This window comes from Styela clava, chromosome 4 (assembly GCF_964204865.1).
Source record: "Styela clava chromosome 4, kaStyClav1.hap1.2, whole genome shotgun sequence".
NCBI classification, from domain to species: domain Eukaryota; kingdom Metazoa; phylum Chordata; class Ascidiacea; order Stolidobranchia; family Styelidae; genus Styela; species Styela clava.
In genome coordinates this window covers 5,464,841-5,525,821 of record NC_135253.1, presented here as the reverse complement: position 1 = coordinate 5,525,821, position 60,981 = coordinate 5,464,841, and the positions used below count along the sequence as shown (strand labels likewise).

At 34.9% G+C, this 60,981-nt stretch overlaps 3 protein-coding genes and 2 long non-coding RNA genes across 5 annotated transcripts; 3 read left to right on the top strand and 2 right to left on the bottom strand.

Moving 5' to 3' along the window:
* Window positions 1-7,942: 7,942 nt before the first annotated feature.
* On the bottom strand, window positions 7,943-16,873 carry LOC120325719 (centrosomal protein of 85 kDa-like). Its single transcript, XM_039391835.2, has one exon. The coding sequence runs from the start codon at window positions 11,914-11,916 to the stop codon at window positions 9,907-9,909; it is 2,010 nt and encodes a 669-aa protein (XP_039247769.2). The 5' UTR covers window positions 11,917-16,873; the 3' UTR covers window positions 7,943-9,906.
* A 1,831-nt stretch (window positions 16,874-18,704) lies between these two features.
* Window positions 18,705-20,818, top strand: LOC144422100 (uncharacterized). The gene is made up of 2 exons (XR_013475147.1): window positions 18,705-19,136; window positions 19,422-20,818. It is a non-coding gene; the product is annotated as an uncharacterized LOC144422100 (long non-coding RNA).
* A 1,080-nt stretch (window positions 20,819-21,898) lies between these two features.
* LOC144422196 (uncharacterized) lies at window positions 21,899-23,770 on the top strand. The gene is made up of 3 exons (XR_013475191.1): window positions 21,899-22,114; window positions 22,634-22,705; window positions 22,794-23,770. It is a non-coding gene; the product is annotated as an uncharacterized LOC144422196 (long non-coding RNA).
* A 9,399-nt stretch (window positions 23,771-33,169) lies between these two features.
* Window positions 33,170-38,116, bottom strand: LOC120326956 (uncharacterized). Its single transcript, XM_039393314.2, has 4 exons — window positions 37,974-38,116; window positions 36,308-37,635; window positions 34,361-34,521; window positions 33,170-34,029 (listed from the first exon to the last, which is right to left on the bottom strand). The coding sequence occupies exons 1-4, from the start codon at window positions 38,099-38,101 to the stop codon at window positions 33,931-33,933; spliced, it is 1,716 nt and encodes a 571-aa protein (XP_039249248.2). The 5' UTR covers window positions 38,102-38,116; the 3' UTR covers window positions 33,170-33,930.
* Window positions 38,117-55,791: 17,675 nt separating this feature from the next.
* On the top strand, window positions 55,792-57,219 carry LOC144421952 (uncharacterized). Its single transcript, XM_078111576.1, has one exon. The coding sequence runs from the start codon at window positions 55,852-55,854 to the stop codon at window positions 57,217-57,219; it is 1,368 nt and encodes a 455-aa protein (XP_077967702.1). The 5' UTR covers window positions 55,792-55,851.
* The last annotated feature ends 3,762 nt before the right edge of the window (window positions 57,220-60,981 follow it).

The following is a 60,981-nucleotide window of genomic DNA, read 5'->3' as shown; positions in this document are numbered from 1 at the left end:
ATATGTGAAACAAACTCAGGTTCTTCATTACATAATACACACATTTCATTCTCTGCTATTCTTCCAATTTCTGGCTTTTGTTTTCAATGGCAAGATATCCCAGAGAAATAGTTAAAATCAGTATTTTTAATAAGTAAACGAATAGCTCGCAGAGCCATGTGATTCATATGGAGGACAGAGCTATGATTGAGAGAGGCCGTGGTTTGCCATATATTTAGGCATTCTTCTCGGCTTTCCTCTACCCTTGGATAAATATGTAAATCCCATGCGCGGCGGTGTGGCTCAACGGGCTAAGCGTTAGGAATACGCTCGCCCCCGCACCTCTAATTACTCTGCATGGGTCCGCAGGTTCGAATCCCATGCAGAGATGGTTATGTGCAAGAGGATTGCTGGACTCCTCGCCGCCGTTGGGTGATTCACGTAACCGCTGATCGGTTACGGCTTCCTCCACCAACAAGTCCATGCTTCCGAAAACAAACAATATAACTAATCCCATGCCCGACTTGGAATGGTAACCGGACGAAAGGCCGTGGTTCGCCATATGGATAAGTCGTCTTATCGGCTTTCCTTTCCCCCGGGATAAATATGTAAATCCTTATCCTTATCCTCATTATCCTAATAAATACATAAATAACCGCACCCCACTGGGCGACTGGTTCATATTCTGTACTGTAGCTACGTTTTCTGTCTAATAGATATGCATTCCCAATAAGCATATGCTCATAGTTGTATGCTTTCAGCGTACCATACTTCGAAACCCAAAACCAAATATGTATTGAAGAATTAAAGACCTCAATACGGCCAATTTCGCACCCGACTCGGCTGAAGCAAGGGATTTTGGCAGCGAGCAATGCGTTTTCTTGATATGCAACGAACCATTTAGCCGGACGACGTAAAAAATGCAGGGAACAATACCAAAATGAGCAAATCTTTGCAAGTTTCCACTCATTGTATATATGCTCATTGATTGAGTCAAATGGAACTACGATAATCATATATGAATGAAAACGTTTGAAAGTTCATTTCATTTTGAACAGAACGGTGGTAATATCCTAGCATCTAAATAAATGTTGCTACATTTATGAAAAACTATTCGGTGTATTCTGTGATAGCAGGGATAGACGATGATTGGTTTGTCACAAACGCGACAGCAGCAATGGCAGACAATACGTATCGGCCGGGATTATACTATTATAAGGATCGTTGAAATTAAATAATATGCAAGAATCATATTGATAACAAAATGTATTCTAATCAATTTTAATATATCCAAAACAAAATCCTCATAAATATTTTTTGTAAATTTACAATACATGAAAATATGTGAAACAAACTCAGGTTCTTCATTACATAATACACACATTTCATTCTCTGCTATTCTTCCAATTTCTGGCTTTTGTTTTCAATGGCAAGATATCCCAGAGAAATAGTTAAAATGAGTATTTTTAATAAGTAAACGAATAGCTCGCAGAGCCATGTGATTCATATGGAGGACAGAGCTATGATTGAGAGAGGCCGTGGTTTGTCATATATTTAGGCATTCTTCTCGGCTTTCCTCTACCCTTGGATAAATATGTAAATCCCATGCGCGGCGGTGTGGCTCAACGGGCTAAGCGTTAGGAATACGCTCGCCACCGCACCTCTAATTACTCTGCATGGGTCCGCAGGTTCGAATCCCATGCAGGGATGGTTATGTGCAAGAGGATTGCTGGACTCCTCGCCGCCGTTGGGTGATTCACGTAACCGCTGGTCGGTTACGGCTTCCTCCACCAACAAGTCCATGCTTCCGAAAACAAACAATATGACTAATCCCATGCCCGACTTGGAATGGTAACCGGACGAGAGGCCGTGGTTCGCCATATGGATAAGTCGTCTTATCGGCTTTCCTTTCCCCCGGGATAAATATGTAAATCCTTATCCTCATTATCCTAATAAATACATAAATAACCGCACCCCACTGGGCGACTGGTTCATATCCTGTACTGTAGCTACGTTTTCTGTCTAATAGATATGCATTCCCAATAAGCATATGCTCATAGTTGTATGCTTTCAGCGTACCATACTTCGAAACCCAAAACCAAATATGTATTGAAGAATTAAAGACCTCAATACGGCCAATTTCGCACCCGACTCGGCTGAAGCAAGGGATTTTGGCAGCGAGCAATGCGTTTTCTTAATATGCAACGAACCATTTAGCCGGACGACGTAAAAAATGCAGGGAACAATACCAAAATGAGCAAATCTTTGCAAGTTTCCACTCATTGTATATATGCTCATTGGTCAAGTCAAGTAGCCTAGTTATTCAATGATCGAAATAGAAAAATGAACCAGTTGAGTCGCAAAGTAAAGATAGTCCTACCTAGCTTACTTTATTTTAATCAGATGTAACGCGACAGTAAAATAAAACTGCAAGATAATTCGAAACTAAACAACAAAACACGTCGGACAACAAAGAAAGAGCAGCGGCCAATGAATCCTTAATGCGCGTGTGTCGGTGACCGTACATCTGAGCCCACGTACATTTGAACCCATGTATATATCCGCGGATTCAATCTATATGCGGGTGCTGAAACCCATGGGTTAGGGTTAGTATGGGTTCAAATATCCGTAAAACAAAACGAAAAATTTCATAGGTGCAATAGTATGCAGGTGCAATTGTCGTCGGTTTAAATGTAATGGAACCGCGTCTGTCATGTGCCAAACGCGGGAGGGCCCACAGCGAAAAGGGGCCCAAGCGGTTAGAATTAGGAAATTTAAGCCGCAAAACCAAAAGCTTCATTGCAAAACCTATAATGCACATCTTATAACGTTGATGTTAGTTCTGCTCAAATCGTTTTGTTACGTAACAATGCCAAGGAGTCGATCGATCTTCGGCGTCTTGTGGTTTGATCGCACCGGCAAAATCACGAAGGCTGTCAGAATGTCGAAAGCAAAACCTCTCAGTGGCGCACAGAAACACAGAAAAAGGGCAGAAGAGGAAGCACGTATGGAAAAAACTAAAGTAACCAAGATAAACGGCAAATTTTAGGTTACCATTGCCTTTTAATAGCGACATGTTAAGCTTTTTGACGAAATAAAAAAAGGGTTGTTTTAGCTCATGTCAGTATGTTAGTCGTTGCTTATGTCCAAGAATTTTTAGGGTCATTCCCACGAAATATTTTTGCGGGGGGGGGGGGGGCGCACGAGAATCTTGCTACGCCACTGCACTGTACACAATACATTGAAATTTGCTTCAGTAAATTTGAATGTTGATATTAAAAATATTGTCTTTAAAATTTAAAGTCATGTCTCAATGTCTGCAAAAAGACGAGAAACTCTTATAGAATTTCATATATTTGTAGAGACGGAATTTCATGAAATTCTGTCTCATGTACCTACTAGGTAGCTATCTCTGCACCCATGCATCGAGAGAATCTTACTTTCTTGGAAAGCTTTTAAGTTCTTATTTCTTGAGCAGACCAGCTGAATGTTCCAAACAATTACTTAAATTACCTATGATTGACAATGAGTCAACAGAAGTTCCTCGGCGTATTGAAATGTATTTAATATTCTCACAACATGTAATGGAGATATTTATATTAGCTGTTCAAGAACTGGAAAAAATGAAACTTCAACAGCATATGTTTTCATTATTCTTACCAAATTAAGAAATAGGTAAAAATCTCCATCTGATGAGAAATATTTTTGGGTATGATGTTCATTAACTGCTGAAGCTCAAAAGGCAACTGAAGATTTTAGATTATTTCACAACTCTGCAATAACGTATTCAGAAAAAATATTTGACTTTGATGAAAATTCAACATTTGGAAAATTATCTCTTTTGGGTAATCTTTCTCTAAAATATCAGACACTTGCGAAAAATTGTAGAGCATTTGAAGCTAGAAGACAAACTTAATTTGAATATGGATGACTAATTTGATGAAGATGCACTCATTCAAAAAACTTTTGGCACGATTCAAAACACTAAACTGTTCACAGAATGAAGCAGTAAAAACAACAAACAGTAAATGACAATCTTAAGTGTGTTAATTTATTCAAAATAGTTTCATTTGTGCTTTCTATTCCCGCAACCTCAGCATATTGTGATCGCATTTTTTGTGTAATGTCATCTAAATGGCGCAGTGAAAGGAATAGATGCTCAATACAACTAATGAAAAATGAGTTTTTAATATACGAGGTAAGGCTAAAAAGAAACGGGACTGACGTCACAGATTGCGCAACACGATTAACCATCGGTAATCAACACTTTTGCAGTGTGGCGTAATATGTGTTCTTTGTTTAACAGCTGTTTTGACACAATATCGCAATTATTTTTGCTTTTCAGGATCCATAAGTGAATGGGATAAATTTCTTGTTGAAAAAAAAAATGCTGTGCGAGGTCTGATGGAGTTTTTTGGCGATAGGGGGTTCAATTAAAGAATGACGAGTGAGCAAAGAATTAACATTAAATTTTGTATCAAACTTGGAAAAACGGCGACTGAGACTTTGCAGATGTTGCGTGATGTATATGGAGATTCTTCCATGTCCAGAACAAGAGTTTTTGAATGGCACTAGGCTTGCACGTAATTTACGGAATTATTTCGAGTTACGGAAGCGAAGTTACGAATTACGTAAAGTCGTAATTATTGGTCGAGCGCTTTCGCGATTGAAACGAGCTCTCTTCAGAGCAGTCGATTGTAAAAAATTAAAGTTTAAGTAAAAGAAGTTAGAGTTCCGGTATTCGCAGCCGTTTTTCTCTCTCTTGTTAGGCAGATGGGGAAGGGATAACGCGTCATTTACTAACCTATTATCAACTTATCTAGGATGGCCAATGTACATATTAACCGTAGATAAGGAATAGAATTGTGTTGAGACCGATGGACGTCAACACACCTGGTTTCAACTTCTTCGGGTGAAATGACTAAAGAATGTAGGAGATCAACTTATAAAACATGGTCTATTTGTAAGTGCCGTGATAATTAATGTCGCGCTTATCAAGCAGCAATATAAAGACGGAAGAGAAATTGCGTAATGAACCAACGCAACTTAGTCTTTTCGGCATCGGTAAAGCGATTGAGACGGCAAAGAAACAACAATACGACGGGATTTCCCGTGTTTATTCTGCGCGAGATCCATTTTCTATTACAAAATCTTGATGTTCTGTTACCGATTTTATCGTTATATATCTGTCCGGACTTGGCATTGCTCAATATGTTTTTCACAATGCCTCGCAATATGTTGGCCAAATATGATTACCTGTCTTTACCAAATGCGGCAACTTATTTTGATTTATCGTCGACTCGAATACCACCGGCACTCGACCAAACTTGTGTCAATCTTGGCAAATAGGATTGTCGACTTGAAAAATAAATTAATAATTTCATGAGTGCAAAATAAATGTCACAAAATGCATTGTTTTGCGATAAAACTTTGTATTTTCGGAGAAGGCATGTCATATAAGTACGGTATTTTAAATAATGCGCAAATAATTAATATTTGATCTAAATTTATCGCAAATATTGTTATAACTTTTAGGCCGCTAAATGATTTAATGTAAAATGAAGCATGGAATTCGGAATTTGGTCAATAAGTCGGCATCAATAATTATTAGAAAATGCTAACTAAGTAGTAAAGTCGGATATTGTAAAAAACGGTGAAATAACGAGTCTTTGTCGCGAGGCAAGCGAAAGTATATTCAAACGAGAGAATACGCTTGTAGTTGATTAATAAATTAGCAACCCGGAATTTTTATTTAATACGAAAGTCGTATTAATACGTTAATACGATGTAAAAAAGTGAACTATCGTTTCTTAAATATATTACCAGTGTTGGTAATGATAAAATTGATCGCATAAAATTTGGTGATAAAGTGGATAAAAAAAAAATCAAAGCTAATACAAAAGATAAAAATCAGAATAAAATTACTTTGAATTCACTCCTTGATATTTGTCTTTAACATCTGTCGCCGTCGTGTAGTACTGCCGGGAATATGGAAACCAAACTTCGATGTCCCATTCGGAATAGAAGTGGATTAAATTGGTTGTTATGATAGGTTTAAATGTGTGAAAAAAATATCGCAATTACGGGGTCATTACGTAATCGATTTTGCCGTAATTACGGAATTGATTTTTGTCAATTACGTGCAAGCCTAAATGGCACAAGCGATTTGTGGATGCAGGGAGGATGTGGAGGATGATCCGAGGTCAGGGAGGCCTTGCACTTCCACTACTGATACCAACATCGAAAAGGTTTGGCAGTTGGTTCGCAGTGACCGTCGCTTAACAATTCGCGTCATTGCCAACGAAACTCGTACTTGAAAGACACGTGTCGTCAATTTTCGGAATAAATAAAACGTGACCCACAATTGCTGAAGTCAGCAAAGAGTCAGAACAAATATAACTTTAAGAATTATAAACTTATGCAACTGCAAAATTAGAGCTTGATTAGGTCAATGTTAAATGAACATTGAATGAAAAACACATGAAGATTTTTAAATATATCTTTTTAGCTTGTATATAATTTGTATTTCATTTTTTTATGTTTTTCCTTCCTGCAAGTTACAAAATAAATGACGGTAATCGATGTCCTTTATTGAGAGTTTCCATAGTTGGCAACCCTACCTGGGATGTGGATGCTTTTTCGTTCCTAACGCACCAAAGATTCCTCCTTTGTATGCTTAACTAGGAAAACTAAAGATAGCCGAAAGTAATAATACCGGAACGTGTGCAACGGCATTATGGAGATTTGCAAAAAAAGTCAAATTCATTTTAGTGGATAAAGTACGCGCAACTCTTTTTTCTAATATTTGCCGCAGTTGACCCGATTTTTGTTGCAGAATATATCCTCGCACTGACTAATTCACGCATTTTCGAGTAGCAAAATAGTACCGTCCTCGAGACTTCCGAAAGCAGAGGCAATGTATTATTGTCATATTCCGCTGGTAGGATGCGTAGGAATAGGAATTCTTTGCTGATAAAATGATCGCGTACAATCCACACGCAAACATATTGGGTATTTCGGTGTGCGTCAGCGTAATAGTATCACTTCTACAAATATATATCGTGTCAAACCACGATGAATAGATTTATATATGATTCGAACGAAGCGAATTTAACAGATAATGAACAAATCCATGACGAGGATGCAGATTAAGACTGGGCATTTTTGAAACACTGGCATTTTAAAATCAAATCGAAATTTTGTTTTAGATGGGATCAGAATAAAACAAAATTCAGTCTTTTTCTATTTATCTATGATTGTTAACAGAAATCACAATATTATTATATATATATATTTTGTGTCGGTTGTGTATTGTTAATATCTTATATCGAATGAAAGTCACAAGCACGAGCACAAATCAATTTATTCTGTCACGCTAATTGGACCTCCCGAAGCATGCGGTTGTGTACCAGGTTAAGGACTAAGGTTATGCGACATCTTGGTGCGCATACTTCAGGAGTACCCGCTAATTTTTATCACTCGACGCATTTTCCAAGGTAATATCCGTAAGGCATCCAGAGCGCAATCCCTTATATGTAATTAGTTTCGTATATGCAGCAGGATAACATACGTTAAATAGTTAGGTAACAAGAATTAAGATATTACATTTTCATTAATGATTCGGGTTAAAATAATTATCACTCGCGTAAATGAGTGGGTCGGTCGCTCTGATCTCTTGTCTCGTCTGATTTTTAATAGACCTATTGTGTATGAGAAGTTATTCTATTGATCTTTTATACAATTTACCTGTGGGCGCTTTGTCCGATGAGCTAAATTGCCATTAAATGATTTGTTTGAATTATACTTGGTTACAATTGGCACGGCAGCCAGACAGTAGCTCGGTACAATCTATTAAAAGTTGCTTGTGAATCAATGCCAGTAACAAGTTTGAATTTTGTCCAAAACACTACGTATGTCGTATATGTATGACCTATATTACTCATTTTGCAAAATACGATTCGGCTTTGCCTTTCACTGAAAAACAACTTTATTATTTTAAAGTATATTTAAGCAAGAAAAGACACGCACCATTGACAAACAGAAACTAGACGCATGCACATAAATCACACACTGCTAACAGATGAAAGTGGCAAAGCTAATTGGGCAGAAATTTATTTAGCGATTCTAAAACATTGCAAGTCTCAATGAAACTTAGGTCCAAAAAACGCGAACACGGATAATATAGTTAAAACTTTTGATGGTGGCGAGCGAAATATATAAACACCAGGCTCCAAAATATCTGAACACTATAAATGAATATAAACTTAGTATCTATCCCTTACCAATGCTTACCATTCGGATTACGTATAAGAGAATTGTTTTCTGCGGGTTTTCACATAGCATTTAAAGCAAAAATACCTAAACTTAAGATCTCTGTAATTTGAAATTATATCAAAATAGATAGATTCACAGCAAATTGAAATCATGATTTTTGACAAATTTTTCGAAGGTGTGTTGCACAGCAGATTAATGTTTTCAAAATGACTGGACCAAACAAAGTTGCGAAAATGACAAACAGACGGTTCCAATTCCAAAATGCCAAGAGGAATATCTAATATTGAAGAATAAATTCGAAGGACAAACTGAAACAGAATAATTTTTTGTCTTAAAAAGATTTAACAGTGTTTTATAAATTGAGTGGTGAGTAAAGACAAACATTCCACGCGGTCTGCAACAATACAAACATTCAAAAATACCACTATTAAATTGCACTAAAGTTGAGTAAAGCTATACCAAATAATACGATAGCACCAAGTCCTTGCCACTATAACATTTTTAAGCCACTGCAACTGCAAACCTTGAATACAAAGAAAAATAGCAAAGGAACATTTTCATTCGAATAAAAAACAAAATGATAAAAAAAATTCCTGAGTAATTCATTGATGTTGTGTGTGCCTTTTTTGTTTGTAGAGTGAATATATTACACACAGTGACATCGGCCGAAGCTAATAAGTTTTGCAGTTCGATTTCACATTACTACAGGGTAAAAGAGCCACTAACACATTCCTTCAGTTGCGAGATGCATAGTTAACCCAGCCGAAAGATCGAATTCCAATCTATGACAAGCGTAGAACATCTTAAAACTCAATACAATTTTTTGTTTGTTGTGATGATTAATTTTCCAAACATATAATAAATTGAATTTTCTTCAGATTTAATTTCATATGAAAAATGGAATACAAACATCATGACAGCTTTAGTAACTCAGTCGACCTGTGCTTCAACATTTTTAACAGTTAAGCCGGTTTTGGGTGAATGCTAAGCTTTGAAAAGCATTGTAATCTCATAAGTCGAAGAATTGAATAATCTAGGAGAATCAAACGTAATAAGTAAAACATATGCAATATAGTAAAGGGCAACAAAACATTCAGTGAACACTCACTACAGTAATATAATGTATAAATACTATTATGATTTGCCATCACTTCGGCCAAAATAAAAAAAAGTAACACGTTATGTTAAATAAGAGATATACATTCGGAAAAGATGCTAAAATCTACCAAAACTGCAGCCAACAAGAGCAAATAAATAATCGATTCAATTTTAAGTCTTTTAACCCCTGGTTGGCACGAAAAGTCTCCAGTAGATCCCGATGAATGAATCATACGATAATAAAATAGTTGAGTATTTAAGTATTTGTGAATACAGTGTATGATAGGGTTAAGGATAAGAATGCAAATTATTTGGCATTATTTCTAACAATAAATATCAGCGCAAATTGAAGCAAATTTACTGTTTTACCTTCTTTTAAACTAAAACCTCCAAAATTAAATTTGACGATAATGCGACGCAAAGGAGCTTATGAGATTCTGAATGGGTGAGCTTATAGCATACGGTATGTGATGCCATACGTGTTTGAATTTGGCTAATATGACTCATGTACGGGATTCGAATAGATAAAGAATGGTTAGTAACAGTGACATAATACTATTGTGTAGCGCAATTTTGTCCTATATTCTCGGCGTATCGATTTGAAAGTGTTGAACGAAGTTCGTCAATATCGCGACGTAGTTTCCGGACGTCAGTTAATCTCTTAGTCATTTGTTCCACGGTAAGACTCGCGCCTGCGTCACGTTCGTCCATTTCTTCTTCAGTTAAACCGACCGACGATGGACGGACGCCCAATAACGCTGATAAGTTAGGGTCATCCCCTCTGGACGTTTGAAGTAAAACTTGCGTCACTGCTTCCAAATCCCGAACAGCAATTTGGGTTTCGCGTTGAAGGCGGGATGCCACCCGAGCAGCATCGCGAGAAGAAGACCGCTCACTTTCGAGAGTACGAAGTTGCTCCAGAAAAGACATTTTTTCTTCCATAAGCTGCTGGTTTTGGGAAGCTAATTTCGTCATGGCAGACTGTACTTTGGACGACGTATGTTGTTTGGCACTCAATTCACGTTTTAAAGTTTGTGTTGCATTCTCCTCTTGCTCAATACGTTCTTCTAGTTTCGCTATATCTGATCGGTGCTGTGTTGTCAAACTTTTGATCCGCATGTCTGCGGCAGCCAGAAGTTTCGCCGCGTCTTCTCGGTCGCGATGCATTTGATCGAGTTCGCGTCTTGTGTCATCGAATTCTCGTCTCTCGGTGACGCCGAGTTCTTCTTGACTATTTTCAAATTCAGTAATCTTTTTGGAAAGTGCCTCTATCTCTTCTTCTAGAAGAGCGTTCTTTTCTGTCTCTATTCTCAAACATTCTTCTTTTTCCCGCAATATTGCGTTTGCTTCGTCGTACTTATTTCGGATATGATCCAAATCTCCGGCTAATTTTTCTTTGTCGTTAGACAAATAATCCATGGTTCGTTTTATTTCTTTGCTTTCTTCCATTGTAGGAAGATCCCCCAAATATCTTTCCAGACTTTCTACGCGCCTTTTATACTTTTCTATCCTATCTGATAATGATTTGTGCTTCCTTTTCAGTTCTGAAATAGTTTTATCGCGCGTTCGAAGACAAAATTCAAGTTCTTTTACTTTGTCTTCAAGAATTCTTTTCTCCCTGGCGTTCTGGCTTTTCGTTTCTGCTAACTGGCATTCCGTTTTTCCCAATAAGCTCTGAAGGTCATTCACGTTTTTCTCTTGTTGCGAAAAACTTTCAGCTAAACGAACTCGCATTTTAGCCGCTTCATATTCCGTTTCACTCTGAGAAAGGTCTCCGTTTTGAGAGCATGTGTCTATCGCTAATGAGCTCATAGATCGAGTTATATTGTTCTGTTTGTTTTGCATTACTTGACGCAACGTCGCATTACTGTCTTTTACTTGGTGTTGAAGCGACGAAACTTGCAGTCGTAATTTCACGATAGCTGATTCTTTTTCTTCCAAAAGCGCGTCTTTCACAGACAGAAGAGAATGAAACTTTGACGATGTGTTTGTAGAATTCGCTATTGACGGCGGTAGTCTGCTTGACTGGGAAGAGTAACCATTTCCAATGCTTTGTGAAGTCAAGGAAGATAAATGTTGTCTTTGAGCAGATTCAGTCGCAGATACACGGTTAAATGACAAATAGTCTCTGGCCGATGACACACCGCCCGACCCCGATCCATAAGTACTGTTAGAAGACGAAAAAACTTGCCTGGGGGTCTGTCTATCAGAATGGTCAGAATCAGCGCTGCTATAACTTCCGTATATTTGATCTATAGATTTCTTCAAGTGCATATGCGTAAGGTCCGTAAATCTCATGTTCATTGCGTCTTCAGACGACACTGAGGAGGTAGTAGATGACGAAGACGAACCCACGTATTGAGGTACATTAAACTGCCTTAGGTGCCTTGGTCCCAAATCCGTTATATCTCTGGAAGAGCGAAGCGTCAGCTCGCGCGACGACGGTTCGGGAAGTGAATTGTAAACGCTTGTCAGCGAACTGGTATCGACTGTTGTGGGCAACAATGTTGCCGATCTTCTCTCGTCGCTCTCTCGTCCCATAATCGTCGCTCCATTGACTGCCATCGAACCATATGATCCAGTAGAAATTAGATCCGCCTGGTTGTTATTTCGGCATTAATTTCCAGTTTAATTAAGAATTGTTCAAATAACAGGTCACGCCAATCTCTGAAGATTGTCTTTTCTATCAAAAGATATTAAAGTTACCAATAAAGTTACATCTGAAGAAATAAAACAAATAAGCACAAACGCCTCAATAATAACGAACTTAAAACGAATAGGAACATTCCGTCTACATAAATAAAAGGCAACAATAGAGGGATTAACTTGTGCTGTTGTGTCATTTTGGGCTCCCGTGGAAAAATACTTCGTAGTGCGTTCATCAGGATCTTATCCAATTAAAGCTATGAAGTGAACACATAATGAAACGCCAAACACCTCTTACACACACAGGGATTAACTAAATCAACTAATCTCAGAATGATATGACAGAAATAAATGGTGAGTTTATTGAAAGTATATTTTCATTAAAAATAAACCAAGCATGTGTAAATACGCAAAAAGCTGTCACACGCAGAACTTTTATGGAATAACAGCGATGTATAAGAATGCTGAATATGCGGATTTGGCTTATTGTATTAAAACAGAACCAAAAATGTGAATTGCACACATTCACTGAGGTAAATATGAGCCAAATCGCGCCCCATATCAATCAACTTATTATGTGTTAAACTAGTCAGAGGTGAGTAAATTAATTCATTCTCCTTACAAAGTGAATACGATATGATGGATCATCTACAAAACCACTATATTTATTAAAATTAACCCCACGCGACAATGTCATACAAAGAAACAGGACATTCGTAGGCAAACACGTCTTATCTGGGAAGAATAATAAATGAGCTGATGACATATCTTGAGGACGTTCATCAAAATTTAAGCAAACAGTTAGTTGCATACTCGCTTGATATATAATTATGTGGCGATTTGTAAATATCCTTGAAGTATTATACCGCGGCAATTTCGTTAATTATATATATATACAAATTTCGAGGCTCTTGATGCGATGGCATTCAAAATAATAAAAAATTATTGCGATGGAATATGTTAATCTCCATATAACTATATCTTGTAATATGATTAACTTTCAAGGTAATGTTATTTTAATATAATTGTAAACCGCTCGGCTTTCTGTAGTACCGTAAATATCATAACAATCAAACGTGCCATTCATGTATTCTTAAAGCCCAGTCCAATGTTATTTATTGTTGATTGGCACGCTAATCGTTTTGATTTCCTCTGGCAGTGTGTACACGACCCCTTGCAAAGCAACGAGAAGTGGTCTCAATTAAGTGAATGTTGATCAATCTCGAACGAGTAGACAATAATCGAATGAATTGATGGAATGATAAGTATTTTACGATATTGCCAGTCGAAAATAATTATTGTCCACCGCGGCATAAGAATGCCCCCGCTCTTCATTGACGACTATGTACGAACAATCGATTCTTTATTAACTCGGGTTGCTCTGCAAATCTTGCCACTTACTCCTAGAAGTGCGCGACGAAAGATATTTATAAAATAACCAATCCCAAACGACGATTAAGCGTGGGAACAAAGTAACATAATGATATATTAGGACAAACTACAAACAAAACAAGACGCAATTCACATTATTGAAAGTACGCAACCGCCCAATCTTGTATACCTTTTGTTCATTAATAATAGGCGGAACAAAAACATAGGTCGGCGTTAGTTGAACCGAGGAGCACAAGCTCCATTACAAAGACCTGACATATTGTGGAAATATGGGCTCACCTGTCGGCGACCGCCCAAACTAGACAACCCATTGATACAGGATGTGTTAACAGAAAATTGGAGGACAAGGAACAAACTTGGAAGGCATAGGTACTTGAATATAATTAGCTTGGTTTGCAATAAAAATATCAGAATAAACTCTATCACAACCGGTGATAGAAGGATTAGTAATATAATCATGATCATGTGAACGATCAGTCAGCAGTTGATATGAAATTTGTGGAAGATAATCTTTTAAATGAACAAGAAAATAGGTGAATATAGCATAATTGATTTTTATGGATATAATTGCCAGTTGTCCAAGCAACGGCCTCCATGAAAGATCCATAATGAATAGTTTGGGTTTGGCTTGAGTTTAATAAGTCTGCATAGCAATGCACACTTGCTGAAAATGTGGAATATGCTTAGTTTACAGTGGAAGCTGAAGTTAGTGCTAAAACATTGTCACTTCTAGTGTAAATGACCTTATAATCGCACTTGATCAATAGTGCAGTGCAATAAATAAAACTGTCATATTTTTGACAACTTACCAAGTTGATGTATAAACATACACTGATATGGTGGCAAGAGTTCCACAATGTATCCTAAGAAACTTAGTACATTATACATACTTTCATTTTGATCCCAGTATGTCACAAATTTCCTAGTTTTTATATACCTCCTGAAATTTCTTAACACAAGATTCAGTTAATGAATAGTAAAGTTTATAAAAATTCAAAATCTTTATAGATCTGAGGAATGGTTCAAAGTTAACTTTTTTTTTAATATTCAATTGCTTTTAAATATGTGTATGAGGAACAATCAAATGATATGAGAGCATCATCTATATTCACCTTTATAACATGAACGGTACTAAATTGTCAACTGTCAAGTCATAAATGTATGACCTTCAATAGATTGGATGTTAATAGTTTTATTGTTTCCCTATAAAATGTTTAGATCGTTTGGTGAGATAATGTGCTCTGAAATTATGCTCTGCATAAGCAGGAAAAAAGAGAAACACAAGGCGGTACTAAATTTAGAAAGACCAGAATTTTACTGATTTAGTTCAGCATGTTGCAGACAATTTCTTATTGTCATAGGTGGGCTTGGGCCTGCGCCAGTGAATCATCATCCAACCTAGGTAGTAAGTATACTAAGAAGCACTCCAGAAGTATGTGTACCAATATGGTCCTATGGGCATGGGGTATATTCACTTGGCTAATCAGTCCCCGAACTTGTAATAGAACTAAAATAAGGAAAATTGGAATGAAATTATGGCCTAACCCTAACCTGGTACACATACTGCAGGAGTACCCACTAAAAGAATACCTTGTTGCAAGGAAACTCAGTAAGAAACAAATATGCACAAAACTTCAAATAAAACATTTGGAACGAATTTGCATATTATATTTGCATACTTACTTATTATGACAATAAATTCCGGGATGTGCCTAGCAATCTACTCCATTCCACCCAAGTTTAAAATTTTAATAATGTTCCATTACTCTAACAATAACTTTAATAATGTTTGCTAATAAAGGCCCTGAAGGCTAATAAAGGTTAACTATACCTGGGATATGTTATCATTTTACCACCTGTAAGATGTATAAATATCTTGGGTATACTATTATTTTTACCACGATAACAAACATTAGCAGATGAGACAAATCTAAATTCAATTCATAGGAAATGTAAGCAAAAACTGGAAACCACTGTAGTTGCACCATCATACAATGTTTGAAACAAGCCAAATGGAATGATAAAATGTAAAAAACAATGCAAGTCAATTGGAAAGTATATTCAAAATACAGGTGCCATTGGAATATATAAATTACAAAGAATTACAAATAAATTACATTATATTAATACTGCTAATAGATATCCTCCACCTGAAAGCATAATGCGCCATCTGAATCCTTCATGTCTGATACGGATTTATGCATTGTGAATACTAATTTAAGATTATGTTCAAGATCACTTTCTTCACTTATTTTACAAATATTTTAGAAGTCTCTGGACATTTTTTGGCAACGTGCAATACATATAATCACTAATTAGATATACGGCACTCCCTTCTATGCAAATTATTGATAGCAAAGACTTCAGAAGTTTCAAAACTCATTTCAAACAATATTTATTGGGATTCTAATGCCCTATTGCTTAATATTGGTGATTCATTAATGTCTTTAATTCAGATTAGAAATGCAATGGCCAATATTTAGCCAACCTCCTCAAAACAGGGCTTAACACCTAAAAAACAGATACATAAGACATTAAAACAATAGCAAACAATGCATTTTAAGTTTGACAACAGACAAGTCAGTACAATATACAATTAAGTTATACTAGCCATACTAGATGTGACTTGAAACTACCCAGTTGTTACATGAGCCAGCAATTGTTTCTATTATAGTCAGAAAAATTAGTTTTAGCAGATGGGTGAAAGCTCTGATCAGTATAACTTCAAAGAAACAAACCTTATCAAATTTTGCTATAATCACGCGATGGGGAAGCATATACCAGTAAATATCAGTATCTGTTGTCTGTCACAGATATAGCTGTGTGCAAGGCTATGCACTTTAGTCTCAAGTCATGTTGCTGCTGCAACGAGTCAAGTACAGATCTTGATAGAAAAAAGTTGAATGAATACAAAAATAGATTGAATAGATCGGGTGTACCAAACCAATAAACCAAAGTTAACTTCAAAAACAAACTGCGATTTCGGTAAATGTCTCTGAGATATGAAATGTGTAAATGGTAAAGGTAAATTCAGTAATTATAGGGTCGTCAAGGAGATTCCAATTACAGAATTAGGAAATGTCTATTACCGGTACTGTACCATAAACTTCTTGGACCACCAAGTGGCATAGAGAAATAAGATGGTTTGAGTTTAGAGTTTAAACTTCAGTTGCCTTGCAGCCTTGGGTGTTGTTTAAGTTTACAAATACAAATTATCTGGTACTGAAATAATCAAGTACAAGAATATAGCTGGACTCGTCACGGTGTAACAACGAATCCACTGGCTTACGGCTTCCTTCACTAACAAGTCTACCGGTTTGCATTTAAAACAAATACCAGTACGGTACGTAACTCGTTCCAGGGGTACTATTCCCATACTGCATAGGTCAGTAGACAGTAGGTACAGTACCTGACACTGGGGTCTCCTGAAGTACAGAAGTACGCACCCTCAAGTACTCCTAGTGGGCGTAGCATACCGATTTTATTATTATAATATTCCCAACTACCACTTGGGTACGTCACCCAAAAATTACATCATTACCACGTCATTATCGCAAGAACTTGCTAAAGTATAGGTACGATTGTCCAAAATGGCATCTGTTCCAACTATAATGAACTCACTAACGATCTATCTTTTATCGGTATCGTATCGTTTCAATAAGAAAAATAGCTTGCTCGGTTTCGGATGATTGTCCGCGCGACCATCGTCTATCCGTATACTTTGGAGGGCCATATTATATCATTAAGTCATTGCGACTTCATAGTGATGTAATTTTCGGATGACGTAGTCGGGTGGGGTTTAAGAATGACATACAAAATTGTTGAGCTAGGCCAACTAGAAGTAGGCCTACCGGTACGGTACCGTACTTGCAGCTTGTACTTCCAGACTTTAGGAGAGCCAGACATCGTCTTGGTCTTGGATGCGGAACCGGGCGAGAGGCCACAGTTTGTCATTGCTTAAGCCTGTAAGCCGTTTTAACAACTTTCCTCATCCCAGGGATCAGAAATAAGGGAACCCATCCTATTCAGAATTCAAGTCTTTGTTCCCGTCAGTCAGTTGTTTCAAATCTTTCAGTCTTTATTGCAGATCAGAGAAAGCCATGAATTCAGATTACCGGTAGGCCTATCAGACGTATCAGTTATACTTCATAATATGAATAGTACAGGTACGGTACTAGTGAAATAATACTCTTACCACGCCTCATCAGGGACTTCGACTCCACATTCTATTCCTACCTTCTTTAACAAAGTAGGACAAACAGCCCCTGCTAAATTATTTTTCCGTTATTGTAGCGCTGTGCGCCATCAAACGACCGCATCGTGACAGAATGAAACCGACCTTTGGCTCGAGGCGTCCTTACGTAAGGATGTTTCCCCGGACATCGACTTCCTTGTTTATTGCCGTACCGGTAACAATGATCAATCAGCAAAAAGCCTATGATGACGTTAAAATACAAATTCATGAAGTCGCGCAGATAAATATTCAAGCATAGTTGTGAACATTGCCTCGTTTTCGTTAGCTATTAGTATCTGTAAGCGGCACGTGGTTTAATGTTTTGAATAAAGCTGATAGTTTTGCACATGTGAGCCAGTTTGTAAGCACTAACTCTCCAAAACACTCTCAAAAGGCGTTTGAAATTTTGCCCTGATAAAGTGGAGGGAGAAGTTTTCAGTGGTCATGAATCGGCGAAACGTCCACGAGAGGTCGACTTGTGTGTAGTAGTGTAGAGACTAGACCAGGTAGGGTTACCAACTATGAAAAGTTTCAATAAAGGACAATCAATAAATCAACAATCAATCAATAGATTGTCGTCATCATTTATTTTGTAACTTGCAAAAAAGGAAAAATATAAAACAATGAAATAAAAATTATAAACAAGCTAAAAAGATATTAAAACAATCTTCATGTGTTTTTGGACACGTAGTGGACATAATAGGCCGCGAGCCGAGGACATTTATCTTTCAGTTTCGTAGCGCACATCAGGTAACTACCTGAAAATGATTTTAAAATGTTCCTTAGAAATTTAGTAACAAATATTGCCTTGTTCCCACTTCCAAAAGTTGCACGTTTTACAGAAAAGACGCTTTTACTACAATAAATATGTGTTACCATCTGTCCTATTTTCTCTGCTTTTCCGGTATCATGGGCCAATGAACGCAGACTTCTGCACGACGTAACAGTCAAGTTAGTCAGCTGTAGGTGGATCCCCAGTGGTCGGATGAATATCAGATGTACTACAACTGCTCGCTTTTGCGTTGAGTAGCCTTTCCATAGTTTTTTTCAGTTACCGGTAATATTAGTTCAGTTATTCTAAGGAGGTGTTGAAAAGTATGGGTAAGATATTAAACACTTGTATATCCTTACCATAAATAGCAATATTAGTTGAGCACTAGCTCATAAGACGTTGTTAAATAGGTACGGAGCGGTAACTCCAAGGAAGGCTAGACCTAGAATAATATGTCACAAACAACGATATTTTCTGGCTTGCATGAAATGTTTATGATTAATTTAATGACTCTTCTTGACTATTCAGCAGACTTATGCTACTATATAGGCCACAGCATATTTGGAAATATAAATGAATGGCTGTTTCTGTAATGCACGATTGTGTGAAAGAGAAGAAATTATTCAATTTCACTAATGTCGGTTGGTCTAAATCTAAATTCATAGAGTCGACAAGAACCTGGGAAGCAATGATAAGTTATGCCGGAGTGGAAAGAAAGGTAGCATTGGAAACGATTGAGAGGTGAGAAATCAAGTTGTAGACAAACAGTTGATGTTTTGAAATATAGTCTATAGTCCATACTCATACTGTCATAGGACATTTCAGACTGTGATATATCAAATTTTAGTGTAGATATAGTCTAGTAATGGTATGCAAACACTGCTGGACTGTAGTACATGCAATGAGCATATATACGCTCATTTAGTACATCAGATAAAATGCATTATGTATTCAAGGTATTAGTTAGTGTTTAGGGGTATTTTTAAACTCATGCTGCTCCAAATATTATTTTCTTCCTCATTTTAGATACTGTACTACAAAAGGAAACGGCAATGTAAGACCAATCCGACCTAACGCAGGCTCTGATCCCTGCTGCTATCAGTGCTATAAAATGGATTAAACAAGAAGTCTTGAAGCTTAAAGGTATATGAGAATCATAATAGTTGCAAACAGCTTAGATGGGCTATTTATATTGAAATACTTTAGCACTTTTTTGCAATTGGAACTGCCTATCAAATTCATGTTGGAGACTTCATTGAGATTTTCAATTCATTTTTTTCCCTCGACTATGAAGATCTTTTGAGGTTAACGAGGCATTAATAAATAAAGCTGAGGAATTTGAAGAGGATATGAAGAATGTAAATGATACCAGGGCACGTCTATTTAACACTGTCAAACATAAGGATTATACTCTCCACCCAACAATGATTCACTGAAGAAGCATGTGGCCCTCAAATCAGTTCTTGAGTTGGCAAACTGCAAGTGTAAAAAAAATAGTCAAAATAATTTATGAAAGTGTGCCAAAATCAACTTAAATTGCACAGATTTTTGTTTTTGTATTGACTGCAAAAATCACAGTACACTTATAGAGGAAAAGTCGATTTTTGAGATAGTGGATTTCGAAAACAATTCAGAAGAAAGTGAATTAGATATTACAGTTGATTTAATAAGTATCATTTATTTGTTGTTTTTTCGGACATTTGTTAGTGTCGTAGTCCTGTTTCTAGAAATATTATTGCCTTTGTTCAAATACATAACCACATAAACTAAAGAAAAGATTAATTGTAAATTGTAATATTTCTGTTCACTATTTTATGTACATATTGTACATTCATTTAATTTTCTTGACTTTTGCTGTAAATTTCTAAGTGAGAAATAACTGATTTATTTGTGTTTTCGTGCTCACGATGTTAATTTGTGACTTCATTGCTTAAAAATAAATACGTTTGATAGCCTCTATAAAATGGATGTAGCTTTTTATGCTGTTTTTGTTGTAAACTGCTTGTGGTTATTACATAAAATTTATTCGCAAATGTGAATCAGCGTTGTTGGTGTCGCTGCTTTCGAGCTCACTTCCAACTCCTGTCACACAATTAAAGTATTTTTTGTTGTTGGTTACATGTTTGCCATATTTTTCGTAATCTACCTAATAAATTATGATTGACTGAGGAAGTCCGATTTTGGTCAGGCAAAACATTACAGGAATACATTTGTGTTAGTGTGCTGTAGGGCTCTCGAATTGCATAGTTCTTATGTATGTGTTGTGAACTTATGGTTATTGAATTTCCGGGAACCTCTTATATTCAATTTCGCACCAGGATTGTGGAACAAGCTGTAATGCGTTCATTATGTTCGTTTTCACACAAAACTGAAGAATTTATTTAGTTACGGTACCAGATGTGCGCTACGAAACTCATTTTCTGGGCGTTTTCATGGCTTCGTCTCGCGGCCCATATCCGTGGTAAGGATCTACAAGTGTTTAATAACTTACTTATACATTTTTCAACAACGTCTTAGCATAACTTAACTAATAATAACTAAACAGGGCTATGGAAAGCCTGCCCGACTCAGCGCAAGGTCGAGCAGTAATAACTAATATTCATCCGCTCGCTAACAGCTGGTTTAATTCAATTGTTACGTCATGCAGAAGTCATTGTTCCATGCCGAAAATGTAGAGAATATAGGACAGATCGTAGCACATATTTCTTGTAGTAAAAGCGTCTTTTCCGTAAAACGTGCAACTTTTGGAAGTGGGAACAAGGCAATATTTGTTACTAAATTTTTAAGGAACATTTTAAAATCATTTTCAGGTAGTTACCTGATGTGCGCTACGAAACTCACTTTCTAGGCGTTTTTCAGGGCCTCGGCTCGCGGCCTATAACGATCGTTTCAATATTATGTTGTTGTTGTTGTTCTTGTTCTTGTTCTTTAACACGTTTTTAAAAAGTCGCTTTTCTCTTCGAATACTGGACCAATTGCTTTGAAATTTTCAGTGGTTGAAGATAAAATTTTTCTCCAGAAGGCTATTATTTTTTTTTTCGCTATGACGTCATCAAAATTATTGCCATTGGGTGGCGCTACGTGTCCATATATTTGAGCATAGCTCTCTTGTTTATTTAATGTTTATTTATGATTAAAAGCTTGCAAATATATAAACGGAGGCAAATTTTTAAAAACCGAACAATATCAAACACAGTAGTGACAGTACATAGATGCTAAAAAGGACAAGGACCGAAAAGCTTAATTAAAGGATTGTTCTTTGAAATAAAGGACGGTTGGCGACCATAAGACCAGGGCTACTCTACTTCGGATTCGAACCGCACCTAATCCTTTATCTAAAAATATCAGCCCCACTTTTGAAGTTTCCCTTTGACTTTTATAGTTTTAAATAGCACGTTGAAGGATGCCGAAATACAATTTCTGGAAAGACCGGACCCGAATAATTTTGAAGTTTGTATGCGGATGTTCGGTGAAAATAGTTTAGTCATTTAGTGGACCCAATGACATTAAACAACATGATGCGCAACTCCGGCATTTTTGGCCGAAGATCGTATCCGATAGCACGCTCCAATGCACATACTTGACGAGACGAAAACGAGCGAATGTGTGCTGCTTTCAAGGCATAGCACGAATGGTGTTCGTGCCTGCTTTGACAGTTGTTGTCGATTTTAATGATATATTGGAAAATTGAAGATAAAAAGAAATCGGAAAAAAGTAAGGTAAATACTATTGTTGTATATCACACTCGGGCATCGCACTGTTAAGTACATGTGGGAAAGCCAGCTTTTGTCAAATACTACGAAGGTATTAAATCAGTACGGTACGTAGTTGCCCATTTGCCGAAATTGCTTATTTACTTACCCCTTATGGTTTCAAATAGTTCATACACCTCCATTTCGATTTTTTTTTAATCAGTGAGGATATATACTCATTGCTGTAACATACTATTGCTCATTCACTTTTATTTGCGTATTGAATCTAAGGGTTAACAAGTTCATCTAACATTTCACTCATACCGGTCTATATTGTATAGTCTGATCTCTCAAGTATTTGGAGCCACCGATGCTTGTAATTTTCTGACTAAACCCCTTTTATTAGTTGGTTTATATACCAAATTCAGTAAAACATTTTTTACATAAAACATGAGATATTGGATTTAATAGCTTTTCCAATCTAAATCATATAGACTGCTTTATTTATTCTTAACGAAAATTATTGAATCTCCTCTCTTTCTTCAGATGTGAAAGTTTTGGAAAAACCTGTCTAAGCATTGTGGGACTCCTACAGCACAAGAGGCAATAGCAAAAATAGTAAGTATATCAATCAAGAAATTAAGCCGACATAAAGCAAAACTTTTAACTATTCGTCCAACCTCAATTTCCTAATATTTATTCACAGGACAACTGTAGCAGAAGGGGATATTTCAGAAGTCTGGCGACATATCAGTGACAGTGTGATTCCAAGAAATACAATCAGAATACTCCATAAATGTTTGCAATAGAAGAACAACCTATGAAGACATGCAAAGACATTTGAACCTCCGGTAGAGTTGTGTATGGCCCCTACATCCCGCAGGGCTTGAGGAAAATAACTAAAAATTTCGAAGCGTAAGATTGCATAAGCGGTCTTCTTTGTAAAAAGGCACAAAACATGCCAGACATACTTAAAACAGCTTTGGAAAATGAGGATTATGGGTCACTCACTACACCTGTGTTATATTTGATTCATCAACTTTTGGTAGTACTAAAGAATAAATTCATGAAAGGGTATAATCATGATTCATGATAAAATACTGTTATATATTTTGGACAACTTCAATCTAGACCAGGGATATCAAACTCGCGGCCTCAGAGAACTTCCAGTGAGGCCCTCGAACGCTTAACAATAATTGTAATAGTATTTTGGAGTTTTTTTTTTTATCTAAGTGTAATAGATTTTTCAACCTTTTTAAAGTGAAATTGAATATTCACACAGAAAGCAATTTACTGAAAGTAGTTTTGGAAAATTAATTTTTTTTTGTTCACATTTTGACCCAATTAAGAATACACATCAAGCTAGCAAAAGAATACTTGAATAAAACACTTGAGTGAATAAATTAAACGCAAAGTACATGAAGAAGGTGGCATTTTCGAAGAAAATGGGAGTTGCAATATTTCTGCATTTCACAAAATTTTGAAGCACATTGTTTAATTTGTCATATTTCCATCAGTACAATGAAAAACACATTAAGCTCAGCAGTCAATATGACAATTTTGAAGACCAACTTCGAACAGAAAATTTCCATGTGTTTGTATATTAATATAAATATACAACGACTTAGTTACTAAAAATCAATATCAATAATAATTCAAGCAATCCTATGCTATGCAATGTGGCGCGAATGTCTTGTCGAAAATATCTGTCATTTGTTTTTCTACTGATCTATTCATGAAATGATAAAAGTAACTTTTTTGCATTACTGGAATTAATTAAACATTCGCAAAGTTCCAGATTAACCCATGATCATGTGACCTCGTTAGTTAGAGTTGGTACCATAAAATCATTTCAGCCTGGCCTTAGTATGCTGGTGACACAAAGAGATACCAAACGTCAGGACAAATGTAATTAAAAAAACATTGAGTTTATACTGTAGTATTTTTGTTAATTTTGAGTCCATATATTTAGATTAAGTCATTTTTAGTGTATGTATTATTCTTTCCTTATCCAAAGCTTGTTCAAAAATGATTTTGATGGTTGTATAAAGAATTTTATGATTTTTTGTAATAAATACAGTAACTTGCAATAATAGTGGAATGCAAATATTAATATGTAATTGCATTTGAAATTAAAGAAAATAATAAAATTTAATCAACTGTTTAGTTGCATCACAATATATGTCACAAACTAAAACTTTCTGAAAAACATATCTTTCAAGTATACATTATCAAAAAGTGTTTTCGGCCCTTTTTACAATTTCCAAAATGCAATGCGGCTCTCGAAAACCCATGCGTTTGACACCACTGATCTATTCTAGACAATTCAAGCATTGCTTTGGGAAATAATATCACTTCAATTAAATTGAAAAAAATCTCGCTACATAAATACAAAATCGTTGCTATCATAAAGGTAAACCAATTCAGCCACTCGGAATATATTGGCCTTCACAAAGCAATGGAGGCAAAATTGAGAGTTCGTGAGCTATGAACTTTTGTTCTTTTCTTTGTCTTGAACTTTTCATACTACACAGCCCCTATTAATTTTTTTTTAATTTTAATTACCATGTGATGGTCATACATATCTTTAACTTGTATTTTCTCTCATGATGTATTATCTCAATGTGTCAAACCGTAGTAGTATATATTTACGGTCAAACTTTTAATTAGTGTGCATATTTTGCTTCCAGAAGACATAAATGTACAGTATTGTCTTGTTTAGTACCTCGGCTTGGAGTATTGACAAGAAAAAGGTGCCCGTAAAACTCTTTGTTATAATCAGAATTCACAATTAATAGGAATCATAAACATCCAACATTCAATGAGAATTATATGCCAAATCCCTCAGAATAAATTTGTCTTCTAAAATCGGAGGAAGGAAAAACATATAGGTAGTTTCCATTCATACAAGTCTTTCAAAAAGACTTACTCGAGCCAAACTAAATGAGCATCGTCAGATGATCGGTAAGGCTGCAAGTTGAATCAGCCCTGCAACCTCCCGCATAGAAGATATTAATTAGTGGGCTATGAACTAAATTCCTACATTTAGACACAAACCTATCTACGAGGCATTATGTACCAGCAATGTTACCTACGGTTAACTAAATATGTAATTATGTCTAATAAATTAACCTACTAAAGCAAATTCGATAGGTGCAAACTAGTGTTATGGAATTGTATCACAGCACCGTTAAGAGAAGTAAAAACAATTTTGCTGTTTTGTATGACACTCTCTTTAAATGAAATTTCAATGTTTAAGCGCAAACATCAAAATTACTAACTTTGAACTTTGCCATTATCTGCAAAATGTTCCACAAAATCTTTACGCTATCGCGTTTGTAATCTTCTCTGATACCAAAAAAACGTCTATGATGTCCAGATTTACTCTTTACAGCTTGTCTGCCATTCCGCTTTCCAAGTGAGCAAAACTTCTTAGATATAGAGATTATTTTCTTTCGTTACAGGCGCAAAAAGGCAGCCACTACACGTAAAGAAGACGCCGGGTAGCAAAAGCGAGCGGAAAACGGTCGCGAAAGGCGACGAGAAATATGTGCATTGGAGCGCATCATGAAACACAATCTTTCGCATGTAGTCTTATGGAGTGACGTCAGAGTTGCCTATCATGTTGTTTAATGTCATTGGTGGACCATAGCGTATTGTCAGTTTCTTTGAAATTACTGTTTTCTCAAAATATACATGCGACCAGGGGTGGGATTCAGCTGGTTCGCACCGGTTCTATAGAACCGTCTCACGGAATTTTATGAGCTCAGCGAACCGGTTAGCATTACTGGTTACTGTCAATGTTCTGTTTGTATCAGAACCGACTGAAAAATATGACTTTTGTGAAAGAACCGACTGACAAAAAATTTGAATCTCACCACTGCATGCGACTGCTATTAAACGGCAATTATAACTCAACGTATTTAAGCATGTTGCCGCCCGTTTTCAGTCACTGCAATTTAGCTAAAACTGACCCACATGAGTAAGTTTAGATGCAAATATATAGAAAGTAGGTAGTATGGGTATCTAATCTGGCACAGGAGACAAAATCACACAATAAAAACGAATCTGTCTGAATTTTATTGGGGGCTTTATAAAAATTGTTTTATTAGTCGCGACCAGCATAAAAATGCAATTTTTAGACTTAAGCCTGGGGGAACATATAAATTTCCGTCTATATATATCGAAGTGGGAAACATATAAATTTCTGTCTATATCGAAGTCTTCAGTAAGAACCGAAATTTCAAGTGGAACATAATAGGATTTGCAAAGTTGACAAAGTCAGTTACAAATTTGATATGGGATCGAAATTTAGAGTCTGATTTTTTTGACTAACAGCCCGAATTGTACATCAATTGCATTAAAATGAAGTTATGAAATGATATGATCTGGTTCTCACACAACACATCCACATGCTAGCGCTCGTGATTTAAAGAAAACAATCCAATGAAACCATACATAACGTCATGGAGACAAAACCGACACATGAAAGAATGAAAATTTATGATAAGTTGTGTGGCAATAATATTAATGTAAGATTGAAAATTGTTTTAAATATTTCATGTACCCATCTTTATTTAATAACACATTATGACCTGCAGTCTTTGTGGTTAGTCGCGAGTAGGGCTAGTAAATTCGAATCGAATAGTAAATTATTCGAATCGGTTGAGAGCAAATTTTCGAATCGCCGCCATCTTGTTTCACTCTTTCCGCCAATGGTGGAGGTAAATTTTTCAATTTTTTTTTCATTGAAGCCATATTTTTTCAACACGATTCAGAAATATGACCTTTTTCTGTATTGAGGTATTGATGAGAACGTGTTTTTTCATTGTCAGGAATGTATTCTATGTTTCCAGTAATTTATGTGTCTGGAGGACCTAAAATAATAAGAAAGTTACATACAATTTCATACTTTTCGAGTATTCGAGATTCGATTCGATTCGAAAAAATTATTCGATTCGATTCTGAAATCATCAGAAATTCGAAAATGCCTAGCCCTAGTCGCGAGTCATCCGAGTTTCGAGTCCAAAGTCAGGCCGAATCACAAAACTCGCGTCACTAATGTTCCGAGCCACAAGTCGAAGCCCGAGTCAGGTTATATAACACACTGGTGTCAGGATTTTACACATATTAAGAGTACCGTCTTTACCAGAGTGGTTTTAGTCCTAACTTTGGTATCTGACAGTTGAAATGGAAGTTGAAAAACTTCTTTTAACCTGGAGATATAGAAAACTATCCAGACTCGACCACCCTGACTGTTTTTTATAGCTTTAATTTCTCACTATCTGCCATATTCCGTACTCGGACTGTTGAAGCCAGATGTAAATTGCACATTGCTTCCTACTGTTGAAATATGTAAGACGTTTTGATTTTTTTCCGTAGATACCGTAGGCTAAAAATAACTTGGTTAATTTTTCAATGTGTTAAATTTCGAAAACGAAAGAACTTAATTTGTTGTCTGTAGTGGGGAATAGGCCTACGTATTTTTAAACCTCGTGTATAATATGATATAATATATCACGTAGTATATATGTCTAACGATTTTCTTATTCGAGAAATTACGACCAAATAGAAAGAAACATAAATAAAACACAACGGTCGTTTGTGCGTCGTTTCAACTTGTTATTAAATGTTAATGAATAATGTCATAAATCTCTCAAAATACAACATCTTTAACACGATAAGATCATGTTGATGACCCATGCTTACACATTTTACACCAAATAAATTTATTTATATTTTATTATTTATTTGTATTTAATTTTATGAAATATTATTTTTCATCAAAATATTATTTTCCTTAATTCATTTGTGCTCGATTCACACGTACATGGCAAACGCTTACTAAAAACCACTCGTCTTGTCCTTCACAAATAGGCACTCATAATGTTGCAGTCAACTGCCCAAAATTCGCAGCTAAATCAAATTTTGCCGAAGATTGTAAAAATAAGAAGTAAGTCCAATTGATTTGTAAGATTTTCACACTATAAGCCAGTCAGTAGTTTATTTTATTCCAAACCGAAAATACACATTGGACAAACATAATTAAGAAAGATAAAAAATGCATTTCAGTGTGAAAGGAGACGCGATAAACCAGAGATGGTTAACTAGCAGCGTCACCTATATTAAAAAGTTTATAAGACAATTTTACAAAATTCAGATAACCGTTGTTTACCCAGAACGAGACTAAATACAATATCTTTATTACAATAAGTTATTTGACCAATCATAAATTTCTCGCTACGTGGGGCCACGATGATATCTACAAATTACGGAAGAAATAATTGACAGTAATGTAATTACATGCAATGAAATACTTACTTTTGTCAACAGAGCTAGACTATATGTTCCATTGTTACATAAAAATATACATAAAGTCAGGCATAGTTCAAAGGAATTTAATTTGTGAGTATTTGTATATCAATAGAATGGTATGCTGAATTAATTACAGTAAGTATAAAACAACCGGAACTCTTCATAAATTGACAATTTCGGGAATGAGGTCAGACTACTCTGATTCTCCACGATTATTCCGACTTTATTGACACTCTATGCAACGCATACACCAAAATTTGAAGAATAATTTTTATTTGAATAAGTGGAAATAGAAAAATAACGCCAGTGACGTTTTCTTTCTCGACCTATGATAGTTGTAATAGTTCAAACACTTTCCATGCATACTGATACATATTACTGGACAAAGCTCAAAGAATATTTCCAATTGATTGACGTTCTGAGCAATGAAATGAACCATTCACGATAATAAAAAAATGGGAAATATGTAAAAATTGTTAACTGCTCTGTATAACGCTTGCACAGGGCATCACTCGTCAGTGACTATAGCACTCGTCACCAGCGAGTCGTCACTAGCACTTAGTCCTATGCAATTTGCCATGATACTTTAAGTATGAATAACATGAAATGTTAATAATGGGTGTAACCAGGAGCGTGCCAAACTTTTCTGCTGCCCAGGGCGAGTTTCTAATAATGATGCCTTTATTTCTAACTTCGAAAATACTTCGGGAAATGAACAAATTATAGATGTTGTTATACATGGAAATGATTAAATTAAAGGTCAAGTTAGAGTGAAATGCATGTAATATTAATTAAATCATCAAACTAAGCAACAAAATGAATAAGATCAAGTTTAGTTATCTGCTACCCCAACAACGTGCAGCCCAGGGCTGCTGCCCCTATCGCCTTCCTCTAGGTCCGTCCCTGTTTGTAACTCAAACCACACTTGGTAATGAAAACAATTTAGTTTTTTCTGATTGGACCAAACATTGAATTTGAACAATTTTTTTTTTAAACAATTATTTATAGTATACTTTATTTGGATTTGTTAAATAATGGGATTTCATTGGACAGCAATGATTGGTTAATTATATGTTGCTTTGGATTGCGCGCATTGAGAAAATATACAATAACGAGCCGCAAGGAATGTAAAATAATCAATATATTTTAATATATATACCATTCTTCACAATGAAGGCATTTTATTTCGGTTAAGCTAATTCCGTAAACTTGTTGAAATAACGTCAATAAAGATATGTTTACTAACAAATGGATAAATGAGAAAGGTTGATAACAACATGAGAAAACAACATGAAATTAATATTTCTTAAGTGCCTGATCTCGAACGTAATCAATCACTGCTCGCAAATTTGGCTCAGCAGCTGGACAATTTTGTTTCATTTGGTTGGTTGTGTACTTTACCTGACCACCTACGAGTGATTAAGTCGCTCATTCGTTGAATTGTTTCGTTATGCGATTGTCATTAACACAATATGGTATTATTAATATTCTCAGGTAGGTCGATTTGATGGGCAAACAAATTTCGGTATTAGATTGCGGCGTAATCCAAGAAATGTTTGCCTGAAACCAATTAATTCGTCAGGTCCGGTAAACACGAAGCTATCACACGTTCCGTTTAGTTGAACGTGCTTCGAGCAGGTTGAGACTCGAATATTAAAAAGGCCGGTCACCGACGCAATGAGTAGCCTCCTTTAAAATCGCAATTAATCTCGTTGGAAAACTGATTACCGCACCTGTTGTACGTAACTGTAGAACGCTACCTTTCAGGAATCTTTATACGCATACAAATCATTAATGTGGGATAAATATATCTCATCTGAGTTGACTTTTCGAAAGCCACGCTTGGGATAGAAAAAACTTTTTTATTAATTAAAAGGGTGGTACTTCGGAGTTTCGTCCAATAACAAAGCTATTTGTTGATTTTGTGACATCTAATGTACTCGGCGACTTGTTTCAGTGAATCCAATAACTAGAGCGCTAAAAATATTCAACATACAAATGAGATAAGAATGGAATGATTGTGATTTTTCGTTTTTTTGTGTGAAATTCAGTCTTAACAAATATTGTTTCGTGTTTTTTTTGTGGAAGACAAATTTGTTAGCATTTATTTAATTACCTGTTAAAGCATACAATATTATTTCTATGGTAACGAGTTAGCCCTAATATAACCAAGTTTCATAATCGTCATGAGAAAAACTAGACTCAAAATTTTTAACTTTCTGCAAACACAACCTAAAACACACACCTTTCTTTTACTCCCATTCCTTAGCATGTTATACACAGGGTGACGACTCAAAAAAGCCCAGGTCATTTTGAACATATCGTCACGCTAATAACCAAATTGCGTAAGTCATTTTTAGCAGTTTTGAGAAAAACGTTCTAATGATATTGTTATGCCATTGAGAGTCAATAATTTGCCATGGTTCAATTTTTTGATCCGGATTTAAGTTAATTTGTATGACGCAGTTATATGACGTCATAATGGCGCGCTGTGACATTATTTTTTATGTTTAAAAATATATATTTCATCAATATAACACGTTCTGCACACCCACCGAAATAAGACTAAGATTAAATATAAAGAATAAAACAGCAATTCACTCAATATAAAAGCCAACCAAGGTGAATTGGACTCGAACAGTGAATATCACAAGTCTCTTCCTATGCTGTAGTATAAATTCAAATTATACGCGCTAAGCTAAAACCCGAGATGCAAAAAAATCTAAAATACTTCGCCGAGGTTATTTTGTCTTTGTGATGTCACAATAGTCCTGCGGTAACAATGATAATTCATTATGACGAAACAATTGCACAAATCTCTATTTTTATGGGTGTCAGAATTCCAAAAATAAAATCTGAGTTAACAGACAGGTGCGCAGCATTACATAAATACCTATTTTATAAAAAACTCAAAATCCCAAAAAATGACTTACGCAATTCGGGTATTAGCGTGACGATATTCTAAAAAGAACTTAACTATTGTGCAAACCGTCTAAGATTACTGAATATTTTGGGAGCGATCATACACAAACAGAAGATTGAGTGTTTTCTTCAATTTCATGAAAGTAATTAAGAAAGTTGTTGGTTCTGATTTTAGGTTGCTCGCTCTGTATATTTGTTTTTGAAATGTTTATAACACATCTGGTTGATAATTAATCCTCAAGATAATGCTGGACAAGAATGGTACTGATATAATATTTATTTCAATAAATGTATTTTTAACGTCACCTACAGATTTGGAACTTGAAATATAACTTGTTTTAACATAAAATAGCGCAAAACTCTCCGCAACTGAAAATGAGGATTTTGTTTCTAAGTTTATGCCGATAAAGAGAGTATACTCTTAATTGAAATCATCTTGTAACTGAAATTATCATTGCATTTTTATATCATGATGAACAGAAGTGCAAATACAATTTGACAGCTCAGTGGAAATTCATAAAAAAAATCATTTTTTTCAATTCGATTCTGTAGATCCTAACATCAAAAACTTTAATACGCTTAATTACTGATTCATAACTTGGGGCGCAATGGATTATAATCACACTCTCACTCCGCTAAAATATAAAATGAATGATAAAAAATGTGCAAATGTCTAGTTTACTTAAAAGTTGTAATTTTTTTTCTTTTAGCCAGGTATATTGTGCGATTCAAAGAGTGGCAACCATTCTAGTGAAAATTGAGAAAGTTCTAATTTGATAAACTAGCATTTCTGATATCTCCAATTATTGATTTTGAGCCTTCAAAATCATGAATACAATATCTATAAATATATTTATTATGACAAATAGTTATCCTGCTCATGTTAATTAATAAAATGAGATTTCGAATTCAGTTTTGTCTCGCAAATAAATCGGATATCCATTGAAAAATATTAATATTTGAACTAACAATGGATTTACTGTTGTAAAAACAGAATGTTTGAATGTTGAGATGAACAATTGTCGTAATAATAAATGTTGCAATAAAAATAAAATATATCTAAACTAGTAGAAACATTTTTGACCCTCAATGCAGAAACTTAATATAAAAATATAGCCCGCAGTGATCAAATAAAGCAGGCCACTGCTATCATCTATCGCGCATTTTTGATAGGTAGAAATGAAGTCTGGTTCTTCACACGGGCATACTCCCGTTAGGTATGCGCTAATTTAATAGCATATTATATTTATTTCTATTTTATTATCAACAATTTATAAGATAGTAGTTCCTCTGTATTCTTTGAAGAACTATCTTCAAGCCTAATATTTTTCTAATTATCAAATTTAAGTTGCTTGTGTAATATGTAAGGATTGTTATAAGAATCTTGATCCCCAGAACGACCTATAAATTAAATTATAAGTGTTCTTTAGTATCTTTTGAAGATCATTTTATTTTTATTTTATAGATATATATTCCAAAATAGGGTTTCGTCAGATAACAGGACAAATTGAGAATTGAAGTTAACAAATCAATCATATCACCTGAATATTGAAGCAAAACTATCAAGATGTTGTTGGCTATTAAACTATTAAACGAGATTTGAATCAGTGGGGTTGCACATATAAAATTTGGAGGTTGCTTAACTCAGACAATTTAAGCAAACCGTGTTCGTTGTTTATTTGTGCTATAATCAGAGGGAGGGCACTTTGCCGATGAGACGGTGTTTTAAATACACCTTCGACATTTTCACAGTTAGGTTGAAAATATTTGGAACGATGATCACACCCGATATTGTACGCAGTTTTTCTAATCAACACCTATCCCATCACTTATTTAATCATCAAGTTCATTCAATAGACTGTGTATTTTGAAGATATCAATAGACATAAAAGTAAAGACAAAATAGATCAATATAAAATAAATACATCCAGTAAAGACGAACCAAATAAAAAATTAACGTGAACAAACACGTAAATTATACCGTTGAACCCACAAGAAAGCGAATTTGTCGACATGATTTTACTATTTCACAGAGAAATGAGCCGAATGCAAGTATTAAAATTCCACATATGAGTTCAAAAAGTGCGAATGAATTTATTTCTCAAACAACTATATAACTTCAAATGAGTAAATGAATTGATATTACTATATATCAACAAAAACGTCACTACAGTGGATAATTGTAACGCAAATCAAACCGTGTTGCGTGTTGCAGAACGTGAATTAGAATTCTACACTTAAATTTCAGTATATCAGTTGCCGGATAACAGTTTGCCCTGCTTTAGGGCTTGCAGGAAATAGTTTATGTCCAGACGTCGACTACTGTTATCTGGTATTTGCTAGACAGTGTCTAATGTTTTGTTTGACAATATATCAGAAAATTTCCACAATTTTTGTTTTTATGTGATAGAGTGTCCCAGTTTATATTTTTATTATCGAAGTGTTGATTTCTAACTTGCGTGTACTACGTTGATCAACACTGAACACCAAGAAGCGAAGTTTGACGACATCTGTTTTTCGTCGCCAGATCGACTTTTCCAGTATCAGACGCAGCAGCGTATTTTTGTGACCTCTTTGAGCGTGATGAGAAATTTTTTAAACCACATTCACGCTTCACTGCTGGATGTGGACGACTGTTGTCCTTCCTCGCGTTCCTTTTTACTTCTTTTCCATTTCATTCGACGGTTTTGAAACCAAATTTTCACCTGCAATTAGCGAAAATTATAAGTTATTTTTATCAATCAATTACCAAACGACAATGAAATTATATAAAAAGATTATTTTTTTAGAAATGAAAACGCATGAAGATTATCTTGAAAACCAACGTTTCATTCATAAATGTTGTATAATTGCAATTGCAAAATTTTTAACCCAAATAATATAAATTTAGCTAGTCTCGTAGGAGACAAAACGAATCAATTACGAAATCTAATCGTGAATTGTTAATTTTTTCCGAATCAATTGACTAAAGAAAATTCTACTTTTTTGTTAGTTATTTAAAGAATTACACACTAAATTAAACTAAACAACACAAACCTGTGTTTCCGTGAGACAAAGATTTGTAGCAACTTCAAATCTTTTCGGTCTTGATAGGTACTTGTTCAATTTAAATTGACGTTCCAGTTCAAGTAGTTGTTGAGATGTGAACGCAGTTCGAGGCCGACGAGATTTGCTCAGAAGGCTGGGATGAAGTTGTTCTGAACAAATAAAATAAAATGCTAGTCGGAATTTAAAGACAAAATTATTGAACTGACCAGACAAAATCGTGTTGTACATGAAACGTTGTCGGGTATTTTCCATAACCTCAGCGACAGGTTAAATACCAACAGCGAATACTATGCTAGAGGATCAAGGTTCGCATTTTTCGTAATGAAGCTGTTTTATTCGAATTGATGAACGGCCATTGTTTTTATCCACATCGATGTTTGCAAAATTTACCTGCCGATTTGTGATTCGTTTGCTATATCGTGTTTACATCATGCGATAATATTTTGTAATTTATTTTCATCCGAAACACTGTTTTGAGTGTTCCTGTTTATTTTCCAGAAAAATTAACAGACTGGATCCCATCTTGATCCCATTTACAATGCCACGTTTATCTATTACTTCGATATATAAATAAATAATCTAGATTTCTGTTGACATATAACATAATTTTTGCGATAACATCGTTTTTTGTAGATAATATTTTACGAGATTTACTCTCATTAATCAGCTATTACGACAATAAATTGGTTTAAGTCAAACACCTCGGAAATGGAAACATATGGCACCACAATTATTTTGAAACAAGAGTCGGAAATGTTAGGATAATATTATTTACTGACAACCCATTACTGATATGAAATATTTTGTTTTAAAATCGTCTCAGTAGAAAATTGATCAAAATTCCGATGATGAATTCATCGATAGTCGGCAATATTACGTGATGTGCAGTGCCATGAATGATGAGATCTAGTCCTTTTTGATAACCATTCACCCTGATTATATTCGGCGTTGGACGGAACAGTTTTGCAAATTTCGATCTATTTGGGATTTCGGTATGTTACGGTACTTCAATATCAAGTCATTTATTTTCAATCGCGCCTTGATTTCGGGGTTAATCTAGTAACAAACGGTAAGCGTGCCGACGTATAGTCTTTATACACTCAGCCAATTCTTATCTTTCGCTCGTTCTTGCAAAGTGCAAGCTTTATCAGATGAAAACTTTTCAAAGCAGCGAAACATTGTACGAAATAAACCGACTGTGAATAAACTATTGATATTTGAATGAGCTTTTAACGGGAGTATGAATGCGTCTAATTAGGCTTATTTTATTGTTGTTTTGACGCTTGATATCTTCCTATCTTTTTAACGGCCAATTAGCAGATGGTTCGCACGTGGAGCGTCGGTAAAGAATTTACCAATCTAGCACGCTGGGTCCAACAGACCATATGGCGAATGGTCAGTGAAAACATATTTATAGTTAATATTTTGTTTAACAAAAAAAAACGTTTGTTTTGGCAATAAAGATTAATGAATAAATTTTAACGTAGTTCGTATTTCCAAATTACAATAGTCGGGATATTTTAAGACAGAATGTCCATGCGAACAAACTTAAAAACACAAACTAAAATATATTTGATACGCTAAGCATACGTTATATATTATTATCAGACCAATGTCGCTATTGAATTCGTGTGAAATTTGGCTCTACTTTAAAAAAATAAGTTTAGTTGGCATGTCACAAATATATACTTTTTTATGTGTAATATAACTAAGTCAATTCGAAAACAAATGCTTCTTCAAACTAATTGCTGGATATGTATTATATAAAGCCCTTTAATTTGTTATAAATGAACCAAAAAAACAAAATTATATCAAATTTTGATATAATATTATCTATGCCCTCAAAATGCTTTGGAGGCGATGCTTGAAATTAATTAGGTTCATCCTAACATTTATAGAGCTTATAAATAAAGTATAATTATATAAAATATTTACCTGCATATCCTGTTAGCCCACGAAGCATTGAACCGTTGCGAATCAGTTCTAGAGCTGCTTGTTGATTGGGAATGTGATCAAAAAGTCCTGGATGGATCAAGCCGAAATGAGGATGATATTGAGATTGCATCGCCATGTGTTGGGGAACAGAGTGCCTTTGAAAGAGTCCTCCATGAGCCAGAGCGATTGGGTGGACAGGGTGCGGCGCGGCGACTTGAGGGCGATGAATTTTATCCCTGGATGCTTCTGTATTATCAGCGGGTGATTTTCGTTCTACATCAACGGGAAAATGGGAACCGTTTTCTCCTCTGACTGCAGCTAACATTGCAACCATTGCAAGTGGGTTCATTTGATATGGGTTGCAGTTTGGGTAAATCCCCATACTGGTTGGATTTTTTGAATGCCACAGATGATCTCCTAGTACGCGGTGGTCAGATATAGATTCGCGACTGCTGTCCTGGTTACGAAAAGCTTCTGGATCCGGTTTTGGAATTCCGTTGATATTGCTTGTTCTTTTATCGGTAGGTGACAAAGATCTTCTTCCACTGGACGATGAAAAAGAACCAGTAGAATGTAGACTTTCGTTGTCGTGGATATCTGGATCATTTACAACATCAATCGCCGGACTTCTCGCGATGCGACTTTCGTTTCTTGACCCTTCAAATGGTTGTGGATGATGCCTTTTTGTTACCACGTCGTGTCCTATCAATCTTGAATGCGGATGCAAGAAAGACGACTTATTGGACCGGGAATCTTTTTTAGCATCGGACGACAGCAATGCATCAATTCTGAAATTAGAACCCTTGGAACTGATAGAAGATGAACTGTCATCACTGAGCCGATTAGAAGAGTTATTTTCTACCGAATGTCTTCTATATAGAGAGGAATCATTCTCTGGAGAAGATTTTGAAGCAAAATTCACCGATGCTGAACCTAATCTAGATGGAGACAATGACGTGGTTACTGACGACGTACTACTGGACGGCGAAGTGGCAAAAAAATCCCGCTGGATCAAACTTGGGTGCTTGATCATTAACGACGAAATCATCAAACGTCCAGCTTCTGTTTCATTTTCCGCCATCTTTTCATCAGCTTTTAAATTTAAAGTTGGGTTTACAAAAGGTGCAGTGGGCATCTTCAGAATTCTGTCGTCTGCGTCAGAATTTTCCTCTTCTTTCATATCATCATGTTGTGAAACGCTCCCGGCAAGATAACGCGACTGGATCGCGCTGACTGCTAATGGATGTGTATTGCTTGCACTCAGCATCATTGCTGCTAAATATACAACTCGAAACTCGAAAAGTAAAATGGCGGACGCTATACTATCACTGCAAAAATAGAAAAAGAAACACATATTATTTATATCGTATTTTTAGTGTGACACAATTGTGATTTTTTTGCATTATTCACTCACTCTATTTTGCAGGTAAAAATACCTTTTATATAAACATTTCTTAAGTATCAAAAATTGATATTTACTACAATATATATACATGATTTAACACAATAAAATTATCAAAACTGCGTTTGCTAATATTTTACATAGAATTGTTACTATACTTTGTACATTACAACACTATTACAATAAACTGCTATATTTGGCTGTGAATGTCTTACAAAGTATATTTACGCAATCACTCATTTATATATGAATTTACTGCCATACCAGTAACCATGCTGTATATCGACTACGTGAGTGACTGAATACAACTGTTCCAATACAGAAATAGTATCCCTATATATCGGTCGAGAAAAAATTTCCGGTGACGAATATGATCGCTGGAAGATATCCATCCGTTAATATCGACTAATAAAAACAAAGGAAGGTAATATGGAGGAACAAAAACGAGAGAATGGAAGACCTCGACATCTCCCGTGGCGCAAGCAATCTCTGCTGGACGCCGAGAGAAGCAAGCAAACTTCACGGCCCCTTGCGAAAATGGCCGATGCAGATAGAGAAGAGACTCATCAAAAAATAACAGGAAGATGATTACCAAGGAAATCCCTCTTCTAGTTTCAATTCGCATTTGTTTGTGTTATTGTTTGTTTGTTTATTTATTTTGCGTCGCGTTTGAGCCTTCGCGATAGTGCTAAACCTAGACGTGACAAAAAATAGATCGCAGAAATTATCTGAATTAAGAGAGATTTTCTCGAAAGATCACCACAGTCTTCGTAGGCCAATCATAAAACAGCGGGAAGTCAAATTTTTCCAATATGGTGCGATTTCACGACTAATTTTCATTCATCTTCGGTTGTTACAAATTAGTGCTTCGCAATCAGCCATTATTAATTAGCGCTATCAATGAATGTTATCTTAATAAGTGAGTTCATGTATGGTTCAAACATGATTTAAAACAAAAACATGTTCTTGAATATAAGGTGTTGAAAATTGTGTTTCATCACCGGAAGGCTTCATAACAAAACTTGGCAAATTAACATTAAATGTTCACACCATCAATCAACTTATTTTGCATAAAATCATAGCTATATGGTGGAGCTGACTGATTTAAAATTGTCATTATCCAACCAAATCTGCAGCTGTTCATTTGGTAGCGGCAATACTTTTTCATGTTACAATAACTCAATTTATACTTATTTCGCCGTGCTTCTGGAACAAGTCGATTCAAATAACGCTAAGGGTACAGATTTCTGGGTTTTCATGAAGAACACAATATATTCACAACGATTAGTTTTATTAGACCACATAACTGAATTATTTGAAAATTCGCCTGTAGTGTCATCGGGAACCGCTCTCATACTGAACCTGCAGAAAAAAAAATTATATGTCCATAGACTTTTGATGACCCACATACTATTGTGCATTAGAAACTACAAAACTTCGGTCCAGACTGACGGATAATCACTTGAATGCGGTATTGCGAATACAAGTAGGCTACTGCATTGGAGCCACATTTGAACATCTGATTTCGAGCCAACCCTAATTACAGTTATATATATGCAAAATACACAACTGAATTATGTTAGCATTTCTTTCTTTCAGTTATATACATTGGGACGTTTTTTGTGTAACAAAACAAGCCATAAGTAGCCATTTAAACGATTGTCAGATGAGCAAGTAACTTCATTAGTCGCTATCAGTTGCAAATTTTTTGTTGGAATTCGTGCTTGTCATTCCTCAGGTATTCTATCACCACCTCATTATAAATATTAATTTTATTACATACCAAACTGCGATATCTAAAAGCAAGCTTGCAGCCCATTAGCCCTTGCAGTCCTTTTTAGTGCATATTTTTCAAAATTTTCTCCAGCGTTTGAGCACGCCCTGACCCCCGCCGTGCGTCGCGCCCTTTTTGCCTCTTCTTTTTTCTGGCCCGCGAATATCCTTCTGCTTCGAATTTTGGCCCGCTATCAATCAACTTTGGCAACCCCTGCCTAATGAATTAAAAAAGCACCTTATAACATAAAGTCTTGTCGGCATCCATATATATATGTATACATTACTTGAAGGTACATACAGATATAGACATCTATTTATATTTGTTGATTAGTCACCGTATTTATAAAGTCATCTGATTTAATAATGGTTCAACGCAAACGGTGGCTATCAAACGACACACCTTAAAGATTGGGAAAAGAGGCTACGGGATTTACACACAACCTGATACAGGCACGTATAATGGTAATATGATAAACGTTAATTATCTAAATTTCAATACGGATACCTGATTTTACAAGCCAGGTTCTTATGTACACCGTACATGATCAATTCTACTTGATTGGTAGGTTATAATATCATTCTATAGTTCTATTAAGAAAATCTCGTGTGCCATGCATGAAATATCATAAAGCGGTAAATTAATTCGTACAATTTTCAGCCCATCCACTGAGACTAAAATGTATTTTCTTGTAATTATCTTTTACACGATTGGCATGAACAACGCCGAATCAACATTTCTCCCGTTCAGTAAACAAATTCTTATCTCCGAAAATTACTTTTATTTTATGTTTAGACGCGTGAATACATTTGCTATCCGGCAGGTGATTGGAATGACCCATCCCATCTCGGGACGGCACTGCAATCTATACTTTCATTCGAGACAGTTTTGTTGTCATGTTGTGGGGTCATTAGTGCAAATAATGACAGCTATTTGTTCAACACACCTGGAGGGACTTTCATTTCCTAATTGAATAACTTTTCTTATAACTAACCGTATTTGATGAAGACGGTAAATCGGTTCCATGTTGAAACAACCTAACCAATGTCAAAGTGAAGTTTAGATTTAGTATGAACAATTGTGATTGCGCTATAATTTCTTTCGCACTTTTTGTTTGTTTGTATTTCTACAGACGCTAATAACCGAATTGCGTAAGTCATTTTTAGCAGTTTTGAGAAAACTTCCTTATGATATTGCTATGCCATTGAGAGTCAATAATTTTCCATAGTTCAATTTTTTGATCGTAGCCGGATTTAAGTTAATTTGTATGACGCAGTCATGTGACGTCATAATGGCGCACTGTGACTTAGGCAGAAATGTGTCTATGACTAGGGGACATACGCAGTTTTGCAACTTGACTATATGTACCAGTCCTGAAAACCAAACAATCCAAAAATGAATGTAATTCTTAGTATATACGATGTTTAATCCCCAAAATACCTAATCTGTTTCAATTACATTATTTTTTATATTTCAAAATATATATTTTATCAATATAACACGCTCTGCACATCCACCGAAATAAGACTAAAGTTAAATATAAAGAGTAAAACAGCAATATACCCTTATTTAAAGCCAACCAAGGTGAATTGGACTCAGACAGTGAATATCACAAGTGCACGCCTCCCTATACTGTAGTATAAATTGAAATTTATAAGCGCCAAGCTAGAATCCGAGATGCAAAAACTCTAAAATCCTTCGCCGAGGTTATTTTGCCTTTGTGACGTCACAATAGTCCTGCGTTAACAAAGATAATAATCATTATGACGAAATTTTTGAACAAATTTGCATATCATACAAAATCTCCATTTTTATGGGTTTCGGATATTCCTAAAGTAAAAACTGAGTTAACAGACAGGTGCGCCAGCATTACATGGATACTTATTTTATGAAAAACTCAAAACCGCCAAAAATGACTTACGCAATTCGGTTTTTAGCGTGACGACATGTTGGCGAAATAACTAGAAACTTGTTCAACTATGAAGTGTTGCAATTTTTTGTGTTTTTATTTTTTTATTGTTTTCATCAGTTAATAGGATGTATTCAAATTTTTCTGCAAATCGGCAATATTATTTTATTTCTAGATTCAATGATTGTCTACGAGGGGTGGGAGGTCTGAGTTTGGCGCACAGATAGCAATTAAATTCAGTCCAAATTCCAATTAAAACTTTTGATTGACATCCACATATTTGGAAACGGATCAACACTCCTATTCTCTTCTTATTTCCCATCATTTGAAATAAATTGCAAGTTACTTCATTGGAAAATTAGAAAATAACTTTGCTGTGAAATATCTCGTGTTTATCAACTTTTAGCCAATTTAACAGTGCAGATTTACACTTATAATGCGGAAAACGTGTGAGGGCCGATAATAATCAGCTGCAGAAAAACATCTCTTTTGATAACAAATATAAAATGAGAAAATTGACTCTAAATTTGCTACCTCCGTGGTGTGGACAGCATTTGTTTATATCAGTAATAACTATACCTCCCAATTACGTTCTTAACGGTATTTCATTTATAACAGTACAGCTTATTAATATAGTTTTGCTATCTCTATTTATTTTATCGTCGAATGTTTCATATTGTGTGCTTGTAAAGATAAACAAAAAACTAATTTGTGACGCTAGCTACTAATCCATGATGTCAATATTGTATTCGCCTTATTGCCTGTCAAACTCATATTGGATGACAAGAAGCTGGTTTCATCACGTATTATTGACACTCGCAGGTGTGTTTGCTTTTCATAAAGTCTGTTATATAGAGCTAGCCGACACTGGGCATGGAATTCTATAGGATTATATTAGAACACTCTATATACGTTGAAAAATCACTAAATTTGAGTTGCCATTTTTCAATGTTTTACGTTGGATGATGCAAGATCGTTGGTTGATGTAAATGTTTCTCACTTTTCACAATTTTATCACGTCTATAAACAAAAGGTTGTCGCTAACTTCTGCGAATGATTGATAAATAATCGAACTTATAGTTAAATCAGGTTGATCAAATAAGATATGATCATATATAATATATGTCATAATATATAAAAATTTTACTTAATTGGAATATTTTTTATTTGCGGCCAAGAAATTAAGGCGGATTATTACTTTTCTCACGAAAATTATATGAATTACTCAAATTTGTCGAATATGCAACTTTTGGATTATACATATTGTTCCGTTTAGTTTTCTTTGGGGTTTGCATTTCTTTTCTATTAAGGAAAAAATACCTAACAAATTTCCATACGGTCAAGTTTTACGCAAGAGTAAACTATATTGATAAACTGTTAATGACCTTTTTATATTTTATCTTTACTATCCGAAACAAAGAAACGGTAAAATGATATAATAAAAAGAATAACATGAAATTATAAAACAAATCTGAACGTTGCACCCGGTCAATGGCGGTATCAGATATGAATTTAATAAACTCCTTGACATCAGAAAATATCAAGTGTTCTACGTCTTCATATATTAATTTGCCTCTGGTGAAAGTGTAACACTGTTGAGTGATGTTTGTGAGCCAGAGTAAACAATACAACAATAAGGGTAAAGAGGAGGAAAGAAAACAAAATGGCGGATTGTCAAGTGATATGAATTTCGTGATATGAATATAATGGTAACGCATATATATAGTCTGTTTACTCGGATGATGACATCTAGAACACCCTTCCGAAAAATAAATGAAGTTGTGAAAACATACTCAGTCTCTATAGTGCTATAGCACCTATCGAAATTAACGAATACACGCAATTTATGCTTAAACATAATTTACCTGTAAATTATTCCTGTTTGTTTGTTTAAACCCCCATTTTTGCATTTTACTCTGAACAAAAGAGTCGAAAAATTAATCACGGTGGCATGGTTCATTAATATCCAACAGTCATATAACAAAACCTCTTTTTGAACATTATTACGTTAGTGCAATTTCGGTCGTGACGACAATGGAAATAATTATATAAACTAATTTATTATTGTCATCTATTTTGGTAGATAGGTAATGTACGGAATATAATGTACGGATTTAATCCTGCATCATTAGCTATCATGAAAACCTAACTTCAATTCAATCCAGTTATCAATGGTCTTGGCTATGTAACTTGAACTTATACCTTTCAACTCATAACGTAGAAAGTGAATGGTTGTGCCCTTGATGTACAATGAATAGTTTATTAATAATTATATCGGTTTATCTAATATTTCTCGAAAACAGCTCAGGGTATAACTGTGATCATTAAAAAACAGGTCATGTAAGATTGAAGCAACGATGTCCCGTTATGAATTCATTCTGAAAAATATATCGAATTTTATCAAAATTGTTATAGTTGAAGATTCAAAGATATTTATTTTTTTTACATTTTTTGACAGGCTAATGTTTCATGAGAGCTATTTTTATTTGAATTAAATCAAAGTTGATAGGTCAATCAAAAATACCTAACAATATGCTTCCGAACCCACATGTTGTTGTGACCAAAAAACAAAATGACATCGTCATCGAGGTCGTTAAATTAATTGCCCGAAAAGAAATGATGATATCCGACATACGCGAAACGTCGGAAGTATGGATCCAGTGTTCAATATTGGGAATCATTCGGAAGAAGCAAATAATCTGGAATAAAGTAATTGACTCTTGCTAATGAAATACAAGCCGGTATAATCAATGATGACATACAAAATGAATTCAATTTGTAAAATTGTTTCGTGAAATTAATTACTACACATTTTTTTCTAAAACAGTAGTGTCATTTCGAAGATTAATGTTTGTAATTTGCGCTCGATGTTATCCAGAAAAAATTATCAATTAAATAAAATTAATCTTTGATTTTTTTTAAATTTTAGAAAATTTTTTTTGGCTGATTCTAATAATCTTATCATAAAACATATTAAAAAATCTAAGTGATAAGTCATAACTTTGCCGTTCAGCATGCTTCATCTAAAATGAATGAATTGTAAATTGAATAATGTACATGAGTTCCAAAATTAACAAAAATCAAACCATGAATATTTAGCCCACAAAGACTAATTAGACAATATTTTTTTGAAAAATGAAGTCGGTATTATTAGGCACATATTGCAGCAATGCGAAATCAATTCAATATTTCACCCACAATACAAAGCAAACGAAACGATTTCAGCCACTGACGGGTAGAAAATAAAATAATAAAATCACTAGCCAGAAACAAAATTTATCTACTTGTAATATACAACCAACATCTTAGAATTCTATTTTGAGCATCAGGATGATATTTGTCAAATATATTAGTTATTAAATTATATAATATTTAGGAAATATATTTTGTCTAATATTAGACATATTTTCTTATTTCTTTTTTATACATTTAACTTTCTTATTATTTTTTAAATATCGGCAAGATACGGTTTAATATTCATCTAAAAGAATCTAGGAATATTTTTAATTAAATTGATTTGTAATTGTTTAAATTAAATTGTCTGATTTTCAATTTGTTCGATGTAGCAAAAAATATTGCACAATGGAACATCAATTCAATAATCGGATATTTCATCTTTATCGCGTCATTTGTTGTCCATGAAAAACAATCGATCAACACGACACGCGACTTTAATAATGTTAATCAAAATTTTTGTCAAGGTCAATTGTGCGGAATTAAATCAATTAGGAACTAACTTATCGTGGTGTGAGAGCATAATGAGATTTCCCAAAGGTCCTCCAAACATCAAGGTTTTATTACCGAAACATATGCGAGTGTTATTGGTGCTTGAATATACGTTTTAAATATTAACACTCTCGCTGAGCACCAGTTTTGAATAGAACGTGTCATTCCTACAATCTGCGTCGTAAACCGTTCTTTATTATTTAATTACGGTACTTCAACTCTGTACGTGACCATCAATAAAAGTTCCTATATATGACACTTACAAATTAGTATAACAAGCTGCTCAATATTATCAATTACTAAAGTGCTTACTAATTAAAAAGTAGAATTCAAAATTGAAGTTCGTTTGTCTCTTTCGTTTAGTGTGCACACATCATAAATTTTTCAGAATACTTGGCTAGTTTTGGTAACACTATAAGGTTTGATATTATGTTAAATTTCAATGCTAAGAAAAATGCATAATCGATTGTTTTATAAAATATATCACATTCGTTTTAAAGGATGAAGGTTATAAAGACTTTTTGAGTTTTTATTGCTAGTTCATAGCATAAAACGTTGCCCTTTCTCACTTGAGATATTTTCCAACCATCACTTACTGTGATGTGACACAATCACAAACCGCGAGTTACATCCAGGTCTATAAATGCATTAAATTGGCTAACCTAATGAACTTTGTTAGACAAAAATTCTTCTATTAAAACCAAGTTAATAGAACTACTTGAAATATGTATGATAATTTCAATGACTTTTGAAAATTAATCTTGAAAGTGAAGTTGTAGGTCGGCGTCCTTAGACGAAAATCATAACAACATAGATACATATTTTTATTTCTATTGTATAGCAATCTATAACAATCAATATCTAGATAAAATATTAGCATTGTCGAATCCAGAATACAAATATAACGGCTTCACCCACAAATGAAACCATAAGATATTTAAAATTTATTTAACAAATATACCGAATTTTCCTTTTCCTTACAACCCTTTTCTATTTCTGACTATATGTTTTTTTTTCTCCCAAGTTTGCTACTCTCACATTAATTTCGATGTAGCCTACTGTTATCCAGATGGCCGCAAAATTATGTATAAAACAAATGACGAGACCCATTTCTCCTTTGCATTCAGTACTTCATTATTTGTACCCAATACAAAAATTCGATTTGAGAGATACTTAAAACACTACTTAAGTTTATCAGGTGTTGGCTAAATTAATGTAGCACTAAAGTAATTAATATACTACTGTATAACTTTATTAAATTTTTGGAGTTCTAAATTATATTTGCTTTGTTAAATTTCGAGTGTCAATTTTGTAAATTGTTCTAGGACAAATGAGAAAAATGCGTTTTACCAGTGGACAGTGATGAATTGAATATCATGTTGAGTCACTAACCTTAAAAATAGTTCTTTACCCGTGTTGCTGGAAGTGTTCTCGTTTTATTTTGGTGACAATTATTTGTATTAATCAGTAACATCTTATGAAACCCGTCAATTGGGGTTTCTCTATATGAATACGTATAATGATTGCATGTGAAAAATCTGTAGTATTTCCATTTATTAAAAGAAAATAATTGAAATTGCATAACGACTATTTGATTTTTAATCTTTTTAAATGATCATTTATAATATATGAAAACAATTTAAAAATTCGAATACATTTCCGGTGGTTAACAGATTCATTTGATTATGAAATATAAAATTATACTGTACTTTTTACAATAAAATGTAAGAATTTGGGCGTTCCACTTAATGATCAGCTAGTTTTTATTAATATATTTCAGGGGTTCCAGTTTTACAATAAACGTTCTATGCTAAAATTTTGAGACAATTTCGAGTTGCTTCAAGTCTGTTGTTACTGTTAGATACTGACATCTCAATATCAGTATTATTTAACTTATGTATAGTTTTTAATGAGTCGATAGTCGTCTGCAACCTTTAGTTGATGGCTCCGGACCTGCTTTGAAAGTGCTTGTATAAAAATCATTATAACGCATGAAAACCGATATCTGAAGCAAACATCTAATTTTGAACAAATGCCGCCATCCAGTGGTGCGAAGCTTTTCTCCGCCACGAATCGAATAAACATTTTCATTTTATAAAAAGACAGAAATATCCAGTAAAAGGGTATTTCTTTTATTGAAGTTTTTCTGAGGTCTATGAGGATCGATATTTCACTCCAAATTTTTATACTATTTTCACAAACTATACGCTATTACAAGCTTTCGAATGATTAGATAACGGTTTGGACTTTAGAGTGTAAGTGGCATAGGCTACCGGTACTGCGGTTAGTCATCAGATTGTATCATCTCTTCCCGAGTATTTGGAGTTTCAAGAAAAAATCGCAATACGCTACGGCCCTGTGGATTTTAACATTTGCAGTTGAACAAATAGGAAGCTCAGCGTTCGAAAACCATTTTGGCCCCATTGCGGATCCATGCATACGGGATATGAATATTATTAAAACAAAAAGCCATTGCAAGCTACATATCACCCCAACATTAAAATGTCGTTTTCAAGTTTTATGAGACAAAAGGTTAGACCAGGCCCGCGGAGTACTATAATCCGGCCCGCGACGTCTCACAGAATTATAGTAACAAAACAGGGGTTTTGACGATTATATTCTGTACGTAACAGAATTTATTGTAAGACAAGTGTAGACTACATTATATTATAATCTAACAAGTATAACATTTACAAGTACTCGTTTATTGAGCCAATAATTTAATTATAATTATACAAAAGGCAACAAAACGCAGGAAAGTTGATGATAAATGCAAATGGTTTGAATGAAGGAAAAAAATTATATTCTATTCGAGAGACATATCACTGTTTAATTTTTATTATAAAAAGTATCATCCGTTCGGTTTTCAACTTTCTAGAAATATGTAGGGCCCGCCAATGTCTTGCAACCTTTAATTTTGGCCCTTGAGCGACAAAAGGTTGCCGACCCCTAGGTTAGACTATGTGACATCCCGTAACTGACAGCCTGATGGATAGGATGGAGTTTCATATTATGCGAGGAGGTAAAACATTAAGACGGTAAATTGGGACGACCGAGAGACCGTTTTTGGTCGTATGGTTAGGCATTCGTCTGGGAAGTCTTTGTACCAGAGTACAAAGTCAGAGTAGCTAGCTTAAAGATGTTGATTGCTGGAATACACAATTCCTGAGCTCTAGCAATCTCATTACAGAACTAATTTTATTTTTAGTTTCAGTTTCTTAAAGTCAGAGTAGCTGGATTAAAGATATCAAGGACCTCCTGAAGTATGCGCACCAAGATGGCGCACAACCTGAACTCAGGTTCTGTACAAGGTTAGAGTTCAGGTTGTGCGACATCTTGGTGCGCATACTTCAGGAGTACCGATATTAATTGCTGGAGTACACAATTCTTGAGGTCTAGCAATCTCATTACAAAACTAGTTTTATTTTTAGTCATTTCAATGAATATTGAATATAACTACCCAAAACGACATAGCAGCAACGAAACAAAATACTGGGCATTCAATTAGTCGCATACAGGTGTCGACCCAAGACAAAAATACTCTCGTTCAGTTTTCTGCCATTATATACGGCATAAATATACAATAATATGTACGGTTCATATTGCCTATTACTTTGAAGTCGTACATGCCAAACGGACATTCATTTCAATCGTGTTTTTTTAGAACAAATATGGAAGCCTATACCATGATCCTGAAATTGTTTTATTCAGGTCGTTCTGTCTTAATTTTTACATCGTTGAACTCAAATAGGAGTTCAGTGTTGCCGCGAGGCGGCGGACGTTCTAGTAGCAAACAACAATAGAATAAGATCGAATTTAATATGGCACCAATCGGCTTTTGTATCGTATAGGGTCATTGTCCTGCCTTTCAGAAAGTGTATATCGTTTTAGGGCAGCTACACAATAAGTGTACCGTCAATCAAGTGCAAGTTTACGTACAGACTTTTTTTGTTAAAAAAAAGGTTGATGGATGTGCCAAACACTGAATATATACTATATATTTGTTTTAAAAATTCTAAGGATAAAGAGTGTGCAGTGGTGATAGTGTCATAAATATAATAAATGCAAATACAATCAAGAGTGAGACGAAAGAAAAAACAAGAGAGTACTTCTCAAAATTACGGACACGAAACTCCAATGACTAACCGCAGTACCGATAGTCGATGCAACTCACACTGAAATCCGTTATCTGACCATTCAAAATCAAAATTAGAATCAAAATCAAATACATAGATTTTTGCTGCAAAAGAATATCAAGTGGCTATTTCAAACTCCAGCGGCCAACTCACCATGGTGGAGTTTTTGAGAGACAAATCAGAACAATTAGAAAAATATTCAATGCTATTTGCAGAGAACAAAAATTAACTGATGAAAGTTTGACTACACTTATGTGTGAATGTGAATCCATAGTGAATGGACGGCCAATCACTCCGGTATTCAATGATCCAAAAGATTTGACACCCTTGAGCCCAAGCAACTTGTTGCTGTTCAAAGAGGAACCGATACTTCCTCCAGGAGTTTTGATGTCAGACATTGGCTGTATGTGAATATGCCATGGAATGTAGCCTATGTCCTTATGACATTCGCTGTATATGCCATTCGTTGCATATGCATATTCGGTTGGCTTTTATATGTATATGATTTGGCTGTATTTGCATATTTAGTTGGCACTATATGTGTAGGATTTGACTGTATATGCATTTGACATTGGCTTAGATGCATATGGTACTGGCACTGTATGTATATTAGTTGACTGTATATGCACATGACATTGGCTTATATGCATATGACATTGGCTTATATGGCATTGGATTTATATGAGTTGGCTGTATATGTGTATGGGTTAGCTGTATATGCATATGAGTCGACTGTATATGCATATGAATTTGCTGTATATGTATAAGGCATCGGTTGTATATGCATATGACATTGGCGTTATATGCATATGAGTTTGATGTATATAAGACGTTGACTTTTCTATGGACCACACTTAATAAATTCGGTAAAAATCATTAATCTTCCATGAAACTGATTTTGGACTTCAAAGTCAAAATAATCATAAAGAAGATGAACATCTACTTTCTAATCTAGAACTGATTTGCAAATAAACTACTCTCTTCGCATGCGCACAAGTTCGACAGGTTGCATTACAAACATCGCTTCAACCATGAGTATCGAATAGTGGGTGAAACTCTTCGCTTCACGGGTTTTTTGATCTATCGTTGGCTTATGTTGAAATCTAATATTTGAAGAGTTCAGTTAGCTAATTTATTAGGCAACTACAAAATGGTTTTGTAAAACGCCCCGCTGCACTATCTGTTTGTCCCAATAAATTCGCACCTCCAGTGAAAAACAGTATACGTTTTTACTTCTCTTTACGCGCATTTAAACACATTTCAAATAAAACTGATTGAAAATATTGACAACTTAATAATTGGTCTTTGTATTGAATTGTTTTGTTGAAGTGCGTTGTAGGTGAACGTGCAATGTCTACAAGCTCAATGAATCATTATTGAAACTTGTTGCACAAACATTAAATCGATGTGAAATGGTTAATCACTAAGTGATAATATCAATGAATAAATATTGTGACACTTTTCTTGTTTTAATTTTGTGCGAGAATTTGAACTAAGTGTCTGTTTCAACATTACTTGTTTAAAATTAGATCAGATCGCAATCGCATTAATGAGAAAAAGAGATGGCATAGAAACCATATATAATAGAGTTGTAGTGCAAGAATTCCAACCTTGTTTGAAATCAGCAATCTAACGTGTTTTTCATCACTTGGCTGTAAGTCAATTTTGTTGAACAGATGACATAATTCAGAGGCAAGAAAACAAAGTTCAAGTATATAGACACGATAATCAAATAACTAGTATGGCAACAGCAATGTCCATGAAATATTTCTGCAAATTGTTGAGAGAATTGCATTAAATGTCATATGATGAAAGTGTGTACGTGAATTATAAAAAAGAAATTTTGGGGGTAAAATTTCAAAATTTATTATAAGACTGTCATGATGTTATTGACATCGATTATTCCATTACTGATAACTTAATAAAAAAAAGGAAAAAAAAAGGATTTGGTTACAAAGGCAATCTTGTGGATGCAATTCTGTCTTCTGTTCTTTCTGAGTTAAATTTTCTCTTGAAAAAACAAGTTTTCGTAATTTTGAAAATTCGTACACAGATCATTTTCTCATAACGATTGCAACGCAACGGAAGTTAATTTTCCACAAACAGAGGATTTCACAACTAAGAACAAAATATGAAACAAACGACGAAAATCTTGCAGATTACCTATAAAATTAAAATTGATGATACGTTTCCGATATTACATGGTAGATGTAAAACTTATATCAGCTAAATTGGCAAAAGTAAAAGACTAAATACAATTAGCCTGTCGCTAATATGACATCAGAATGGCGACCCGAAATTTTTCTGAACATTGCTGCAGTTAGGGCTGCCAACCGTCCCGGAATGGCCAGGACAGTCCCGGAATTGACGTCTGGCATCCCGTGTCCCGGGCTGGGCAACGGTTGTCCCGGAATTTACTGACAACCACAGCGTTTTAAGATAGAAGGTCATGTAAGGTTGCTGGCTTCGTTTAAAAGTGGAAACGGGTGTAATTCACGCGAATATCTGTATGGGTCATTCAAATAGAAGTGAGTTGAAACTTGTCGATAAGATATGTTCCGCCAACCATGACTTTCTGGTGACATAACAATCAAATAAGTTGAAACAATTGCAAAATGGATTGCTTATATACAGGAGTCACCCTAATTTGAGAGCATCATTCAACTTGGTATATCAATTGAAAAAACGCAGGTAGTTTTAAAGTGGTTCTGTAGCTGTAAGTCGGTTAAAGGCAAGTAAAGAAAGAAGGTTAAAAGTAAAGGGTAAAGGTGAACATAGGATTAGATCAGTGGTTCTCAAGCAGTGAGGCGCGGCCCACAAGAGGGAGGGGGGAGGCTCGTGGACAATATTTTGAGGGGGCGTGAAGCTAATTAACAATAAAAATATTCGTTAAATTTGATCTTGCCCGCCCTATTTTGGATATTTAGATTTCGTCTTTTGTCAGCCAAAAACAATTATTATTTACGTTCTGTCCGCGCATTTTCAACGTATTTTTTTGAATGAAATATACTTTCGCATTACTATCTGTTATTTGTATCTTATTGTGAGCTAGTTATTTTTGAGGTGGGGCGCGAGACTTGCTAAATTATAGAAAGGGTTGCGGCTTAAAAAGTTTGAGACCCACTGGATTAGATTGATTCGTTTGTATTTATGCCTCAAAGATTCAACATTCAAGTTGTTTTTTGATTGAGTTTAAATTATTTAGAGGCTTGAATTTATGAAAATAACGCCGCGGGATGATCACTCTTCGACACACAGCGCACACTGTTTTTTTGATGTCTTTCGTGATTCGCAAGCTTTTGTTTCATCAATTTTCAAATTCTAGTCGTTAAGGTGTTCCGCGAATGTTTTAACACAAAGTTGGCAACTCTAGCTGCAGTGGATCTGGAAAACCCCCGTATTTAAAACCATGCAAAATGGTGAGCTGTTGTATACGATAGTTTTTATATATATGAGATGTGTAATATATTGGAAATAACCTCATTTTTGCATTACAAAAGGTTGGGGTTCAAACTCCCCTGACTTTGTTCCACGTTGTTAACATTAATGAAATTATTTATACAAACGCATAGATAAACCCGTAGTTCATTGACCTCCATGGCCATATCCACTCTCTATTACACTGCAAGTAGAGAGAATATGCAATGGAATATGATGACAAATATGACATGTTACTCGCCTCGTGTTTAACTCTAAACAAATTTTTTTTTTTGACTCTGAGTAAAATCATCAATTCTGCGATTTTAAATATGACAAACAAAAATACGCTTTCAATTAACTAAGTGAGTATTATTTCTCTGAGATTATTTCGGCGTTAAGCAAATAAACAAATAGTGACCACATCGATAAGTTCATTTTTTTGAATATCCATATCTCTTTTACTAATAATCGATTACTATTAATTGTATAAGTACGATAAATGGTTGCTATTGTTCTTATGACAATAATTCGAAATGCTCGCTCGAAGAACAATTAACGTTTCCATATGCTTTACTACACGCATATCAACTGCAGATGATACAGAGATGCAGTATCTAAGCTATATGGTACAAGGTAAAACTTTTATTAGTAAACTTTTTTTACTACTATTTGGAACTGAGAGGGTTGAGGGGTGGCCAACACGTCGATCGCGATCGACCGGTCGATCGCCACGTCTCAAATAGTCGATCGCGTCTGAGGTTGAGTGAATTTAATGACATATCTCCAAAAATTGCCTCGAACCAGTTTCATGCAGCGCATTCTGTGTAATATAAATCAGGAATAATACAGTAATGTGCATGCACAAAATACGATATACTGTATACACATATATTATTTGAGTCTGGGCAAGGCCGATGGAGCCTATTAATACGTAACAAATGCAAGCTGCAGCCAAGGTTTAGAAATGAACTTGCCTAATATCGCGTGCCTTGACTGACGAGCGATCCTACCCAGTATGCCAAAGTTATTGTCTCACTCCAAGAGTAGGGTGATACATTCTATTCGCAACGGTAGTAGTGGCATCAGACTGCCCAGTTTTTTAATTCCGAGCGAGCAAAGAATCGGACTCGGCAGAAATTGTAAATTAGGAAGTTTGAGCAGTCATGTAACATTTTATGGTTTGGGATAATTTATTTTTCACCTATTAGATAATACATGGATACTTGCCTATGTTTTTTGCGTAATTTTCAACACTTACGACTAAAATTTAGGCAAGTCCTAAATCTGAATTGTATGATTTGAATAGATCTTAAATAAATAATAAAACATTTACTCCGGGAATAGAACATAAAAAAAAAATTGTGCCGATTTCATTAAAGAATGCGCCCAAATAACCGAACTTATTGGCAGCGGCGGATTTTTTGTATGCGTATGTGCAGTTACCTGCATATTCAGTAATCATTCGTTTTTGTGTATGGCTTCATTACCGATCAGTCGATCGCGAGCTAATTTGGCGATTTTAGTCGATCGCGGTCGGAAACAAGTTGGCCACCCCTGATGTATAGGATGAAAGATATATTGCAGACTAAGATATATCGGGACTATATTGCATTGCAGCAGTAAGAATTACAGACGTTCATTACGTTGAAATGTGTGTATAATTTCTACGATGGATCAATTCCTTCATACTCAGATATATAAATGAGGCATGCACGTAAACAGTCATCAGTGGATAAAAATAGAATCGGCATAAATAAATTGACATAAAATTCTAGTTCATAATCATCAGGCATAGACCGTCACTTATCTGAAGCAAGCATGAGAATGACCAACATTTTTATATAATTTACGTAACAGCTTGAACAATTTGCACAAGTTATCACGTTTTTGAAATAAAATGCAAATACGGATTGTAGTCTTATATTTCTTTTACTACGTCACTATCTAACTCGTGATAAGGCATGGATATTGTTTATTAAATTACCCAGAAAACATGGAAACTTTAAAAATCAGTACATCATGTTCTGGGAAAATGCTTCAGAATCCCAGTTATTTATATACGAAATCGCATATGTCCTACGTACTTCTGTTCAAATATATCGTTCCTTCATGTGAAAACATACAGTTTAAACGACACACGAAATACATTTCTTCCAACGCGTTTGTACTTTTCTCAAGTTAATTTTGAAATCGTTCCGAAGAAGTAGTTAGCCCTTTTAGAATAGTTTTTAGGTGATTGTTAATAGTGCTACAAGATCCGTTATTCACGTTGTCGAATTGTAATAGAATAAACGTGCTCTCGGCAAATATATATCGAGTAAGAGTAACCATGCAGGTAGGAAATGGATAACTGAAAATCAGAAATTGAGTGCTTTACATCTGTTTGCTAGAAAGTCCTAGTTTATTCCTACTATAGAGTCAAAGACGAAAGCAAGAATTTGTCAGCTCAATTGTACATTTACATCTAGCTAGTTCTTTTTTACCTGGCTTTTTCGTGAATTGCCTTTTCCTTTTTTTACCTCCCAGAATAATTAATTTTTTAAACAAGCCATATTCATCATACACTAAATATCAAAAAAGTATATCGTCTCAATTTTACTTTTGTTGTAGCGAACGATGCATGATTTATTTTAATGAATTATCCTTGCGAGTAGTTCTATCTGTATCTTTCAATATTGATACTATACTTGTCTGATAACATAATATAATAGAATCTCAAAGTCCAATAAATGTTTTAGGATATATTATTAAATCATACAATATTATAATGATCCACTGTTTCCGCAATTGGGAAAAAAAATTTGCTCAGACCGGATGAATCACTAATTTTAAAGTTAATTGGCTAACTTGAGAATTAGTATTTGAGTTGAACAAACTTTAAATTATATTTTTTCAAAATAATTGGGAACGCCGGTTTTGCGTTCGTATACTTGCGTATCAAAACACACATCTTACAAAAGTTTTGTTTATCAACGGCCCGTTTCCACGTTACTTTATTATCACTGCACAGTCGTTTTATGTAAAATAAAACAGCCAACGAAAGTAATTGTTATATATACCTAGAATAATCTTCGTTTTAATTTTTCTCTGCAGATTTCTTAAACTTATTAACCAAATGAATAATAACCGTTTTGACAAACGGTATACATCAGAAAATGAAATCATAAGTCTGAAATTATGGAAGACGAAGATTCGAAAACATTAAAACACAAAAAATGGATTATTCTTACTGTCGTAACTTTTACATTTCTTGTTCGTTCATACGGAGTTGCATGTTTTGCTACGGTTAATGATGTGGTATCGGCATATTTCCACATTCAACCAGAACAAACAGATTTACTATCATTGATCATATTTTTGTCAAAATCTTTGACTTGCATTTTCATCGCTATCTTTTGTGAAAAAATTACAACTCGAAACCTAATGATCACTGCAACGACTGCTGTGTCGGTGGGAAATATTTTAGTAGCAACTGCAATTTCGTCAAGAACATCATACGCAGTAGTGGTTTTAGGTCAGTCACTCAATGGCGTGGCATCTGCGTGTATGAGTGTCGTGCCGGCTCTGGTCGCATTGGAATGGTTTGGAGTGGGCGATAGTGGAGTGGCGGTCTCAATACCGTGGGCCGTATCAAGAATATCTCTGGCGCTATCCGGAATAGTGAGTACTCATACGTTCAACCTCACAAAGACAAAAGATAAAGATGTGCTGGTTCATACAAATAAAAGTGATCATAGCAATCACACACATTTACATTTTTCAAACCAGACAATGGAATCATTTGAAAGAACGTTTCAGACTACGTTTTTTATATTATCGATTATTTCAATAGTCGTGTGTATTCTGACGAATGTTTTGATAAAATCACCAACTGCAACATCCGCAGAAAATGATTCCAACATCTCGCAATGGACAATAACTGGGCAGTTCATGTTTATTTCTAAGTTGTTTACCCAATGCAACTTTATAGCTCTGACTGTGATTAACCTCCTACTTTTGTCTATCAAACCTATGGTATCTATATTACTTTCCTCGCTGATATTGGAAAAATTTCCCGAATTAACTGATCGGATTCCAGGAGAGATTTTTTTTGTAGCCTCATTAGTTGGTTCTCTAGGTGGTCCTGTCGCGGGATATCTTTTAGACCGTTTCAAATGTTTAAAAACAATAAGTATAACTGGTAGTATATTTTTAGTACTTTCTTGCACCTTTGTCGTGTGCTCTTTTTACACCCAAAAAATTGTATTGCTATATTTTTCATTTACATTTGTCGTATTTTTCAAAGAATTTTCATTCGTATCAATAACTAAAATATTAATGGTACATGTGACATACAGCAACAAATTACGACTCACAAGCATATTCATGACAGCTCCTTTAATCTCGGTGATCGGTTATTCATACGCTGTGAGAGCCCTACTAGATCATGGTTACATTATACTAGCATCTGGATTTCCCTTACCATTTGTCTGTACGGTCGTTTTTTTTCTATCTTGTATTAACACTGAATACGAACAACTTGAAGATGATACATCGAGTGGATGAAACTGTTCGTCATAAGTTACAAATTTCAATTAAACGTAATATATATATTCAATAAACAGTCTTGTTGCACACTAACACAAATCTATTTCTGTAACGTTTCGTCTCACCAAGGCCAAACTTCCTCAGACATAGAAAACAGAAAAGTAGTTGGTCTTGTAGAAACCTAATCAATAAAACGTAAGATATGTATAGTTTTTGTGTGAAGTGTTTCCTACCTTCACTTCGAGTTAGGCCCTGATACGCACGAAGCAACTATTTATGGTGGAAAGGACGAAATCTTCACAGTTCGGATTGCTTACTCAATTTACTGCATTGTGGATACGGAGTTGGGCTTGAACCCGAGATCTTTATAGCCTGCGAGACAGATATATCCATAACTTGTCGTCGTAGCATCATTTAATTAAATGTATCAAATCAAACGATACCGCCATTAAACGTATGGCATTATTGAGGAAACATTGTACTACTGAACTACACCAAATATTATGTATCTTGTGTATGTATCTATTATGTACAAACTTTCCGGGACATTCACAAAATATAAAATGATCTCATATATTTTGCTGTAATATATCCTCAGGTCTTTCCAAATTGCCGATGTTACCAATAGTTCGTAATTATTATCTACGTATATACAATGATCTTGAGTGTCAGCTCGAATAACAGATATCTCAGAACTTGAGAAATCGATATTTGTGATTCAGACGCGTGAATTCCGTGACTATGGACTAACTTCGTACTGGTGGTTTATTTAAATACTCAAATTAATTATCTCGAAAATTTCTTTAAAATTCTGTTCTGATGCAAAAATGAGCCTGTACAGTCATTTAGTAGTATACGAAAAAGGCTTAAAACTTAATTTCAACTGAACTGAAAAAGCAAGTTTGGATTTTTCCGATAAAAAGATTCAATAACGCCATTCGTAAAACCGTGTCCTTTCAAAACAATTTAATTTTTCTTTTAGCAGTATTAGATTGAAAAACAAGTTTTGAATGTACTTTTAATTTGACATATGGCGCTATTATAACTATATATCAAGAAATAAATTGCATGATTAAACAAAGACAAGCAACGCTTTAATGAGAGAAAATAAGTCATTAACATTTTCGCATAAAATGTTGCACAAAAATATTATAGATGAAATGAATTGAGGCAACGACCTTGTTTCGGGCAAATAACATGCAATATCAACAATACGTGGTGAAAAATATTAAAATACAAAATAACTACCCTTCTGCACTCGCTACAGCATCACAGTTTGCTAGATTATTGCATTTATATACTTATAAAACTGTAAAACGAATGCACCAATACAAATTCTGATGGAAACCTAAACGAGATTGACAGATCAGGATTAAGTGGCCTATTAATAACAAGAGAGCAATGCTCAAATATATGAACACGTTAATCAGAGAGAAGCAGTCCTTACCTTTGCCGCTACCGGTACTTACGGCGCTGTACGCCATTCCCGTTAAGAACGCAAGAACTTCGTTACACACCACCGACGTTCAATGAGCATGTGATCAAAAACAAGAAGAAGAGTGCCAGCATAAAAGCGACTTTTCAGGTCTTCCACTAGGTGTCCAAAAAAAAGTAAAACGATCCATAGGTCCACTCCGTGTCCCATAATAGAAAATAAAAGTAATAGCCTTCTGGCAAAAAATCAATCTTTCATCACTGAAATTTCAAAGCAATTGGTCCAGTAATCAAAGAGAAAAGCGACTTTTTCATAACGTGTCAAAGAACAAGAACAACAACATATTATTGAAATGATCCATAGGTCCACTAACGTGTCCAAAAATTGGGTACGCCGACAAGTAGTGACTTCCCGAATACGACAGTGCGTACAAGTACCAAAGTGATTGAAAATAAAAGGATCTTTCTCAAAAAATAATATCCCATTTTCCTAGAATATTAATTCTACTATTCGCATAGTATTATTTATATCTCATAATACGGTATACTTTTTGTACGAATTAATGAGTTAATTGCGTAAGAATATTTGGCTTCACGGCGATAATGTGTTCCCGGTCATTTGCACAATCATTATTATTAGTAAAACTTCAGTAATTAATAAACGGAACTGGACTTCAGGAAGCTGAAATAGGTCAATTTATTCTTCCGAATATATTCACACAAAGAAATCTTCCTCTTGTCCAGGATATTTTGTGAATGGGACCAATAAGTAAATGCTGTGAAACAAGTTCGGTTACAAATGCTACGTTCCGGAAACTGCATAAATAAAAATCTAGATTTAATCGTTATGCAATAATTAATTACCCTTCAAGAGCTGTCATGAATATGCTCGTGAGTCGTAATTTGTTGCTGTATGTCACATGTACCATTTATATTTTAGTTATTGATACGAATGAAAATTCTTTGAAAAATATGACAAATGTAACTGAAAAACATAGCAATACAATTTTTTGGGTGTAAAAAGAGCACACGACAAAGGTGCAAGAAAGTACTAAAAACATACTACCAATTATACTTATTGTATTTAAAAGTTTGAAACGGTCTGAAAACAAACCCGCGACAGGACCAACTAGAGAACCAACTAATGAGGCTACGAAAAAAATCTCTCCTGAAATCCGGTCAGTTAATTCGGGAAATTTTTCCAGTATCAGCGAGGAAAGTAATATAGATACCATAGGTTTGATAGACAAAAGTAGGAGGTTAATTACAATCAGGGCTAGAAAGTTGCATTGGGTAAACAACTTAGAAATAAATATGAACTGATTAGATATTGTCCATTGCGAGATGTTGGAATCATTTTCTGCGGATGTCGCAGTTGGTGATTTTATCAAAACATTCGTCAGAATACATACGACGATTCAAATAATCGATAATACAAAAAACGTAGTCTGAAATTTTCTTTCAAATGATTCCATTGTCTGGTTTGAAAAATGTGAATGTGTGTGATTGCTATGATCACTTTTATTTGTATGAACCAGCACATCTTTATTTTATGTCTTTGTGAGGTTGAACGTATGAGTACTCACTATTCCGGGTAGCGCCAGAGATATTCTTGATACGGCCCACGGTATTGAGACCGCCACTCCACTATCGCCCACTCAAAAACCATTCCAATGCGACCAAAGCCGGCACGACACCCATACACGCAGAAGCCACGCCATTGAGTGACTGACCTAAAACCACTACTGTGTATGATGTTCTTGACGAAATTGCAGTTGCTACTAAAATATTTCCCACCGACACAGCAGTCGTTGGAGTGATCATTAGGTTTCGAGTTGTAATTTTTTCACAAAAGATAGCGATGAAAATGCAAGTCAAAGATTTTGACAAAAATATGATCAATGATAGTAAATCTGTTTGTTCTGATTGAATGTGAAAATATGCCGATACCATATCATTTACCGTAGCAAAACATGCAACTCTGTATGAACGAACAAGAAATATAAAAGTTACGACAGTAAAAATAATCCATTTTTTGTGTTTTAAGGTTTTCAAATCTTTGTCTTTCATAATTTCAGACTTACGATTTCAATAAATTAATATACCCTTCACATTTATTGGACTTCGAATTCCATTATCTTGTGTCATCAGATAAATATAGTATCAATATTGAAAGATACAGATAGAACTACTCGCAAGGATAATTCATTAAAATAAATCATGCATCGTTCGCTACAACAAAAGTAAAATTGAGACGATGTAACTTTTTGATATAGAGTGTATGATGAATATGGCTTGTTGGAAAAATTAATTATTCTGGGAGGTAAAAAAAAGGAGAAAAGGCAA

Coding starts and splice junctions, on each gene's coding strand:
- LOC144421952 (XM_078111576.1), top strand. CDS start 55,852: ATGGAAGACGAAGATTCGAAAACATTAAAACACAAAAAATGGATTATT.
- LOC120325719 (XM_039391835.2), bottom strand. CDS start 11,916: ATGGCAGTCAATGGAGCGACGATTATGGGACGAGAGAGCGACGAGAGA.
- LOC120326956 (XM_039393314.2), bottom strand. CDS start 38,101: ATGGATATCTTCCAGCGATCATATTCGTCACCGGAAATTTTTTCTCGA. Junction 37,636..37,973: donor GATATACAGCATGGTTACTG/GTATGGCAGTAA, acceptor CTATTTTTGCAG/TGATAGTATAGCGTCCGCCA. Junction 34,522..36,307: donor TGGGCTAACAGGATATGCAG/GTAAATATTTTA, acceptor TTATTTGTTCAG/AACAACTTCATCCCAGCCTT.